We start from the raw sequence: 68714 nt of genomic DNA on the forward strand, positions 1-68714 counted from the left end.
TTAGTTTTTAACTCAACCAAACATTGATGAAATGTTTCTTCAATTGGAGCATATGCACATTTCCCAAACATAGTGATCAACTTTTCTTTCAATCCATGAAACATACCACGCAAATGATGCCTCAAGTTCATCTTCATATGATATAAACAATAAGCATGGAAAGCCATTGGGAAAACCTTTGGCAACACTTCAACTAATCCAAGGTTACGATCTGACACAAATGTAATATTTCGTTCTGGTGAAACAATTCTACTCAAATGCTCCAAAAACCAACGCCAGTTATCTTGATTCTCTGAGCCAACAACTGCAAAACAAACAGGAAAGAACCCTGCATGTACAAAACAGAAAAAATGAAAATATTATATTATTCTTAGAAAATAGTAACACTTTAACATTGAAAATATCAAACACTAAAATGAATAACTGAAAAAATAAAAAAAATACATATACAATAACAATATTATATAAAATTTAAAACATTCAATTATATTTCTAAACTGAGAACTTTCTCAATTTCAGAACAGAGAAAACAAATTTCTTATGTACCTTGATTTCCATCTTTTTCTGTAGCAGCAAGTAAATTTCCTCTAAATCTTCCCTTCAAAAATGTGCCGTCAAGAAATAAGAGAGGTCGACAATAATTAAATCCACTAATGAAACCATGAAAAGAAACAAATAATCTCTTAAACCGTTTAGTATCATCGTCACACTCAAACTCAATGTAACTCCCTGGATTGCAACTCTTTGCAACATCCACATACCATCTTAACTGGTCAAATGACATTAAGTAGTCTCCAAAAATCTCACATTTTGCTTTCTCTACCCCCAACCAAGCTTGACGATAACTAACTCTCGGCTCATACACCAACTTAAAATCCCGAACAACATGAACTGGACGTGCCAATGGATTATCATGAACACCTTCAACAATTAAATCAGTAACTAAATCAGAACTCATACGAGAATGATTCATCGTATGTACTTCAGCACCATATGTGTGGACATTCATTATATAAAAGAACCCATTAGCATTCTCCACTCTACCATGAACATTCCACATACAACCTTTTGTCTCTCTAAACAAACATTGTGCGATAACATGAACTTTATCATTCTTAACAAATATGAACTCAAATCCACACTCAATAGAAAACTTCGACAATGCATTACGAAATTCAACAATTCCACCTTTAAATTTCTGTCCTACATGTGTAATACTAACTACCCAACCAGCAGACAACAGTACTTTTTCCTTGTGTCGACAAATTGATGATAACATATCAACCTCTTCTTCAACCTCCAACCTCCAACCTCGAATTCCTTTTGGAGAATGTAGATGCTCTGTTTGACAAGTTCACAGACTTACTGATGTCATGAGACAATGCAATATCACAAGCTTCAAGATCCAACATTGACTCTTTTTCTCCATAATCCAATCTTTTGTTGAGATAACCACAATCAATGGTTGAGTCTTTTACTCGCACAACAACATCAATACACTTTGAATCAAAATGCACAACTAATGCCAACAACAAATCCAACTCCTCATTGTTGTCCAACGTACAATTAGGATGTCCAGACGATGAGTAAGATAGATAAATATTATCAGATTGCAAATTATCGCATTTCAAACATAGCTTCTCAACCAACTGATCATATGTAACATTTTGATCAATCTTAATTGCAAATGTGAAACCATTATACTTGCACAACAAAAAAATAGGCGCACTTGTGCAACCTTCACTCATCTTTCAATCTAAACAAGAAAAAAAGATTACATCAATAAAAACCAGAATAATACTAAGAATTTTCTCAGTTTTCACAAATACTTCATAAAAATAAACACTAGAACAAAAAACTTCATAACAATACAAATACTTCACAAATCACGTTTTCAATTCATAAAATAAATAACCAAACCAAGAAATCATCCAGCAAATCACGTCTTCAATTCGTAAAAACAAAATTATTCAACATATTCTCATAAATAAATTCAATCAAAACTAAAGAAAATTCTAAAAAAACATAATATACAAAATCGAAACAATACATACCTATAAATCAGATCGAAGATCAAATATCCAGCAAATCAATTCTTCAATTTATAAATCGAAATCGCACAAAACAAACTCCAACAGATTTCAACTCAAAATGCGAACCAAACTAAGAAATCCTTCAAGTTCCTTTCCTATTCGAATCAAAATTGAGAAATCAATTACGTATAATAGCGAACCAAAGCAATAAATCCTTTAAGATCGTTCACGATTCGAATCTTCAGTTACTTCCATGACTGATCTGTTAACTGATTCATTTTTTCTTTGTAGTAAATAACATGAATGGAATTTTATATACAGTTGTTTATGTTAAAGGACAAAAACATCTTTTTACCTCTAAATGGGACTTATTGGTTCAAAAACTTTTTGATAGGACCTAAGCTACCACCAAATACATAGATAGGACTTTTAGGTAATTATCTCTATTATGAATTTTGCATAGTAATATTCCAGATAATTGTTTCACTAACTGATAAAACAAACTAAGTATGAGATTAAACGTTTTGGCCCTTCTACTTATTGATTTGATTCAACCATCCAATAAAACCTAAAAGATTATAAATTTTTTTCTAGTTTTAAAATTCAGAACATTAGAAGTTTTTTCATTTTTAATTTTTTTTTCCAATTTTTCACATTAATGTTCCATCATCATGCTCTTTTATAGACACAAAATTTTTAATTTTGCACAAAAAATAATTCAATTTTTTTAATTTTTTCAAAAAAACATCTCACTTTGCTTGGTTTTGGTTTTCAGAAAACAATTTTCCGAAAATTTTGCTTTTTTGTATTTTGTATTTTTTTTTTGTTTTCACTGAAATTTTTTAATATTTTAAGTAATTTTTTTAATTTTTAGACATACCTAACATAAATACACTTAAAAAGTATAATATTTGTGAAAAAAATCTTTAAAAAATTCACTAAATACCAAAAATATATAAAAAAAATTTACTAAAATTCAGTATATTTTTCATATTTTTGTGTATTTATTAATTTTTTAAAATATTTGTTCACAAATATTTTACTATTTAGATACATCTAAGTAAGGTGTATCTAAAAAAGTAAAAAATTGCTTAAAATTTTAAAAATATTCACTAAAAAAATATGAAAAATAAAAAACTCAATTTCTAAAAAACTGAACTCAAAAAAGTGAAACAAAACACATTGATTAGTTTTTTTTTTTTTCGGTTATGCTACAGACCCCCACTGGGGTCGACCCCCACTGACCCCTAGTGGGAGGTGGCAGCCCCTCATTCGTCCAAACACAAAAAAAAAAAAAAAAAACAAGTTTTTTTTTAAACCAATGGGAAGCCACCATTCATGACCCCCAGTGACCCCCACTGGGGGTCTGAGGCATTTTTCTTTTTTTTTTCACATAACTTTTTTTTTTTTTTAGTTTTTTGAATTTAAAAGTTGATATTTTAAAGTTTTGAAAATCAAAATAAATGTCAAATCATCATGTTCCTTTATAAATAATTATAAATGATGAACAATTATTATTTGAAGAGTAATTTCGACTATTAAAAATTTAATGCGACTTGAAAGTCTAAAAAATCTTAGTTAGGATAAAGTATAAGTTCATAAATTAAGACTTGCGTGTAAATATTCTTAAAAAAAATTAAAATTTTAATTATTAATATTTATAAAAAATTTCAATAATTTATTATTATTTTTACAAAATTACACTGATTTGATATTTCTCGTACAAAATTTCATAGAGAGAGTTTTTCTACCCTTGTTACTATTATTGTTATTTTCTTGAGATTAAATTTAATTATATTGTGAATCTTCTTTTGCACGTTTCCCTCTATAAGAAAACAAATTCTCTTTCATATCCAAGTTAGTGTTGGAAAAATAACATATCAGAGTGTATTTTGAAAAATAAATTATAAATTAATGAATAACTCTATCAATATTAATAATCAAAATAATTTTTTTCATAACTAGAGGCTAATTCCCCCATTAATATTAGGGTAAGCCATCTTTTTATTTGTCTTTTCTGACAAAATTATTGAAATTAACAGAAAGCTTAAAAGAAGGTGTTTCATGTCTTTCACGCTCACCGAAAATTCTATACTACACATTTTATTCGTCTTATCCATCAACAGTACTAGATATCCATAAAATTATTTAAAAAAATATTAAAATATATATTTAACAATTATATTTATTTTAAATGTGATTCACATTTTATTAATTTTAAATTTATGTCTTGCACTTTGTAAATATTCCTTATGCATGTACACACACATATACATCATTTTTTTTATTTTAATTACCGGGGTAAAATTTCATAATAGATAACATTTTTCTTATGCATATATATATACACATGTATACACTATTTTTTTTTTTAATGACCGGATATTCAGGCTAATTTATGTGCATTTCAATTAATATTGAGACTCGAGCAAAGCGCTCCCTCTACATGAATTAGGTAAATTTCGAATCAAACCTGCAAGCATAACTCTAGAGAGTTGATAACATCTAGTAAAAATGGAATTTGAAATTTAAAAAAAACACGCTCCAGTCTCAACCTATACTCACTAAGCGAATCTTGGGGTTACATATACACCATTTTAAGAGGGTGTAATATGAAAAAACAAATAAATAAATAAATAAATAAATAAATAAAAGGATAAGCACGTAGGCTCTAGTGGACACGAATGAAAACCAATGTTGAGGAACCCAATCCATGGCCCATAGTTGTGACCTTTTTTTCTTTTATCTTTTTTTCCCTCATACTTTTTATGCAATCTTTGAATATTGAATTTATTAAAGGAACAAAAAATATAAATAATTTAACTTTCTTTCCTCTTTATAACTTTTAAATTTTTTTCTTTTCTTTTCCTCTCTCTAAAAACCTATGATAAAAAAATAATGAAACTTGTGTATATTTAGGAGTTGTTTGGGATGTTCTAATAAGTGTACTTTTTGTCTTTTTAGACTAAAAATTTGAGAAAAAAAATATGGATGTTTGGGTTAACTTTTTGACTTTTTATGGAAAAATGTGTATTAAAAAATTGTATAAATTAATGTGTAGAGAAAAATTAGGATTGGGAGTTGTGCAGCCGTAATTTTTGACTTTTGATGAATAGTGATAACTTTTTAACTTTTTAACTTTTTTTTTTAACTTGTCAAACTTGACCTTAATACATAGCATGAACCATAACTTGTCTTTTTTTAAATATATCAACAACAAAATTAAGGAATATTCACTCTGTTTGGTTGAATTTTTAAAAACTATTTTACATTTTTTTTGGGGGGGGTAAAAACTAGTTTAGTTAAAATAAAATAAAATAAAATAAACCTCATCATTTCAATATAGAATATTCTCTATTTTAAGGAAAGAATAATTTTTAAAAATTTAAAACAATATTTTTAAAGTGTATTTTCATCTAACTAATTTCTATCTTATATGAAAAATAGGATGATTGGGATGTAAATGTACGAAAAGAGACAATTGTATAATGGGTGGATGACAGGGATTGCCATGGATGAAAGCATTGAAGGATGAATGAGGTTGAGAGTTGGGTCATATGTGGAGTGCTCAAAATTCACCCACATACACATATAGAGGTAGCCAATATATAGGGTTTTACAACCACTTGTAAGGATTTGATTGTCATGTTTGAACAATTAGCTCCCCACTAGATAGATAGTGTGCAGTTCACTTCATGTGTACCTTTCGTTTTTCTTTTTTTATGTTTTTTTGAATTTTCAATTTTGAAGAGTGAGTGAATTCTATGAGCTCTAATATATATTCATCTTTTGTTTTTTTATTCAATGTCACTTTTCATGTATTATTGAGGTTAATTTAGAAATTTTCTCTAGTTTTGTGGATCAACAATGCCATGGATGCAAGAAGTTACTTACAAAATTATCAGTAAGTGAAATATGTGGAATAAATTTGTTCTTAATGTGACGTACATTACATTAAATTTGAATTTACCGCACGTTTTATTTTTTAATCACTTTTCATTTTATTTAATTTTTTTTGGCTTCTTATTAGTTTAAATTTTTTTTTCCCCTCAACATTCTTAGGATAATGGTTCTAAATACACCCCCTAAACTCTTTAGCCCGTTGACTATTTTGATAAAATTGCATCTACAAGTTTAATTTATCCTTAATAACAACTATGTTATGTGAATATAAATTAAATGAGTGAGATTTAATTTTACACAAATGAATTAAGATAAAAATTATGTCTATACAAAAACATATATATATATATATATATTGTAACCTAGGCCTCGTTTGGAAACCAGCCCATTTAGCCAAAAAGTCAAAAAGTTACTAAAAAAGTTAAAAAGCCAACAACCCATATCAAAAGTCAAAAATTCTCATCTCAAACATACAAGTTTTTTTTAGCTCATATTTTAGCCAAATAGCTAAATAGTTACTAAATTAGCCTGTTCCCAAACAAGGCCAAAATTAATGAATTGAGACATTATTTAAAATAAATAAATAATTGATAGTTGGGGAATGGTATTGGACATATAAATGAAGGGTGATTAATTGGTAGTCCGAAAGTAGGGTTACGTGGTGTTTCATGGAGTATGATTAATGGAGAAGATGAAGTATTAATTATTTGTATCAGGTGATTGAGGAACATGAGAGGGTATAATAAATAATAATTGGTGAAGGAATATGATCACATGATATTCTAAAATTATTCTATAATTTTCCGTAAAGGAATAATACAAAAAATAGTACAAAAATACTAATGTGGAAGCACTTGTACTATTTTAAAATAGTAAATACTACATATTGTTAGACCAGCTTGTAGCACATCAGTATAACGACATGATGGTACAAATTTGCACATGTAAAGATGTGTATTTATCTACACATTGAATAAATGTGTTGAGAGAGAGAGAGAGAGAGAGAGGTGGAGGGAGAGGGAGAGGTGTTATCCACAACCAAAGAAGAAGGAAGGGGGATATAGGTCAATTTTTGTATGAGTTGTCCTTTTGAGCAGTGGGGGTTTTATTTTGTTTTTGTGTCTAAGGTTGGGTGGACAAATTGGTGGGGTTTTGGACGCAAAATGGTTCCTTTTCAAAAGCAAATATTCAACTTTTTTGTGGTGATCCCATCCCCATATATCTTCCATGTTGGCCACACCCACACCCAACACCAACTCAACCCAACATAAGGGCCCGTAAAAAGTAAAAATGATACATTTTTATAATTGAGAGAATCAAAATGTATAATTTTATAAATAAAGAAGGTAAAGCGATGTTCATTAATAATTGAGAGGATATATTTGTATGATTTTTATAATTAATGGTTAATATGTATAGATTTATAAATAAGAATGTAAAATGATATTCTCTAATAATTAAGAAAGTCTTTGAGTGATTAAACCCCACCTTTTTTTTTTCCATTTCAGAATTAGCATGATCTTTTCAATGATGCCATTTTTATTTTCTTTTAATTTTGACTCTCTTGCATTATCATTTCAGATTTTGACTCATAGCTCCCAAATTCTCAGGAGAGCCAGACAACTAGAAAATCTCATCATATATATCCTCTCTATTTGCATGCCGACAGTACCTTTTTTTCCCTTTCTTTTTCTTTTTTATGTTTCCTTTCCTCCCATTTTTTTTTTTAAAAAAAAAATTGTAATTAGAGCAATTCAACAATAATATTCTCTATTGTTTCTTCAATTTTTACTAACACCACAATAAAAAGCATTTTTGGCAACGTTTGTTAGCAACCAAACAAATATTTAGTCGCCAAAGATACATAATTGGCGACAAAATATTTATGGTCTCTAAAAACTAAACTTTTGGCGACGGATTTAATTTTTTGGTCGCGGTTGAGTTTGGCACCAAGTGAGAATTTTGCGCAAGAGCACTAAAAAAATTTTGGCTACCAAATTAATTTATGGCAACAGAAATTCTAGTTGCCAATTGTATTTGTTTGGTGACAAACATTATTTAGTCACCGAAAATCTGAATGATATTTATGGCAACCGAATTAATTTGGTCACCAATAAATTATTTATCCTTACCCTAATTTTTTTATTGCCAAAAATAGTTGACTGAACATTTTGGGTGAAGAAAGAAACAATTGACCATCACTTCACCATCTCATTTTCTCACTCCATCAAAAAAGGCACAACACAAGCATGCTCTTCTTCTTCTTCTTCTTCTTCTTCTCTCTCTCTCTCTCCCTCTCTCTTTTGCTCTCTCGGGCCGTCAAATGCGAAAGGCACAGCAGCGCTGGGTGGCGCCGGTGGTGCCGATCGCGACCCTCTCTTTAGGTCGCTGCCTTCTTCTCTTCTATGTCTCTAATATTCTAAATGTATTCCCTCTCCTTCTCTCTCTTGCTCTTTTGCACCGTCGAATGCGAACGGCACAGCAGTGCTAGGCGGCAGCAAATCGTGACACTCTTTTTGGGTCGGTGCCCTCTTCTCTATCTTTGGTATTTTGAATGTATTCCCTCTCTCTCCCCCTCTCTCTCTTGCTCTTTCGCGTCACTGAATGCGAACGACACAGCAGCGCTGGATGGCGCCGATCGCAACCCTCTCTTTAGGTCAATGCCTTCTTCTCTTCTCTGTCTTTGATTTTATAAATTTTCATCTTTACTTTCTCAACCCCAATTGAAACCCACAACAACACAAATATATCTCCTCATTGTCTACCAATCCTAACTCTTCTAATTTATAAAAAAGAAGATATGTCTTTTAATTCTCTCCTCCTCCTAGGAAGAGAGTTGTGGTTTTTGTAAGTCATGCGAAATCACAAAGGAGACCAACTACCCACTAAGCAAAACTTTACCCAAAAATAAAGAATACAGACAACTAGATGATCTTTTTTTCTCTATGAAAACCTTTTTTTTCTAATAAAAATGAAACAGAGAAGAGAAAGAAGGGCAGAGAGAAAAGAAGAACAAAGAGCGAAAGAGAAGTAGACATAACAAGAGAACAAAAGGAAGTGGCACGACCCAAACCCGCCCCTATGGGTTTAGCACCGTAACCGGCCAGTAACCCGTGATTACCAAAGGCCTGCTTAACAGTAAAGACAGTAATACAAAGTAAGGGGCTGGCGGAAGTCAAAACAGTAAATAAAAGGTATCCAATGAGCTGTGACATTCTGAATGCAAAAAGACTTTCCTGAACATATTCACATTCAAAACCAAAACAGTATATACATACATCATATACAGACATTTAGGTTAGGGACCAAATCCCTAACATAACAGTACAGTGCAAGTCTCAACATTTATTACAGAACAGAGGCAAAAGGGAAATCTAAACACCCCAAACAAGCCTTGGCTTAGATGCACTCGGAACCTCGAAATAAGGCACAATGGTTGGCTCTGACAAAACGGGAGCTTAGCCTGACGCTCCTAGCATTGGTCCGGTGCCTGGACACCTACATATATATATAAACAGTGAACTAAAGCCCAGTGAATAACAGTTATGTAAAGAGATTAAGAATGAATGTCCGTTCAGTAATTAAACAGTCATATCAGTCGTTTAGAAACCATAGCAGTCATATGTGGTACATCCCATAGCAAAATAGTACAATAGGTCTTAACAGACCGAACAATCAGTTGATGGCCATCATAACAGTAACAGTAGTGGTTCCAAACTAGGGAACCGACAGAGATCTCTGTGACAGTAGCAGTAACAGTAAGTTGCTAAGGATGCCACGAATACAGTTTACAAATAGGACAAACATTCGTTCATTAAACAATAATGTTTCAGTAAACAGAACAGTTGTTCATTAAGAAAATATTCATAATTGAACATATCTTTACAATGTTGTTACTTACAGAGCACTAGGCTATAAGCAGCTAATGAACGTCCTCAGATGCCAACCCTACACAGTTACAGAACGAACACACACTAAGTTACACACTTGGGAATCAAAAACTTAGTCCCTATCTTGACTCGGTGTGGTTCTACATCAATACCCTCATTAAAATGCCTTAAACATGGCTTAGGAATGCCTAGGATGGAAAGAAGATGCAAAGATGCACTTTAAAACACTTTTCAAAATTTTTAGAAAATAGGGGTCTCGCTCGAGCGTGGCTTTCTACGCTCGAGCGGACATGCAGACAAAGGATCTAAGCTCGAGCATGACTTCCTTCGCTCGAGCGGACTGTAAACTTCATGAAAAGTACTGGATGCATGCAATTCATGCTCGACGGACGCTCGACCTCCGCTCGAGCGTGAGACTCAGGTCCTCGCTCGAGCGTGAACTCTCTCGCTCGAGCGGACTGTAAAACACAAGAACTTTTGGGTACATGCATTTCACGCTCGAGCGTAACTTTCCACGCTCGAGCGGAAGTGCACGGCTCAGAGGGTACACTCGAGCGTGAAGTCCTACGCTCAAGCGTGGGTCCAAAATTTGAAATTTTCAAATTCATCCCCAAGCACAAAACTCAAGCATTTAAGCCTCAAACTCGATCCTTTTGGGCTAATTTTCAGGAAAACACTTAAAAATCCATAATACAACATGTTTCAAAGATCAATTTTGTAAAATCAAGCCCAAAGGCAAACCAATTGAACACCAATTTCAAATAAACTTCAAGAACAAGATGTACATTTAACATGCATGTGTTCAATTGAATTCAAAGCTTCTAACACATGACCAAATGCAAGTTTTAGCTCAAGAACATGATGAATTTATGGATTATAACAAAAATGTGGACATGCATGTGGAAATTCATGAAGAACAACCTCAAAATACTATGGTATAGACATGCATGCATGAATTCACTCTCAAATTCAACTCTTTAAACCAATTCTTGAATCTAAACACTAATTTATCATGGACCATGCAAGATACAACTCAAATGTACAAATGAGATGATGAAATCTCTACCTTAGGTCTTGAATTCAAGGTACACAAGCTCAAATATGCAATCTCTCTTCAAGTCTTCTAATTTTCCAAGCCAATTCTAGAACTCAACTTTTTTTCCAACTCTCTAGCTCTCTCTCACGTTTTCCTCTAGAAAAGGATGAAGAATGATGCAACTAAGCTCTAAACAATATTTTTGACAAAGTGGCCCACTAGTATGGCAAAAATGTAATTAAGTCCAACTAATGTACTTTAACTTAAATACTCTAATTTAATCATACCAAATCACATTTCAATTAAATCTACCATAAAATCACATAGATTCTAATTATCACAAAATACCAGTCAATTTCAGATTCGGCCGCCGATAAGGCCTTCAATTTACAGTTCAAACTTAAAAGATGAACAGATCAATCAATTGATAAACAGATAGAAATGCAACCAAACAACATACTCATGCAATCAATTTAGGATTTCCTCCTAATCAGTTACTTATCATATTCAGTCACAGTTTAGCAGTAATCAGAGGTGAGGGTTGTTACAGGAAGGGAAAGAGAAAGAAGCGAGAGATTTATATCTTGTATTTGGAGTTTTAGTATATTTGAATTGAAGTGTTGCATTGGCCAAATACTCCACTGTTTGTTTTTATTTTGGAGTTAAGGTTGGTGTATTCGCATAGTTTGCCATCCATGACTTTTTTGTTTTTGTTTTTTTGTATTTTTTTTTTACCAGCATCATGTGTAAACCACCACACCAAAGAAAATAAAATTATAAAAAAAAAAAATACCCAAAATAGTGGATGGCAAAACACGCAAATACACCAACCTCTTCTCTTCTCTTCCCTATAAGGAATTTGTAAACAATTTGAAATTGGTCATATAAGAGTTTAAAATTAATATTTAAATTCATAGAAGCAGTGCTTTTTATATGCAAATAGAGTTTCGTATTTTTTGCTTGCAATTTTTGCTTGTAGGTTTTGACTTGTATGATGCCATGCCATGCCATTGCTTTAATTGATATTTATTTTTGCTTCGATCCAAGTTTCCAATCTATGTACATGATACTAAACTGACGAAATTAGAAACATGCTTTTGGCGCTTAGGTTAGGAATACTTGATTCAATTGTTGTCTAGATTAGAAGTACAATAATTTATTTTGCACATATCCATGGCGAGTACGTATGGCAAATAAGGAAGACAATTAAAAAAATTTAAGGCAGGACATAAGTATCCTTATATGTTATTTGACATTTATTTCATGCCCATAACTCTCCATTAACTTCATGTATAATGCGATTTTAATTTAAACTTTGATTTACAATTGCCAAGGTTATAGGTTATTGGTTATTAGTTAATGTAGATAGATAAAAAAAAAAACTGCACTCGTTCGTTGGGGGGCAACTACTACATCAAGTAATCTTTGACTATTTGTTAAGGCATTTTTAACTTATTTAGAGAATTTGGGCACTTTTTTTTTTATTAAATTTGTGGCTATTAAAGGATTCACTTATTGTATTCTTAGTTTCTTTGTACTACTGTGAACGTATCACAACACATACGTACATAAAAAGATGGAATCCTAATGTTTTGAGCATTCATGATATGACAAACAATTAGATGACACAAGGAACTATTTGATATGCAAATAAGACAAGACTAACTATGCTAATTAGGGGGTGGCAACTGTGTTTTACTTCAAAAATCTCAATTCCATGTCTAACTCAACAAATAAATAAGTCAAATTGCTAAAATAGATGAATATGCTTTTACAAAAATAACTAAACTAATATGTAAAAATTTGAAGACCATAATATATATAGCAATTCTAATTTATACATCAATGTCATCACTTATTTTATGATTCTTTTTCACCCTTTACTCTACATTACATGCTCTACTTGAATAGTAATTCTTGTTTATTAATTATTATTGTTAATACAACTTGTCAATAAATCATATATGCGTAATTGAGTCAAAAGTATATTTTAGTAGGGATTAGAGTGGGTGTTGTCATAGCGTCCTATTGTGACAGTAACAGGCCTACTGTTTGGGTAGTTGATTTGGTGGAGAAAAAAAAAAGAAAACAAGTGCTGCTACAATACAACCTAGTTAAACATCAATACTTTGCTGTGAAAGTGAGACTATGTCATTTCACATTTAAAGTTTTGATTAATTGAATGGATTAGATGAAAAAGAAAAAAAAAAATTGAATGGAAATCACGTCTATTAAAGAAATTGAATGAGTTTGATTGGTATTTAAAAAAAAAAAACTAGATGTGATTTTCATTCATTTTTTTCTCGTCTAATCCATTTAACTAATGAATACTTTTTCACAATGGAGGATTACTTCTTTCTATTTTTTAAATGTGAAATGACATAGTTTCGCTTTCACAGCAAAATATTGATATTTGGTTAGGTTGTAGCAACACTTGTTTCCAACTTTCCAATTTTTATTTTTTTATTTTTATTTTTTAAAACAAAGGAACTACCTAAACAGTGGGCTTTTTGCAGTCACAGCAGGGGGCTGTGACAACATCCAACCCAATCTCATTTTAGTATATGTTTTCATTGTGCATTCATAAACGAGATAGGACCACTTACCAATTGAATATTAGTGTACATAATAATAAAGGAATTTCACATAGCATAGGTTTTGTAAGTAACCAAATATGGACAAGAGTTGGATGTTACATAAGAATATGATGAGTTCCCAATATGGGGATAGGGTGAAGTCTTTTGTTCAGTTCGCAATGTCAAATGTAGGGCCAAATGATAATATCCGTTACCGTTGTATGCACTATTTGAATTGTGAACAACACACTAGTAAAATTGTGGAGAATCATTTGGTCGTGAAAGGGATGTCCTCTTCTTATAAGGCTTGGTTACATCACGAGGAATCTGTTCTCATGAATCAATCTCATGCATTAAATGGTGACAACCACAATGACTTTGGAAGTGTTGGGGATAGAATGGGAGAAGATATAGACGGAGATCAAGATGAATTCCTAAATTTGTTAGAAGATGTTTTCATGGGGACTATCATGAATGATAATGAAAATGAGGGAGATGAGGAGGACTATTACGATGATGTGGCTAATAATGTTGAAGAAGAGGATGTGCGCAGCTTTGATAAATTGTTAAATGATGCTCAAAGAGAGTTGTACCTTGGGTGTTGTAAGTTTTCTCTTTTATCATTTGTTATTAAGATGCTTCATGTGAAGGTGTTGAACAAATGGAGCAATAAGTCATTCAACATGTTGTTGGCGATATTAGAGGACCTTCTACCGATAAGTGATTAAGTGATTTCATAGACTCTTTATGAAACCAAAAATTCTTGCATGACTTAGGCTTAGGATATGTGACGATTCATGTATGTAAGTATGATTGTGCACTTTTCTAGAAGGAGAGTGAAAATTTGGAAAATTGATCGATTTGTCAAGAGCCCAGATACAAGTTGAAAGCAACCTCAAGTTTAAGGTTTAGGGCTAAATGATTTCAATTTAGTCATGTAAGTAAGGGTAGTACTTTGGATGAAATCTCATTCCATTGGTAGCTCCTACTCAATTGATATGTGCTCTTGTTTTGGAACCTTGAAATTGGATTTGATAGTATTCCATTATGACAGAATTTGAGCTAGATTTTGGTTGGACAATATGAGACTGATTTACAAACTTGTAGAAATATTGCTTGTAATTAGTTTATATATGCCAAGTTTTAACTAGAGAATACGTGTTACTTTTTGGTTTTGGTATATTGAAATTTTATAATTCGCTGTAGGAAAATTTGCTCCTAATTTGTTCATCTATAATGTGAAACCAATGTTTTGAGGCCAAGAACTTTATTATTAACATTTTAATATTGTAATTTTTTTTCATATGTTTGACTGTTTGGCAATATATAGAACATAGTTCGGGGAGCATCAATGAATTTTTGAATATATTTTGTCATAAGTTTTTCTTATGAATTTGCAAGCTTGGAAATTCTTTTGGAATTACATGTTTGAAATTTGGGATTGTAAGAGATTTGTACTTATGTTGGATGTTTTGGATTTGATATTTTGATTATGTTTAATATGTTACTACTTTTGAATTAAGTTTATATTTTGGATGCTTTGCACAAGTGTGTTAATGTGAATTATATTTTGCTTATATTTATAGATTTATGAATTATGTACTGAACAGGGAAATTGCAAGAAAAAAAATTATAAATAATGAATTTTTGGTGGTAGATTTTTTAGTTGTAAATTTACTTTTGGTGATACTTTATTTATGTTGTTGAAAGTCTATGTGAATAATTTTTTTAGCGACCCAAAACTTGATTGGTCGCCAAAAGTTTAAACATTTAACAACCAATTCATTTAGTCGCTGAAAGATATTTTTAGCGACTCATTTATATGTTGCTAAAACCTAACATGTCATCCACTTAAGTCTACTTTTAGTGACTAAATATTAATTTATGGTGACAAAATTTTAGTCTTTTGGTGACTGAAATATTTGGTCGCCGATTTATTTATAAAGGCGACCATAATTTATTTGGTCGCCGAACCATTTAGTGACAGGGTTTCAGCAACCAATTTTGTTGATATCGCAGATACTTTCAGCAATCAAAATTACATTTTTGGTTAGTTATCTATTATGGGGATTGACCTTTTCAACTAGTATTTCAGCATTGCTCACTGTTATTTCTTTAATTCATTTAAGTCTTATTTACTTTGCTTGGTTAGAGTTTTCTAAAAATACTTTTCAAAAAATTTTACTATCATGTTTTCGTTGTTTTTTTTTTTTTTTTTATTGAATTTTTTTAATATTGTAAGTAATTTTTTTTCTTAATTTTTAGACATACCTAACATAAATATACCTAAAAAGTAAAAAAATTGTGAAAAAAACTTTTTAAAAATTCACTAAATATCAAAAATACAAAAATAAAAAATAAAAATTCAGTACATTTTTTATATTTTTATGTATTTATTAATTTTTTAAAATTTTTTTCACAAATTTTTTACTTTTTAGATACATCTAAGTAAGGTGCATCTAAAAAAGTAAAAAAAAAAAAAAAGTTTAAAATGTTAAAAATATTCACTAAAAACAAAAAAAAAAATACGAAAACCAAAAAACTCAATTTTTAAAAAATTTAATCCAAAAAATTCAAACCAAACAAACTATTATCATTCTTTTTAGAAGATGAAAACTTTTATTATTTGATTGGATATAGTCATAAAACAATATTTTTCTATTTTTAGAGAGTGAATGAGCTTCTCCAATTAATCCTCCATCCTACTTTAAACTAAATTATGGAGTCATTCTAAAAAAAAAATTAAAAAAAAATAAAAAAAAAAACACTAACTCCTATAGGCTTTCTATATGACTCTCTATTTTAGGGTATTGCTACAATTTCTCCCTATAAGAGTATCCCTAGCAGATGCCTTATATAGCGTCCTTACTCAAAATAAGAGATTTTGCTGTAAAAAAGAACCTCCATCAGATCCCTTAACCCACCCCTCAAATAAAAGTGTTGCTACAGTCCCTCCCCAAATGTAGGGAGCCACTGTTCACTCCCCAAAAATATAAAATTATTTTTTATTTCGTTTTGAAGGCGCACCTGAATGTCCCCCGGACATCCAGTCGGTCGACCGCCTGGTCATCCGGCTGGTTGACCCCTTTTCGCTGCACAGAAGCTATCATGTTCTTGTGCTCTTGCTTTTGTTTTTATTTTTTTACAAAAATGATTTAGACCTCTAATAGAGTACTAATTTGTTTTTTTCTTCTCCATTTTTTTGTCTTTTACTTCACTGTTTTTTTTTTTTTAATGGATGGACAATTCATTAGAGCTGCACTGTAGCAGCTCTAATTAGAGCTCTACAGCATGATTGGTTTTTTTATTGCTTTTGCTTTTATTATTTTATTATTAAAAAAATATTTAAATTTAAAAGTAATAAAAAATATTATTTTAATAGAATAGAGAAAGAATAGGGAGTCTGTTGGAGGAAGTAAATAAAAAAGTGATTCCCAAAATAGGGAATGAACTTTTTATTAATATTTTAGGATAAAATTTAGGTAGATTGGCGGGGATGCTAGGCTTTCAATAATAGTCTTTCTACGGTATTATTGTAGCATCCCTTAAATATATTAAGCCTCCATTTGGGAAGTGGGTTGGCCTTTTGGCTTTTTTGACTATTTTAACTTGGGCTAAAAAGCTTGGTTTAAGAAGGGCTTTTTGACTTTTTTGACTTTTTTTGTGAGAGAATAGTGTAATAATTATGGGTTGAATGTGATCTTTTATTTGTTATGGCTAAAATAACTTATTTTGTCTTTTGTAACTAAAATAACCCGAAACAAACTTGCCAAACGGACCCTTAAGTTATATTTTATTCTAACGAAAGACATGATTGGCTGACCCATCATTCCTATTCAAAAAATACAAAGAAAGAAATATTAAATATAATAAAATAAATAAAAAGTATTGTTGGAGAAGATATTTTGAAAAGTGATTCTCTTAACTTACTTTTTAGTTAAAATTCGAGATCAAATAATAGAGAGTATTGTTGGAGTTGCTTCAATATTGTTGTGTTATTTATTTATTTTTTATTTTTTTATTTTTTAAATGAAGCATGACAATCTTGTGCTTAGCATAATGGATTTTTCTTTCATTATATTAAGAAATGTAACTGTTTTTAATTATAATGCTAAAAAACAAATCAATTCTTAGGGTTAAAGGAATTATATTAAAATGTAAAGGAAAAAAAAATAATAATAAGAAGACAATTGGATCTCTCACACGTTGGCACTAAGAATGCCTTCCTAACTCATTCTTATCCATTCCAATGTATATCAACATATGTTCATTTTATTTCTTATCAAATGAGATGAGAGTAGATTGTCAAACATCAATATACTTTGGTTGAAATTATGAAGATTTGCTTAGCACTTAAGAATGAAGATGAAAACTGAGATAATTCAATCATTACGTCATTTAACTTCTTCTTTAAGATTTATTTAAAAAATATTTATAAAAAAATTATTGTCGAAGGCCTCAATTTTTCCAAAATCGAATAAGATAAAGTCTCATTTAGATGTTCAAAAAAAATGTCACAGAATGCAATGCTAATTATATTGCTTTCATTTTAAATGAGTCCACGCACTCTATCAAGATGAATGTTGTAACATTTTTTTAAAAATAAAAATGCGTCCCTCTGTTTAGGCAGCTTTATTTAGTGGCAATAAGGATTTAGCAACATGAGCAATGTGACAACAATATGATTTGAAACAAAAACCAAATAGTTATTAATTGAGACATGAACTTTCTCTATGAATAATCAAACTTGATTTCTTTTTCTTTTTCTTTTTCTTTCTTTCTCCGTTTGGTAAGGTAGTAGATACTTAGAAAAATAAAAATTAAAGAAAAAATCCAATCAGAGAATACCACTAGGGCATGAAACAAGAGAAGATTGGAGAAAAGATAAAGACGTTTTGAATTAGTGCAGTATTATAATTGGCTTTATTAAGCCTCTTTTGGCAAAGTAGTGGAAGTCGGATTTTGAGGCCTACAAAATGAAACCCTCACAAAAGCTCTTTGAGCCTTTACTTCATTGCCAAGAATGTTAGGTCCTTTTCCCAAATGATCCATGGAATCAATAGGAGAACACATCATTTTTTGGGTTAAACAAAACCCCACATGTTTTTTAAATATAGAATATTTATAAATATATGCTCTTATGACATTTATTATAAACAAATTTAAAAGGTTGTGGGTATGTTTGGTTTGTGTTTGAGAGATGTGTTTTAGAGATAAAAAGTACGAAAACATGTTTGGTTTGGTTTTTTTTAAAAGATGTTTTGGAAAATTATTTTGAGATAGAGTTTTGGAAAAAGTGATTGATTTGATGTGTGTGAGAGAGAGATTTGTTTGGAAAACTTGTTTGGTTTACAAGTTTTGGGAAATTTTTTTGGGAAAATTTGTTTGGTTTGGTTATTTTTGAAAACTTATTTGTAGAGAAAATTTCCCAAATTTTTTTCAGAAAATCAAACCAAACGAGCCCTGTATATTTTTTATTATACTCATTTTTATACATAAGGTATAATTTTTTTAAAAAAATTCTTAATATGTTTTAAGAATACACGTTAACAAATTCATTTTTATATTATTGGTGCTCTTTCTTGAACTTATGGAGTTTGATGATTTCATTAACTCAAGCATTTGGATCTAGAGAGACCAACAATGCAAGGCTTAAAAACTCACTGTTTGTGATGATCAGTTGACCCTTTTGTGATGTAGATTGGCAGTAGTAATAGTACTAAAAAAATCACTAGACAAACACCAACCACCACCACCACCACCACCACGCACCACCCCCCCCCCCAAAAAAAAAAAAAAACCCCAAAACAGGTTGGTTTTGAATCTTTTGATGGCAACAAATCATATATACAACATGTTGGTTTTGTAGCACTATTCTTTTTTCTTCTTTTTTTGGCTCCAGTATATGACATTACTGGCTTAGAAATGCATAATTAAACCTTTTTTTTTAAAAAAAAATTATGATTTTAAACAAATAAATTATGCCATTTATGATATTTAACTCCATATATGTCAATATTTGCATATAATAAACAACAATGCTAAGTGACCCGAATTTTCTTAGTTCGAATGGCTCAAATGTCTCAAAACGACGTCATTTTTAGTGCAAAATGACGTCGTTTTAACACATTTAGGCCATTTGGATCACACAAATTCGGAGCACCAAACATTTTTCTATAACAAATATCTTTTTGCCCTCATAATAAAATTTCAACCTATTATTATATTTTATATATGATTCATTCTGTGTTTTAATTATGCAACAATGTTAGGTAGTTCAAAATTTTGTAGCTCAATGGCTCAAATCACTCAAAACGACGTCATTTTACATTGTTTTGAATGTAAAACGACGCCGTTTTGACAGATTTAAACCATTTAAACCACAAAATTTTAGATTACCAAACATTTTCCTTTATTATGTGTTCTAGTAATTTTTTTTTACTCAATTTCACTTTTGACGTAATAACATATCGAATATCTTGAGTGGAAAAGTATATGTACAATGAAGGCAGGCACAGTATCAAATGCACCTCACGTCAGTGATGAATCATGAATGGATGCCCTAACTCCACGATCAGACATCACCTTCCTCATCTTGTTCTTCTTCCTCTTCCTCTTATATATGCATGTGACCCATTTTTCTACTTTCAGTTCCCAAAAGCACCCTCTTGATTTTCAAAGAAATTATCAGTATTTGGTTGAAGGACTTGAAAAGAAATTTAGAAAGAGAAAAGAAAAAAATAGATAAAATGTGAATAGAATATATGTACATTTCACATTGTTTCATACATATTTTTCTTTTTCCTTTTTAAATTTCTTTTCAAGTCTCTCAACCAAATAATTCATTTAAGATTTATTCAATTATTAATTTTAAGATCTTGAAATTAATCGAGATACATATAAATTGACCCAAACACACTATTAATTATCAACAACAACAACAAAAAACAAAGAATTTCAAAGAAAATTATCATTCACTTGAAGCTCATATCATTTAGCTATAAAATTTGAGACCGTAGTAGCACAAGGTTACAAGCTTATAAGAAGACATAAACCCTAGTTTGTAATATGACATTAACTCTAATAGTAGTATGCACATAACACATGCATAAAAAAGATTTAAAGGGTTGTTTGGGAAGTATTAGATTAATAAATTTTTATTAAAAAAAATGTGAAATATGAGTTGGACTTGAAATGATGTGATAGAGAGGTAATGTGACCCAAATAAAGTAATGTACTAAAATAACATGTGTTATTTTAACATAAGCCAAATAAGCTCTAAATGTTATGTTTAAAGGCTATGTTTGGATTATAAATTTGACTATAAATTAAATATATATATATATATATATATTCTATGATCTAAACATAGGTTAAGGAAGCTTAATGTAACTATGTTAAATTTATATAAAATTTTAAAAAAATAAAAATAAAAATAAAAATAAAAATAAAAATAAAAATTCCATACCTTAATGAATGTCAGTGTAATTTACTAAAACAAAAAATTACAAACACCTCGAAATCTAGACCAAATGTAAATGAGAGGCAGGAGTGGGGATACATCATCGAATACAAGAGGTACAAGGTGTACAGCACCAATATATGGGTTAGAAAATGTTTGGTTTTTAAATTTTTAAAAATAATTTTTTGAATTTTGAATTTATATTTTTTATGTTTAGGGAATTTTTTTTAATTAATTTTAAAAAAAAAACTTTTTAGATCTACTTAATCTAGATACATTTTAAAAAAATATATAAAATTTGTAAATTTTTCTTAAAACAATTCACTAAATACAAAATATATATATATATATATATATATAACTTTAGTACATTTTTATATTTTTTGTATTTATTAAATTTTTATATTTTTTTTATGAATATTTTACTTTTTAAATATAGGGTAAATCACGAATTGCCTATTGAGGTTTCCTTAAATATAAATTCTCCCATGTTGTTATAGAAATTACATTTCACTCCTTAAAATTTTCAATTTCATAACAAATAGCTATTTTTATTAATAAATTATCAAAATTCCTCGGGGCGCTGCCTTGGACCTGCGGGAGAGTGAGAGGATTTCCCTGTAACAAAAAAAAAAAAAAAAAAATTATCAAAATAATTAATAATTTTTAAATTCAAAATTTTATTTTAATTAATAATTTATATAATTTTATTATTGTATAGAAGAGCAGTTAAGAATTTTACTTTTTCTGTTAATTCTGTTCAAAAATTCAGGTGTCTATATAATTTTTCAAAGTACAAGGGTCAATTCGTATTTTAAATAAATTAAAAAAAAATGCATTTATAATTTACCTATATATATATATACATTAAAAAAAACATAAATTAAAATTTAGAAAATTATTTTTAAAAACTAAAAGGTAAATTATAAATACATCTCATAAGATTTGTTTAAAATACGAATTGCCTTCTGTGATTTGAAAAATCACAAATACCTTCTTGTCAGAATTTTTTATTTAACATAATTAATTGAAAAAATGAAATTTCTAACTGTTCATCTATATATTAATAAAATTATCTGAATTATTAATTGAAATAAAATTTTAACATTAATAAAAATTATTAATTAATTTAATAATTTATTAATAAAATAATCTATTTATTATGAAATTAAAAATCTTAAAGAGTATAATGTAATTTTTTAAATTATATGAGATAATTTATAATTTAAATAAATCTTAAGGGTGTGCTTGTAATTTACTCAAAACTACAAAACGAGTGTGCCCACCCCAAATAGGCACTGCCTCATGTGCGAGCACATGCGTAACTGTAAGGACAGCGGTTCGTACAATTCAACCCCCAACTTGCACTGAATCCATTCCTGCTACAAATCCTAGGCCCCTGCTAATGTATCTAATGTATCTGCTCTTTCTTTCTCTCTCTCAAAAAATAATAATAATAATAATAATAATGAGAAATTATATTTTAATAACACAGTAAAAAAATAATTTTATTTTTATAATGGGATAAATTTTTTCTATTTCAAACTTGTATTACTTGTAAGTTGTACTAAAAAAAAAATTGACTTGTAATACAATTATTTTAAGGGGAAATAACAGCACAGTTACACAGTAAAAACATTATAAATCAATAAAAAAAAAGTTTATACCTTTTTTAATAATTAAAATATCATATTTTTTCTTTTTTTTTTTTTTTTTTTGTTGTTGTTGTTGTCACTGGCAATTATTTTCCTTAATTTTAATGCTTCGTTTGAAAAGAGTTAATTTATTTTGACTTTTTGGTTTTTTGATTAATTTAGATGGTTATAAAAGTTTTATGTGGGATAAACTTTTAGCTTTTTTGATTTAAATGTGATGTTTGTGAGAAATAAAATAAAATAATTATGATTTAAATGTGATATTTTATTTTATTAATTAAATTAAATTAATTTATTTTATTTTTTTATATTTATTTAGTTGCAAACCAGCTTCCCCCATGGAATCTTATTTAGAAAAAAATTAAAAAAACAATTGGGTTTGTACTGGTGAAAACACTTTCATCTTTTGCAAGAGGATACTACACGTGAAGATCGAGTGGAATGGGACATGTCTGTTTGGGTTTGGTCCCAAACTCTGCGTACGGTTCCTGGTACAAATCCTTGCTGTTAGTCTGTTAGATACACTACTGTCCTCACATCGCCTCTCTCTCACTCTCTCTTAAATGAGTTTGATACTATTTTTTACCAAAAATTTCATTGCAGGACGGTGCTAAAAAATAATTATAAATATTAATAATTAAAAATATAATTTTTTATTATTAATATATAATAATTTTCTAAAATTTAATTCATAATTTTTATTATTTTTCATAAGTTCTATTCAAATAAATAGATATATATATCTTTTCAAATTTTTTTTCTTTAGTCAGTATGAGATGCTTCATATTATAAGTCACATTTAAAGAAAAAATTATTTTTTTAATAACTAGATATTTGGATTAACATAAGTATATCTGGACTAATATCTAATTGAAAATATTTGTTTTGTACATTTCATATTTGGTGTGCTTTTCTAAATATTTTTCCGACAATTTTGAAACTAATAACGTTGGCTGGCCAAGAATCTTTGACACTTCCGACTAAAATCATGTATCAGGAGTTTGATTACTCCACTTGCGTGTGTTGATTTTTCTTTCATCATTTTTTTTAAAAAAATAATTAACATCTCATATCAATTCATATAATATAACAAATCTTCGATATATATCAAATAATAATAAAGTTAATATTTTAAAAATTGGACCGGTAAGTGAATTAAAAAATAAATTGAGTGAACGGGTCACCGTTTCAATGAAATCGAACCGTGACATCATAAATATATTAAAATTATATTTAAATAAAATTATAAATTAAAAAAATTAAATTATTATATTATCTCAAATATTTCTCCTAATATTTTTTTACAAAAAAATATAATAATATATTTTAAAATATTATTAATTTTGACTTTGGAATAGGAAACCAAATATTCAACGTTCCCTCCATATGATTTTAATTCAAATAATTTGATTGAAAGAAAAGCAAATATTTTAGAGGGATTTCAAAATGTCAAGTCTCCCTCCAATAAATTTGATTGAATCTCACATAGATTTCTTAAGTTTTTTTTTAAATTTTTTTTCCTTATAAATAGGTAAAGATCTTCACAATTATTTTAAGCTCTCAATGAGATTTCTCACAATAGGAGACCTTTGAAAAAGAGTTTTTAATTAAAATTTTCTTATATATATAATAAGAAAGAAAGAGAAAAGAAAGAAAGAATAAAAAAAAATTGGTTAGAAAATATCAAAAAAAAGTTCAAAATTTTTAATTTTATCAACCCAGCCAGCTCACTAGACCCGTCCCCTAACTGCTTGTTTTTCTAATTCTCTCTAAATAGGTCGTTTTTTGAATTGGTTTAGAAAGTATATTCTGACTGAGACTCTAACCGATCGACGGTTCAACTGATTGAGCTGACGGATCCGATTCGATTTTTAAAACCGTGAATAAAACACTATATGCAATATTCCAAGATAATCTTAAAAGTGACCTTCTCCAACACACTCGATCCAGTCAACACTCAAGTAAGTCTATAACACATCAAATGATGCATGTCATATGCTAATGAAAAATGTTTTATAAAAACAGAATATCTATACATCGATATAAAACAATATGCATGGTAGTGATTTTTTTTTTATAATCCAAATTTAGAAAAATAAATATTTTAACTTGAAATGAAATAATTAATCGACACGTCATTATATATGAATTTTCAATATAAAAAATTGTTTTTATATAGCATCACATTATGCAAATTATGGTCTAAACTAGTATTGGTTACGAAATATTTTGATATTTGGTTATAGGCTATTGCGATGGTAAGACTAGCAAATTACCACATCAAAGCTGATTATATCCAATTATATTTTTTGGTTGTTTCCTATAGTATTATTGGTTACAACTTACTGTGGTGGTTTTGGTTATGATCAAAGTAGTTTTCGATTAATGTAACTATAATCAATATCTCAAATTCATTTTTTTTTAAATTTATATTAGAATTTCTCAAAATACAATGGACTCAAGTTTTGTAATTGCCAACCCTACCTAAATCCTATAACAAAATCTGAAACTAGTTCATTTTTTTTATGGTTTCATATGATTAGTATAATACATGGAACATGTCACAGAACATATGGTTTGCTCAGCATAGTGTTTGGATCTTCTACTTTCGTGGATGGTCAAGGCTTCAAAAAAAATGGTTATACAATGACTTAGATAGTGAGATCCTAGTTTTTTTTTTTTTTGAGATCCTAGTTTTTTTTTTTTTTTTTTTTTTTTTGGCTACATCGGAAAGTAAAAAGAGACAAACATGGACTAAGCCCCAGAGCCCTCCGTAGAGAGGTGAACAATGTCCTCGACTAACAAAGGCTGAAGTTCCGCAAGTGGGTCTTGAACAATAAGCAGCTCCGCTGGTTGATATTCACCTAGCTTAGCCATTGCATCAGCACAAATGTTGGCTTCTCTTCTAATATGCTGGATGGTGCAGTCACATCCGCGCATGATAATACGAGCATCTTTCACAATGCCCCAAAAAGGGCACCTCTCTCCTAAATCTTCACTCAACAGTTGAACCACTTGCTCCGCATCCGTTTCCAGAATCACTTGATTGAATCCTCTTTGGAGTATGATGGTAAGCCCTTTGTAGACAGCCCAAAGTTCGACTTCAAGGCTAGTGCATATCTCAAGTCTGCCGTAATAACCACTAATCCATGACCCTGTTTCATTGCGGAATACTCCACCAAATCTGCCACCACCTCCAAGCCTGTGAGTGCTACCGTCTGTGTTAAGCTTGAGTTTTCCAGCATTTGGACAAGACCACATAGTTAGACTCTTAGCTTTAATATGTGCTGTGACATCTAGATTAAAAGCATGAAAAATCTCTTTGCTATAGTCTAAAATAGATTTCACGCTCTCATAAATGTTCGTAAATTTATGTTCAAAAACCCTTTTGTTACAGTTCTTCCAAATAGTCCACAATGAAATAAGGAATAAGTTAGGATTTTTGTGCTTCCCTTTCACATTGTGTTTGTCTCTATCAATATATTTATGAATTTAGTGGCATTCAGAAATTTATAAAGACTTCTAGAGAAAGAGAAATGTCAAAGGATGATTAGTATATTCCACTACCCTCTTGATGCTTGCCTTCTTGAAATCACACTTTGTTGTTTATGGTTTGTCATAATATTATCATCATTGTTGTTGTTGGAGACTTCATGCACATGTAACAATCTTTTATTTTTTATTCCTTTCTCGAGCTAAATAATATCAAGATTAATCAATCTAATGAAACAAATTTTGTGAAACATGTTTCTATTATTCATTGTCATTGTCTCATTGATGTCCATATTAAACAAACACAAATTTGAGGTGCCAACATCATACATCATTTTGTATTTTGGCGACTTTTTTTAAGTGTTTCCAATATTGAATCTTTCAAAATCAGATTAAGGCAGAGTTTGGATTTTTTGATTTGTGGAGGAAAAAAAAAAGTAAAAAGTATTCTTTTTATTCTTTTCCTATTTCTTTTTTCTTTTACCTCCATAAATTCAAGATCTAGTGGATGAAATTTACATGAAATCACTCAAAAGAGGGTATTCAAATGCATATTGTATGAAAAATTGGCCATGAACAACCAAATTTTGATCAACAAAGAGACATTATCAATTCTTTAGATTGAACATCTTTCAATTCTACTGGAAACAACCTTCACTTTTGTATCCAAATGAAGGCCCAAAAAAAAAAGAAAGAAAGAACATGCAAGTGGTGAGTCCTCTCAATGCTCTATGCATTAATTCCCTTGAATACCAAATGTTATGCAAATCTAGAGAAGTGAAAACTGCACATATAACTCAACAGTCATATTTAAACTCAGACATTGCACTAGATAAGAGAGCATCTCGTTCATCAAGTCAACCCTTGAATTTTAGTTGACACCAAGACAATACTAAGGTTTCTTTCTTTCTTTCTATTTAAAAAACATGACTAGGGTTATGTAAACTTTAGAAAGAGAGAAAAAGAAGCAATGTCCAAATAACGATAATAACTACCAACCATAAGCATATTAAATGGAAGAGGTGAATTAAAAAGGGGGGAACAAAAAGGGCAAAGGACAAGCCAAGGAAAAAAAAATGGTGGAACTTGGAATATTTGAAGAGCTACAAAGTGAATCTTTTAAGAAGTAGCCACCCAAAAAGTCTCCCAATTACACAACCCATTGTTGCCATGCCCACCTTCTTTGCACCTACTTGGCCTTTGAAAATTTTCCATTCCCATTTCCACCTCAACTTCCAAACTATTACCCTCCATATCCTCCCTCTCATCATCATCATCATCTTCATCTTCTTCTTCTTCTTCTTCTTCTTCTTCTTCAAACCCTTCCTCTTCTTTTTCTTCAAAATCTTGTTTTTCTTCCTCATTTTCAACTTCTTCCATGCCACACTCCTCCTCATTTTCTTCACAACCCATTTCAGAGTCAAAAGTAGTGTCACAACAGTCTCTCCAAAAGCTTAGTCTAAGGCGGCCATGGCTTCTTTCGGCTTGAAGATAAGAATGGTTTGTTGGGGCCTCTATGGCTTGGATTATCAACCTCCCGCCTTCCCTGTGGGGCCTAACTTGAATTGAACCGCAGCCAGTCATCGTTGTCAATGGAGGTGGAAAATCGCGACAATTATTCGCTTTGCCACTATTTTCCATACCCTGCAGCAGCCTCGGCTTTGGCTTATCCCCGCCTTCTTCGCTATCACTTTTGTGGACCGACAACATGGTATCCATTTTGTGGAACGAAAAAATACTAGTTTCAATCATGTCAGTGCCCGTCTCACTTCCCAAATTCTCTGTACATAATTCCAAGCTCTTATCGCTCAGCGTGGACAAGGATCGCTTCTCCATAGGATGGACATAGAAGCTTTCTCTCTCCAATGCTTGTTTGGGATTTTGGGAAGGGTTTTGGGAGGTGTTGGAGAGAGATTGGAGGAAGCTCCAACCACCCAAGTCAAGATTTGAGGAGTTGTTGTGGTTGGTTTCTTCATTATGGCTTGGTTTTGTTGGTGAAGCTAGTTTGAGCCTTAGTGTTCTAGTCTCTACAAGCTGGGACTCTAGACAAGATTGGAGTCCTTGACATACAACAGTTGACATGGTGAGAAAAGGGTATTTTGAAGAATGGAAATGGAAAGAGAGAATTTGAGGGGAATTGGAAATCCTCTGCCAATGTGTTAGGAACAGAGGCAGGGGAAAAACAGAGGATTTGGGGATTTGGGAATAGAATTAACTGGTTGTGTTTGGAGGGAGAGAAAGAGAGGAGGATGAGGAGAGGAGATTCGGAATGGGGGATCAGTGGGGAGGAGGGTCTGAATTTGTAGTGCCTAAAAGTGCCATGGAGTGTGCGTTTTATAGAGAGAGAGAGAGAGAGAGAGAGAGAGAGAGAGAGACCACTTGAATTTTACAAGTGCTAATCTGCCACACACTACAAAAGATAATGGGAAAGTATATGTGACATAAAAATTAGTTTTGAGTAAAGAGAAAAAAGAAAGAAATTCAGTATGTGTTTGGAATTTATTTATTTATTTTTTTCTTTTTATTTTTGTGGAAATTGAGTTACCAAACAAGTCCTTCTCAATATCTTATGTGGGAATAGGTTTGGTAGGAATGTCATAAAATGTACATAAATGCAGTGGGCAAGGAGACATAATTAAGGTGTCTTAACATTCCACAAAGCGGCATGCTAACGACACCCTAGTGGTCCATTAAAATGAAAATAACATCAAAATAATTAATATTTTTTTAGACCAGTTGGATGGTCATTGGCATTTTTCCTCCACAAAAATAGTTAGCTTTGTTATTCCTTTCCGCTGATAACATACAAAATTGTTATTAGGTTTGGTAGGAATGTCATAAAATGTACATAAATGCAGTGGGCAAGGAGACATAATTAAGGTGTCTTAACATTCCACAAAGCGGCATGCTAACGACACCCTAGTGTTCCATTAAAATGAAAATAACATCAAAATAATTAATATTTTTTTAGACCAGTTGGATGGTCATTGGCATTTTTCTTCCACAAAAATAGTTAGCTTTGTTATTCCTTTCCGCTAATAACATACAAAATTGTTGTTAAGATGAAAACAATGTCAAAAAAATTATAATTTCAATATATTTTTACACATTTTAGAAATTTTTTATGAGTATATCAAGATTAATAACTACTCATTCGAGTCATCATTGGCATTTTCCTTATATGAAAATACTCCAATAAAAACACACAAACAAACTTTTAGTATAAAATTTTTATATAAAATGATACGATTGTTTGTGCGCTTCTCATTTCATATCAAAATACCCATCATTATAATTTTTAATTTTTAAAAATATTACAATTACATCATTTTGAATGAATTTTTTTTTATAATAATTATATTTGTAAATTATTTTCAAATAATAAATTATTTTGTCCTTTTAAATTTATTAATAACACAAAAAGTATAATTATGACAATTGATATTCTTAAAAATATATATTATTGAAGGATAATTTTAGAAAATTAATTTTTTTTATGGGAAATTTACCAATAAATCTTAAATGTTGATCTTATAATCCAATTAGTCCCATATGTTTTCTAGTGCTCCGTTTAGTCCTATCTGTTGTCAAAGGGCGCAATTGCCATTCGTTATTGTGTAATGTTTGTTGCCATCAGTTATTGTGCAATGTTTGTTGGGTGCCACACACAATATGGCACGTGACACACATAATGGGTGCCACATATCAACAAAGTATACTAAGGCTCTTTAAGCTTTTTGCCTAAGGCTCTTTATGAGGGTGTGTCACGTGACACACACAATGTGTGCCACACATCAACAAAGTATACTAAGGTTCTTTATGCTTTTTGCCTAAGGCTCTTTGTAATAACCCACATTCATGTCTTAGTCATGTTCATGTGCATTTTCATGATTTTGTCTTATTAAGCTTACATTTGTAGACTTAGACTTGTTTTGCCTAGGTAAAGGTTCTTGTCTTGTCTTGATGCTATCATGTTTTCCCTAAGTGTTGTATGCATGCTTTGTTCCTTCCTTGCTGTGTTAAGCCTAGGTCATGCCAAGCCTAGGTCATGTCAAGCCTAGGTCATGTTAAGCCTAGGTCATGCCAAGCTTAGGTCATGCCAAGCCTAGGTCACACCTTTGAACCTCTTACCCCTAAGACCATCTTGGAACCACTCTGGTTGACCTCCACCATCACCTAGGCATATTGGCCGAGATGTCATCATCTAGGCCGAGGTGTGCACCACCTAGGCCGAGATGTGCATCATCTGGGCCGAGATGTTATCATCTAGGCATCCTAGATCCCTGATCCTTGCACCTAGTGATCTTGTTCCGGGACTGGAATGACCTAGACCGAGGTGTGGCACATCTAGGCCGAGGTGTGGCACAGCTAGGTCAAGTGTTATCCTTCCTAGCCGAGGTCATTGGAACCTTACTTGCCGAAGCCTTTGTCCTAAGCCGAGATCATTACCTGCCGGAGTGCCCATGTCATCTACCTTGTTGTATACACTTTGTCTTACACATGTCTTGTCACTTAGTCACCTTTTTTAGGAGAACCAATTCGGCAGTGCCACGTGTCCCGGCAGAGTGTTAAGTCAGCCGTCAGAGAGAGAAACCTATCATTTATGTATCTTTGTTCTAAGGAGGAGAGAGAAGCTCTAGGAAGAGAGGAAGAGGAATTCTAGAGAGAGGTAGATTTCCAAGCTTGATCCCTAGAGATCGAACCGTTAGATCCATATTTTAAGGTTAGATTCGTGATCTACTCTTGTTATTCTTTATGTTGATCTAATCGCATTACATGATCTAGCATGTTTCATGAACCATGCATTGCTTTGAAGTTCGGTTTTAGGAAGAGAAAGTGATATTCATGTGTTCTTGAAGAAAACCATGTTTTGATCCGAAAGTTTGTATCAAGATGCATGTTTTCGTGTTTGTTTTCATATGATCTTCAAGTATGGATACCAAGGTTCATGTTTTCGAACTCATAGCATGAAATCCCAGATCTTGTAATAACAAGTTATGATTTTAGTATTCATGTTCTTCATGTTCTTCATGTTCTTCAAGGAGGAAACCCAGATTTCCAGGCTTCATTTCCCTAAGTGTGATCACCAAGACCACTCTTGCCTAGATCACACACCTAGGCCAAGCATCGTATCTCACCTTAGCCTACCTTGCATGATCACTTGCACGTTAGTTTATCTTGCATGCACACCTAGGCTAACCACTACACACCTAGGCCGACCATGGTACACCCTTGCCGGCACCTTGTAACACCTCGGCAGACAACTGCACATTGAAGCCTAGGTAACCACACCTCGGCCAAGAGGTGTGGGACCTCGGCCAAGACCTCCTGAGTTCACCCAGCTAGGTCATTTTAGCCTAGATCATCTCTGTGCATCCATTCCAGGACCTGGTTGGTACCAAGCATGTTTTCCCTAGATGTTTCCAGCATGTTTTCCCTATATGTTTCCTAGATGTTTTACAGCATGTTTTCCCTAGATGTTTCCAGCATGTTTTCCCTAGATCATTTGCATTAATGTAAAGCTTGTTTTTAAGAGTACATTCAATAGACTTTGCCATGTGTTTGTAGGACTTGGACCTTTGCCTTGATCTCGACATCCCAAGAACTATGTGAGTGGTATTTTTAATAAAGCTATGTTATACGTTTTGATAAAGGCTTTGCTTTGCTTTGTTTTGAAAGTATTTGTTAAGCATGAATGATTACCCCTATTTTGTGTATCAAGTATAAGTTCGTGTATCAAGTAATTCGCTTTGTTTTGGATAACATTCTTAGAAAGTCTTTCCATGCTAGGGGACTTTAAGCCCATGTAGCATTATGTTTGGGAGATCTCTACTATCGACGGTCTATGAACGGATAACCCCCACCGACGGTCTATAAACGGGTGGATTTGTCTAAATCTGCTATCGACGGTCTATGAACGGATAGCCCCCACCGACGGTCTATGAACGGGTGGATTTGTCTAAATCTGCTATCGACGGTCTATGAACGGATAGCCCCTACCGTCGGTCTATGAATGGGTGGATTTGTTTTGTTCGGAATGTCATCACCCAAAATACATTTTGATGTTTTAACATCCAAGAAGCTTTGAAAGATTTGATTAATGAACTTGATTCATCCCATGCTTTGTTTTGTACAAGTTATGATATATGTATTGTTTTGACAAGGACGTCGGGAATCATTCATTTACCCCTTTATTTCTTATATCATTCACTGAGTATCCAAGCTCACCCTCTCTCTTTATATATATATATATATATATATATGCAGGTAACAAGCTAGAAGGCGGTGACGCCGAGATGTGTGTTTTGCCAGATGTTTTGGAATGCATGTTATGTCGGCAATCTTGAAGCTCATGTATTTTGAACATGTCGGCTTAAGAAGCCTTTTAGTCAAGATGTAATATGTATTTTATTTTGCTTATATTCAAGTTGTAAATCTATGTAAGGATGTATGTCATTTCATTTGACTTATGCACAGCTCTTATGGACTAATTAGATTTGTATATATTTCTTCCGCACATGTTAGCCCCATATGTAATACTCTGATTGTGTGTGAATTTTGAAAGTTGACCTTCGGTAATCTCGGATTACTAGCCATCACGGCACCATTCTACTAGGGGCGGAATGGGGTCGTGACACTCTTTATGAGGGTGTGTCACAAATATGTTATGAGGGTGTGTCACGTGACACACACAATGGGTGCCACACATCAACAAAGTACACTAAGGCTGTTTATATTTTTTTTCCTTGGAATGATGTATATCACGTGACACACACAAAATGGGTGCCACACATCAATAAAGTACACTAAGGCTCTTTATGCTTTTTGCTTTAGAATGATGTATGTCACGTGACACATACAAGGAAGGGTATAATTGACCACTCAATGTTACCAAACAAAGGAAATAGGATCAACTGATAAGATATTTCCTCACTAATAGGACTAATCACAATAATAAAAATAATTTTAGCACCAATCGATAAAACTGTTTGTGAAATAAAATTTATTGGTAAATATCTCATTTTTTTAAATGTAATAATTAGATTACTAAAAAAAAGTTAAATTTCTTCAAAAGAATTATTATTTTGGGAGGAAAGAAATAACTTTGGCTATTCCGTTCTCTTTTTACTTCCAAAAGGATGGAAACAAAAAGGCCAGAAAACCAAGGATTCACCCAAATATTTATTGACAGTGACTGCGCTAATTCTCTCCTCATTTTTTTGACTTTATTTGAAAACACTTCTTCATAATTCCTTTTCTTCTTGTATGTTTGATGTGTCTTGAGAGTCAAACCCCATGTTGATTGCATTCAAAGGGAAATAAAGATAAGGCACACCATAGCCCACACAATTTGAAATTTCTTGGGGTGGAGTAAGTGAATTGCATATTATTCATGCCCTCCAGATATGTGAAATGACCAATCTAACCCTGTCCATTTTCATGATTCAAACAAAGATAATGAAAGTTGATGAATAGAATAGAAAATGGCAAAGATTGAAGTAAACTGCCAATAGAAAGTGCAAATTAGGGTACATGAAAATTAAGAATTCAAAATCCTTGTTAGGTTTGATCAGTAGGAAAGACCTAAGCATGACCTATTTTGTTTGAAGAAATGCATGTCACAACAATATCCATTAATCTATATTGATTGGATAAAACTAATCTCATTATGTCAAAAATAATTTTGTTCACTTAATTTATAGGTGGGCTAATTTAACCATCTTCTCCATCCAAAACAATGGACTCCGCATATAGTAGTGAACTTGAATAAAACAACCAATTAGAGAAACGAGCAATGGTCACTCACTTTTAAAGTGGATGAATTGAGACTCCAATATAATTTTTATGTTAGTGTGATTACGTGAATCTTTTTAATTTTCTTAGTAAAATTGTTGAAAGATTCCAAATCCAATCCTAAACCCTCAAGTAATGTGTGTGACATCTTTTTTTTTTTTTTTTTTTTTGTTACAAGAAAATCCTTCTACTTGCTCACAAGTTTAAGACAGCGCCCCTTGCAAAGATTACCAGTGTGTCTTGTTGTCCATTCTGAGATAAGAGATTATAATCTGGAACTTGTCTTAACTTCCTAAGATAAGTTCTGCTTAAGTCAGGACTCTCACAGCGGAGGAGTATTAAACTCACACCAAGTGCAATGAAGCTACTTGAGACTAACCTCCTAACCAATTGTATTATGCCCAAAAGATTAGCCCAAAAAAATTTTAAATCTCGGACCTGGAGGTTTAATCCCCAAACCTTTGTCCAGTTACCAATCACCCTTAGGTTTGTGTCATCCTAATTGTTTGTTTCTAATGCCCTTTTTTTCCCCTGCTACTGATTGGCCAAACGGAAAGAATTCATTAACAAACAAAGCCCTTTTTTCTTATTTACTTCAAAAGGTATCTAGAAAAAATATTTAATTTTTTTAAAAAATTTTCAAATATATGAATAAAATTCATTTTAAATATAACTCACATTATATTATACTATTAATTTATATTTTATATTTTTTTTTGAATATATAACATTTATATTTCCTCTCCATAAACCTTATTTAATAACTTTATATGAAGTTGGCTATTTTAATTTACTTTTTAACTATTTTAGCCTGATTAAAAAAGTTGTGTTTGAGAATATAGTTAATTTTTTTATATTTAATTTGATGGTTATGAGAGAAAAAAATTAAATAATTATGGGTTAGATATAATATTTTATCTTATTAACTATTTTAATTTATTTTACCTTTATTGACTATTTTAGCCCAAATAAACCTTCCAAATAGGACCTAAATCAAACCATTTTTGGTTTGGTCTTGTTTGGTTATTGTTAACATCATTCTGCTCTTGGCCGATCAACTAATAACTAACATTTGCCGATAAAAATAAAAATAAAAAAACATCATTCTGTTCTTGGCGTAGCCTTCCATTAGCCAAAATTAGAAAAATAATACAAAAAAATATATACAGAATAATATACTAACAAATGTGTCCTTTCATTTTAAGTTAAGAGATATTTATCAATAAATCTCATCTCACAAATAAATATTTCAATTAGTCTCAAGTTTTTTTCTATTGATCTATTAAATACTATTAGTGAAGAGTTTTTTTCGGTGTGGTCTTATTTTTTATTTTGGTAGTGTTTTAGTGAACAACGATATCCTTTTATTAATGTGACATGTATGATGTGATACTCTAATGTAACAAGTATTAATATAACACTTCAACGATGTGACATTTCAAAAAAATTAAAAACTCTTTAATATATTTTTCCTAAATGTGATAATGTGACGGGTATGATATGACACTCTAAGACTTTTACTCTAAAAAAAATAAAAACTTTGTAGTATACTTTTTCTTAATGTGAAAATGTGGTGGCTATGATGTGGCACTTTCAAAAAAAATTATTTAGTATGATGTGAAACTTCAAAAAAATAAAAACTCTTTAGTATATTTTTCTCAAACATGACAAAGTGACAGGTATAATGTGACACCCTAAAAAAAATTAAAAATTTCTTAGTGTACTTTTTTCAAACGTAACATGTGACACTCTAACATGACGAGTATAATGTGATATTTTAAAAAAATAAAAAAACTCTTTAATGTACTTTTTTTAAATTTGACACCCTAACGTGGGTATGATGCAACACTAAAAAAAAATTAGTGTACTTTTTTCAAATGTGGCACTTCAATGTGGCAGGCAAATAAACAAATCTAAAAGGACTAAATGGATCACAAGAAAAAATATAAAAGTATATAAATTACAAGTTAAAAATATAAAACTTATTGATTAATCTCCTTTAAATTAAGGAGTTGTTTTGGATGATTTAAATAAATGTATTTTTTGACTTTTCATGAAATATGGGTTGAGTTTGTAGTGACGTGGTAGAGAGATGATGTGATTTAAATAAGATGATGTGATTTAAATATGATAGTAACTTTTTGACTTTTTAATTTTTTTAGATTATGACAAGTAAGGCTTAGAATGCTATTAAAATGATTTATAATTTTTAAAATAAAATCATCACATAATTTAATTTTTTAAATTATTGTTTGGACACGATTTTGATTTAGAAATCACTACGTTGTACGGAAAGCTTAAGCAGATTGCAAAGGGGAAAGCTTTCTGCATACCGCTTTTAAAAAGCAAGAAAATGAAATCATCCTCCACTGTGACAACCTTTTTTTTTGTTTGTCGGCTATATCAACCTTCTCCCTCTGTTTTAAATTTGGAAAATTTTAGGAGGTGGTTGGTAGAATTTTAAAATTATAATTTGATAATAAAGTTATATTTTGAGTTTGTAAGTTTTAGAATTATGATTTGAGTATGAAAAATTTATTTGGTTATGAATTTTAAAAAGAGTTTAAATTAAATGATGTGACATATAATATTGAAAAGTGAGTGTTTTGAAAAGTGAGTGTGAAATTAATTTTTTAAAATTGTAACCAAACAATACACTCAAACTAAGGGGTAAAATTAAACTTCAAAAGCTCTATTAAACAGTGTCTTAGGCTCCGTTTAATTTGCCTTTAAAATCATAACAGCCGTGCTTCAGGGCCCGAAAATTGGGGGCTCGAATGCCCCCAATTTCTATTTAAGGTAAAAAAAAAAAAAAAAAAAAAGGAAAAAAGAAAGAAAAAAAAAAAACAGTTTCCAAAAATGGAAATTAGGGGGATTAGGGGCAAGTTTTTTAGGGCCACCAATCATTTTCCAAATCATAATTCTAAAAGCATATTTTTCAAAATTTATAACTAAACATATAACTTAAAATTATATAAAATTCAATTCAAAAATTAATTTTAAAACTCATAATCAAAGATACAATACAAAACTCTTTTCAAAACTCTATTGATGATATAATGTTGAAGATAGTTAATGGGATTGTTAAATTATTTTTATAAAAAGTCTTTAAAAAATAAATTTTATATTTAAAAAATATCTAAAACAAATATAAATATTTTTTTTTTCAAATAACAGGTTGCAATTGCCCCAAAAAGAAAAAAAAAATGACTATTCCGAACGTCAAGAAAGATGTCTAGACAGACGACTAAGTAAACCCAATCCACTCTTTTCAAAATTTAAAATTCAAAAACACCTTTCAAAACTCTCTTCAAAACTCATAACCAAAATTTTTTATTTTCAAAACTAAACTCACAATTCTACACTCAAATCACAACTACAAAAAGAGAATCACAATTTCAAAATTAAACCAAACACAACCTAACTTTTTTTAGTAGTATTATTGTACTTTAAAAAAATTAATTTTTCATAATTATTCCTTGATAGTATATTTTTTAAAAAATGTCAATTGTCATAATTATATTTTTTTATTATTAATAAATTTAAAAGAATGACAAAATAGAAAATTCATATTATTTTAGTCCTTAATTTTTTTAAAAGGACTAATATTTTGGGACAGCGGAAATATTAAAAAAATAATAATAGTAATAAAATAAAATATTGAATGAAGATAGTGAATTTTGTAAATTAAAAGTTGATAACTAAATACAAATATTAAAAATATCATTTTCACAACTTTTTTGAAAAGTCAATTTTTTGAAATTATTTTTACATCATAAGTTAAAAATAAAAATTATATTAAACATTTTGGTATAAATTAATAAAATAAAAATATATGCAACTACCCAAATAAGTTGTACCAGACATAAACTCAGTGGTGTTTTTGGAAAGTTAGTAAAAAGTTAATTTTTTAATTTTTTAATAAAAAATTAGATTACTTTTTTATTTAAAAAAAATTAAAAATTAACTTTTTACCTCGTTGCCACGAGACACCTACATGTACACCCATTTACGCACTCAATGTCTCGTCTACCAGCCAAAATCCATGCATCTTAATTAGGTTGTCAGGTGTTTTAAATATCTCCACTTATATGCGAGTCTTTTTTTTCTGTGTATAATTGTTTAGGTTGTGTTTGAACTAAAATTTAAAAAGGAATTTGCAAAAAAAAATAAATAAAATGAAAAAACAAAATTATTGTCGCATTTCCTTTTTATTTTTCTTTCTTGGCACAAATTTTTTTTCAAATCTTAGATCCAAACACAATTTTAAAGTTTCTCTCACTTAGAGAATTTCTTTGTATCAACTATTTTGTTTGATCTTTTGATTATAATATTATATATTATTAAAAGAAAAAAAATTACAAACCCTAAGCCATGTGACAACACTAGAAACAGACCTACACCCAAATGTATAAACTAAGCCAAAGTTGATTACCCACAAAAAGTTGCTAATTAGGACATGGATGGGCCACTTAAGGAGGTAGGGCTGGTGATTTCCAAGTATGGCAATGGTGGGTACTTTACAAATCAAATACCATAGAAACGGAAAATGGAAAAGCACATGGCATCACTAAGCACCACAGCATATTCCTGTACTATTGTAAAATATTATTTCTCATGAATAACTTTATGTCGGTTTGGAAAATGCTAATAACAAAGTGGGTGTTCATTAATTTCAATTTATGTACATAGAAATTTGAGAATGTGTGAAAAGTGTATTCAATTAATTAATATTGACATCATTCTCATTTTAACCACAATCTAATAAATTGTTGTTAACAAAATCCTTCTCATTTTTGAATCCTCTCATTGTCATCCAGAATTGTGATGATATTAATTACTCCCATATTAGGATTCTTGGCCATTTGTTTTTTTTTTTTGTTTTTTTGAATAATGTTACACGCACTAATTAGTGTACTAACTAATATATTAACAGATGATGTAGCACAATTTTAAAAGTTTTGGATATTTATAATTTGTATAATAAGTGGGGTTAGTAATAATATTATAATACTAGTTGGTGCATGTAGTACCACCATTTTTTTTTTATCTGTAATAATCTTTTTATGATAATCTGTAATGGTCCAAGTTTATTGTTAAAACAAAATGGCATCAAATAATTTTATTATTATTATTATTATTTTTTTTTTTTTTTTTTGTGATAGTGATTTAATATTTTAACATCAGAGGACGAGAAAATAGAAAAGCAGCTGGAATGAGTACCATCAAAATATATTCTTGTATTATATATATATATATATATATATATATTATACAACATCTTTCTTCATAATGTTTTACTATGGATGCATCTTATATTATATTAATAATCTGTGATACATATTCTTTATACCATTGTCAATGCATATTTTGAATAAGACATCACATAGGTTGAATTGGAACTTACCGTAAATTTTCCATGATGTTGTGAAAGCAATGACATCATAAACTTGTATTAACATAACCAGATTAACATGATTGAGCTAGAAATTATCATATCAATCACACCTTAAAATTAACAGTACAAAGCGACAAAAACAAATTACAAACAAAAAAAAAAATCATGGTCATTGAAAAAAAAAAAAAACTCATGTATAATTCCATCAAGAAAAAATAAAAATTGGGCTGCATTCTATGTTTCATGCCAATCCAAAAAGAATACTATTCAGTGAATTTACTTTTCAGAAAATTGAAACTTTTTATTTTTTGTGTTTTTTGTTATGTTGATTTTTTTTAATATTTTAAGCAGTTTTTAAAATTTTTAGATACACCTAACGTAAATACACTTAAAAGTATAATATTAGTGAAATTTTTTTAAAAAAAATTCACTAAATACTAAAAATACAAACAAAAAAAAATATGAAAATTCAGTATATTTTTTATATTCTTGTATATTTATTAATTTTTTTTAAATATTTTTTTTATAAATATTTTACTTTTTAGATATATCTAAGTAAGGTGTATCTAAAAAAGTAAAAAAAAAAAATTGCTTAAAATTTATTAAAAACAAAAAAATATGAAAAATAAAAAACTTAATTTTTAGAAAATTAAAACCAAACACAGTGATTAATTTCACAAAACCATTTTAGCTACTAGCTCCAACCTAAATATCTTTCCCAAAATTTTACCCTCTCACCACTTAAAAAAATGATGTCCTTGCAAATAGTACTTTAAGCAATGACATATTTTACTGTTCAAAAAAAATAACATCTTTTTGCGAGGGTGCAAGTAGGAATTTGACAAACTTATAGATATAAATATGTCCTCAATTTGGAGTTAGCTGGGATGCAACTAAGAGGTTTTGGTAGATAAGTGAATAATCAATTAGAAAAGGACAAGGTGGTGAAAAGGATTTGAAGTCACTTAAAATGTCGTTTAATGAATGAATTAGTATATAATGATGTTACTGGAAGATGTCTGTGCACCATAACCAAAAACAGCTATGGTTTAGGCTTGCATGATTATGACAAGCATACTGATCGTTCAATTAAATAACTACAAAATAAAATAAAATAAAATAAAAAATAGAGCATTGCACAAAAGGCAAGATGAAAAAGTGAAAAGCTTGTACACAAAAAGAGATAGCGAAAGGTCTACGCGTATGTGTATAGATACTTGGTCTTATCAAAAATACCCTCATAGTTTTATTTATTTATGTTTTTTAGTACGTATGTCATGAGTATTATGAGATTTAGCATCAATACCATGAGGTGTTATTCCACCGTCCTAAAAGATATTAAAGTTGTTGAATTTGATATATTATACTATTAAATGCACTTTAATAAAAGTGTGATTGTGTCATAAAAAAGTTGTCTCACTTAAAAAATTTATAAATACAGGAAGTAAATCATAAGAGAATTTTAATGATATATATCTTGTACATCGCACATGCTATATAACACAGTTGGCAGTTGCATGTGTAATAAAGATTGTACAATAACTTATTTTCAATTGTGTCAAATGTATTGGATAGTAACAAAAAAAATTCAAATAAAAAACAACCATTTAAAATGAAACAAACCTGTATTTCCAAAAAACTGATATATAAAGTTACCTTTTTCTCATAAAAAAAGGTGCAACAGTACCCGATTGAGGCTGTGTAAATAGGGGGTTTGAGATCCAGACTCTTATTTTCTTTTCTATCAAATACACAATTTTTGCAGGGAAAGAATCTGAAGGAAAACTTTTGATTTGTTATCTACCGCTGCAGTCGGTGACTTTATTGTATCTTGTTGGTGACTTTATTGTATTTTGAGCACAACAACAAACTCTTTTTAATGTGAGCTATTATCGATTTAAAGATAATGTCCAAAATACACATAAAAGTTGCAATCACCCTATAGTTTTGTTCTAATTCTTGTCTAATGTCATTAGAGAAACTCAAATATGGCGGTCCTACACCTCCATAAACCCAAACAAATAAGCTTAAACCCTTTGCGGGCGGTGGCTCTAAACAAGCATGCTTTTCATTTTCAATCCTTTTCCAATTAGAAAAAAGCTTCTTTGTTAGCACCACTAACATTATCAATAATATTATGTCAGCTCCACTCAAAGAGAGAAAAAGAAAGCATCAAATTTGCATCAAAAGCTATTATTTTTCTTGCACATATTGTTTTAAGTTAAGATAGAGGGAATCGACATTGATTCCGAATCCATCTATGTTTTATTTTTTCCAGGAAAAGAAAACAAGATTGAAAATTTTTTAGCATCAGAATCCATCTGTGTTTCTTGGATTTAGTTCGAGTAAAGACAACTCAAAATGAAGATTTTTTAACTAAGAATACGTCAAACCTTTTGTGTAAATTTTTATATCAATGCTTTTATTATTAGACTTTACTAACAAAGACAAGAGAATCAAATTCATGGCTTACACAAGTACGTTTCTTGACCCATGTTAGCTAGCTAGTGGTAGCTATATAACCTTTCCACCATTGTTAACAATTATTTCCTACTTCATAAACGCAAGCAATTTAAAGTCTATGATAAACAAACATGAAAACAAATGCACAATGAATGATCACTATATTTATAAGTAATTGACAAGATTGATTGACATTGATGAGAGCTGGATCGGCTTCACTTAGTCCAATCGAACTTATAATGAAATGAAAATATGAGTTTGGACATCAATATAGTGCCGATCAAAGACTTTTTGACAAACAATTAGTAGGCTTAAAAGAAGAAGATGACTCAAAGACAAAAATTTTATGATTTTTAAATTTTTTGTGTTTTTATCATATTTCTTTATACATGATACATCTCACGTTACGACACCTATGTATGCATATTCCATAATTTTGTTATGGCCCTCGCGTGATTAAATCAATAATTGTTAACATGATACAGAGACAAAGTAACGGCTTCAATTCTAGTAATGCATAGATCTCTATCATTGTATGGCTGCTCTCTCCTTGTTGCATGCCAAAGGATATTCCTCCTAGGATGAAGGCGCTTTTTTAGCATATCATTGTCTAGGAAAAAATGGAATAAATAAATAGACGTAAAATTTGATTTTTATAACAAATCAAACTCTACAGTTTTAATTTTTTTCAATTGAAACCTTAATATTTAAACTCCAATCTCCGGTAAGTCATTTAACAGGAAAAAAATAGATTTGATAATACACTTTTTTTAAGAGAAATTTTGAGTGCTCTTCAATTTTTATCTATTCATGTTGCATGTTCTTAAAATCTCCAATTTTCATCCGTTCATATTTTCATCTCATGTTTCAAGATAATGTTATCATATGTCTATTACTTTTTTATATACTCTTGTGGCATTAGTAGTTCGCTGTAATGGGTTGGAGTGATAAGAATTTTATTTGTTAGGTGTGTTTTATCATAAAATTACCAAAGGGAGAGATTGTTAAGTTTTTGTTATTGGCAATCTCGTTTGACAAAACTCCTTTCAGTTGTAATTTTATTCGATCTTTTTATTTCAGTGGAACTATGAATATTTAGATGCGAATCCAACCCGAATTGGGCCTATGCAAAGGAGTTTGTGATCTTAATCATTTCATGTTTGCCACTTTGCTGACTGTCACGACCCAAACCCGCCCCTATGGGTTTAGCACCGTAACCGGCCAGTAATCTGTGATTACCGAAGGCCTACTTAACAGTAATAACAGTAATACAGAGTACAGGGGCTGGCGGAAGCCAAACAGTAATAAAAGATGTCCAATGAGCTGTGACAATCTGTATGCAAAAAGACTTTTCATAACATAATCACATTCAGAACAAAAGCAGTATGTACATACATCATATACAGGTATTCAGGTTAGGGACCAAATCCCTACCATAACAGTACAGTACAAGTCTATACAGAACAGAGACAGAAAGGGGGAATGTAAAACACCCCGAAGCAGCCTTGGCTTGGACACACTTGGAACCTCGCAGTGAGGCACGTTGGTTGGCTTGACAAAAATGGAGTTTAACCCAACGCTCCTAACTCCAATCCGGTGCCTGGATACCTACATATATATATAAACAGTAAGTTAAAGCCCAGTGAATAACATATGCGTAAAGAGGTTAAAAATGAATGTCCTTTCAGTATTTAAAATAGTCATTTAAACAGTATATCGGTTATTCAATCATAGCAGTCATAATAGGTATATCCAATAGCAAACAGTACAGTAGGTTTTAACAGACCGAACAGTCAATTGATGGCCATCATATCAGTAAACAGTAGTGGTTCCAAACATGGGAATCGACAGAGATCTCTGTGACAGTAGCAGTACAGTACAGTAACAATGAATTGCTATGGATGCCACGAATACAGTTCGCAATTAGGACAAGCATTCATTCAGTAAGAAATATCATTTCAGAAAGTAGTACAGTAGATCATTCAGAAAATATTCGTGATTGAATATATCTTTACAACATTGTTACTCACAGAGTTCTCGACTCCAGATAGGCTAGTGAGCGTCCTCGGATGCCAACCCTACACAGTTATAGAATGAACACACACTAAGTTGCACGTTTGGGAAACAATAACTTAGTCCCTATCTTGACTCGGTGTGGTTCTATAGCATTATCCTCATTAAGATGCCTTAAACTAGGCCTAGGAATGCCTAGGATGGAATGAGGATGCAAAGATGCACTTTAAAACACTTTTCAGAATTTTTAGAAAACAGGGGTCTCGCTCGAGCGTGGCTTTCTACGCTCGAGCGGACATGCAGACAAAGGAGCTCCGCTCGAGCGTGACTTTCCTCGCTCGAGCGGACTGCAAAAGTACTGGATACATGAAATTTACGCTCGACGGGCGCTCGATCCCAGCTCGAGCGTGAGACACAAGTCTTCGCTCGAGCGTGCATTCCCCCTCTCGAGCGGACTGTAAACACATGCAAAGTACTGGATACACACATTTCACGCTCGAGCGCTACTTTTCTCGCTCGAGCGGACTGTATGATCTCAGAGTGTACGCTCGAGCGTGGATCCAAAATCTGAAATTTTTAGACTTGTCTCCAAGCATGAAACTCAACATTTAAAGCATCAAATTCGATCCTTTTGGGCTAATTTTCTGGAAGACACTTTAAAACTCATAATATGACATGTTTCAAAGATCAATTTATGAAATCAAAACCCAAAGGTAAATCAATTGAACACCATTTTCAAATAAACATAACATGCATGAATTCTAATGACTTCTAATGCTCCAAAACATGATCCAAAGCAAGAAGGAGCTCAAGAATATGATGAATTCATGGGCTAGAACAAGAATGTAAACTTGCATGCAAGAATTTCCATGAAAACAACCTCAAAACTCATTAATGTGCACATGCATGCATGGATTACTACCCAATTCAACAACTTAAACCATATCTTGGCTCTAGACTACAATATCCCTCTAAACCATGCAAGAATCAACTCAATTCAAAAATAAGAAGGTAAAAGCTCTACCGTAAGTCTTCAACTTCAAGAAGGGAAGCTCAATTGTGCAATTTACACTTTAATTCCTCTAAATTTCCAAGCAATTCTTGAAGAACTCAAACTATCTCCTATCTCTCTCTCTCTCTTTCTCTCTCTAGTCGGTTTGGCCACAAGAAAATTGAACAAGAATGATGTATCAAAGGCTCCAAACAATGTTGTAGGTAGTGGCCCACTAATGGCAAAAGGATAAATAAGCCAACTAATGTAATTCAATATTATTTAATCCAATTTAATCATACCAAATCAAATTTCAATTAAACATGCCATAAAATCACATAAATTCTAATTAGCATAAAACACTAATCAATTTCAGATTCGGCCGCCGATAAGACCTTCAATTTACAGTTCGAAACTTAAAACATGAACAGATAATTCAATGACAAACAGATAGAAATGCATTTAACTAACACACTCAATCAATCAGTTCAGAATGTCAGTCTAATCAGTTACTTAACATGCTTAATCATAGATTAACACTAATCCGTGGTGAGGGTTGTCACACTGACTAAGTACGGGGATTGAGCTGCCCGGTTAGCTCACGGGAATCCACGGGACAGAGCGTCCCATGGCGGGTTCGGGGCAACGACCAGGCAAGGTCGAGGGACAGCGCCCCTAAAGCAAAAAACAAAAATGCAGTCGAAATTGTTTGATCGCTCAAGCGGTTATTTGTGCGCTTGAGCGAAGAAAATGATCATCCAATATTTTCGCAGAACGTCTAAACTTCTGTGAAGAAAGTTTTACTGCTCAAGCAGCCAAATAACTTCGACTACATTTTTGCTTTTTGCTTCGGGGGCTGTGCCCCTCGACCCCGCCTAAGCGCTACTTGGACCTGCCATGGGGCGCTGCCCCCTAGACCCCCGCGAACTGACCGGACAGCTCGATCCCCATACTTAGTCAGCGAAGTGACAAACATGAAAGGATTACGATCACAAACTTCTCTGCATAGACACAATTCGAGTTAGATTCACATCTAAATGCTCGTACTCTCACTCAAATAAAAAATCAAATAAAATTATAACTAAAAAGAATTTTGTAAAACGAAATTGCTAATAACAAAAACTTAATTTTAATGTTAATTTTAATTTTAAACTTGGTCATACTTATATCAATAGGACCAGCCGTACGTCTTCATTTTTCCCGTGAGCTCCCTCTGACTTCTTCTTCCTGTGGATTGGGTTTTTTTTTTTTTTTCTGTTTTCTTTTTAATTTCTAATTGAATTTTTGTTAGACAAACATGGTCTAAAGAGATTCCGGGCCTATAAATCAAATCCGACATTTTCGGGTCTAGCTCTTGAGTTGGCAAGGCATGACTGACACTGCAGCCCAACCCAATCAAGTAAGCCTCATTGAAGCTACATATGTCTTTTTGGCCCAAATGTAATTTTTTATTTTATTCAAAAACAACAAAATAACAAAACAAAACAATGTACTCTACATGTATAATCTAGCGAGAATATCAAAAAAGTAATGATTGAAAAGAAAATTACAAAATGACGGAGGTACAAGTGATTTTTGCTTTCAATTGTGCAAAGAAATCTTGTACATTTATTAGTTAAAAAACAAAATTTCACTCTCTATTTACATGCGATTTCCCTATAATCTAGATATGTTTATATGTGCTTGAGCATATAAAATGATTAATATATTGCAGGATTATAATTTACTAAAACATTACAAGAAAAATAATGACTAGAAGAGGATAGTGATTTACCAGAGATGGTAACTAGTTGGCTAGTTGGTGGGAATGGTAGTGGTGGCCAATGGGAAGAAATGGTTGCTTATGGTGAGAGGAGGTAATGTAAAATTATTTTTTACATAATTTATTTTAAAATTTTAAAATTCTATAAATGTAAAAATATATTTATATTAAATACTTAAAAAATTGTCAAATATATTTCCCTTAACAAAGAAGTCAGTAAAAAAACTAAAGTCCATCACTTCTGTAATATATGTTTAGCATATGAATCATGTTTAATTAATAGGATTAAACAATGAAAGAATTAATAATTAATAAGATTAATGTATGATTGATTATTCAATTAGATTAGTGGAATACATAATCTTTTCTTGTTTATATTTTTTTGCAATATATATAATTTCAATTATACATTTGTTTTGAATTATTAATTATATAATTAAAAAATTATTTTTTTTTTTATAAAATATCGTCAATATTTAATCCAATTAACAAAAAAATAAATACTGAAATATAAATTCTATTTATCGTCCACCCAATCAAAATTGTCCATGTAGTACTTCACTATTTACATACACAGAGCGCGATTTTGCTGCAGTCGAGTAGAGTACGGTCGCTTAGTTAATGACGTGGCCAAATAAATTTTTGACGCATTGCAGCCAAATAAACCAACAACATTTATCGTTTGGAAATATTTAATAATCTTTTACTTTATAAGGTAAAAAATTTAATATATTGAGGATTTTTTTTATTTTTTATAAAAAAGATGTATAAAAAGTAGAGAAAAATATAATTTTTAACTTTTTAGTATAAATTGTTAGCTTTTTTATTTTTTTAATGACTTTTTGAATTTTAAGCTAAAAAGTGATATTGCTAAACGAGACTATTATAAGTTAATAAAATAAGTTAACTTTTAGGCTACATAAGTTAATAAAATAAAATGTCACAATCAAATTATAATCATTTTTTTTTTTTTACAAAAATTAAAAAATTAAACCAAATGAACTTTTTAATTCCAAACTAAAAAAGTCTCAACTCAAAAAAGCCAATGTCAAATGGTGACTTAACACTGACTTTTAACATAGTGAACCAATTACTAACCAATAATAAATTTAGGTTGTTTTGGAAATATGATTAAAAATTAATTTTTGACTTTTAACTAAGTTTTTTGATTTTTTTAAAAAGTTATTTAAAAAGTTGGTAAAAAAAATTACTTTTTGACTTTCTTATTTGATATATGTTTATGTTCTCACGTCACTATCAAATGATCAAAATATTTCATTAAATTTAAGAAATTTACATTTTCACATATGTGAGTATTTTGCAACCGGAGGGTATAACTATAATTTTATAAATAATTTTTAACTACTTTCTCAAATGATTTTGACACCAAAAAAAGCAAATCTCTAACTTGTAATCCAAACTGTTGAACGCAACTTTTACATTGTTCTCAAATGACACCTTTATATAAAATAGTTAAACTCCATTATAAAATGTAACTATCTTGTCACATATAACAAAATAATAAATAATTATTGCATGATAATATCATATCAATTGGTCTGTTGATTGAGTGTTGGGTACAATTTATTATAAATTAAGAATGAATAATTAAAAAGAAGAAGTCAAAACACTCATTCTCAATTTTTTAGTTTTTATTTTTTATTTTATAACTTTTTAAACTATTTATATCTAATAAATTATAAACACACCTACTAATATCATATAGTTACCTATAATGCCATTTTTTCTGATTGGAGAAGTTATTTTTGTCTAAAGAATTTGGATTAAGAGCAATTTGAGTACCAAGTGCCCTTAATTCAAACTTTTTGGCCAAAAAAAACAGTTTAAGTATCAATATACTAACGACTGATCCTATATGAACTTCAAATAGGCATTAATTTTGATGTAAGAAACCAATAAATCTTTAATTTTTTTATTTTTATTTTCAGATCTCTTTAATATGCTATTTGCATTTTGTATTGATCTAATTACAACAACTATAAGAGTAAAATGGATATAAGTTTATTGATTCCAAATCTGGGCAGTTTCTAATATCACTACTAACACTAGATCTATTAATGGAGTTGTGCGCCATCTATGGTGTTGCAGTTGCGAATATGGGTGTACAGGGTCGGGTCGGTTCAGACTTACCCTAAGCCCGCCAACCAAACCGAATGTGTCGGGTTAGAGAAATTGTCATCCACTGCCGACCGTATGCATATTCGAAATCGACCGTAGCCTATCATTCGGATTGGCGGTCGGATTCGATCGGCGAGAAACAGGGAGAAATCAATCTACTTCACACTCTTTCTCAGGTTGTAATTCAAACAAAAATCAAATTCAAACATGTATAATAAATGGAGTAAAAGAGATTCAAACAAATATATTAAGGTCTCGTTTGGGAACTGGCTAATTTAGTAACTTTTTGGCTATTTAGCTAAAAAGGTAGGTAAAAAAAACTTGTATGTTTGGAATGACTTTTTGGCTAATTACGAAAAGATGTGCAAAAAGTAGAGAGAAAATAGAATCTTTGACTTTTTGGTATGGGTTGTTGGCTTTTTGGCTAATTTAGTAACTTTTTGGCTAATTGGCTAAAATAGCCTCTTGCCAAACGAGGCCTAAATATACAAATAAATTTGAGAGAGAATACAGAGTGGAATGGTAGAGATAGACTCACCATCGCCTAAATCTGAGCAACATTTATCATCGTCAGAGTAAATCTGAGCATCATCGCCATCGTCTCATAGATTTGAGCATCATTGTCACCGTCGATTAGCACCATTGCCACTAGAGAGGGAGATTAAAAGCAGAAAAGGGGTTTCCAGTGAGAGGGATTATGTCACTGTGAGAGGGAGACGAGGATGAGATGAGAGTATGAAAGATCACCATTGTCGTCTAGAGAGAAAAGAAAAAAGTGGTTTCTGGGAAGGAGACGAGAAGGGTGAGAGATAGACTGTAAGAGAGAAACATGGATGAGAGAGAAGATTGAAAAGGCATAAGAGAAAGGAGGGTGAGAGCGAGAGAGAGAAACTGAAGCGGTGAGAGAGAAATAGTGGTGAGAGATAGTGAGACTAAAGTGGCAGAAGAGAAACGATGGTGAGAGAGAGGGAGAGGAATTGAACTAGCATGACTACTCAAGAAAGAAAGAAAAAAGTGGCGTAACAGAGACGTATTGAAGAGGCCTTAGAAAAGTCTTTAGTTTTGGAAGTAGATAAGGCAGACTGTATTAAGTATTGGGAGAAGACAAAGGGTCTTGGGAAGATAATTTAAGAAGCCAATCGAAAGTCCACACATTTTACAAATATTTTAGTCGGATCGATTTCGGCGAATTATATATTTCTACAACCGATAACCGACCGGATATAGAACGGGTTTGAAAAATTCAACTCACTGCTGACCCAATCTAATTCGAAACCATCCGTAATTATGTCGGATCGGTCGGATTCGGTCGAATATATCGGATGATTCGGTTATTTGTACACCCCTAGTTGCAAACCAGTAAAGTTGCTTGCTCCGGTCTCTTAACTCCGTTTCTGATTTCACCATCATCCACACCCTCGCCTTTGACAGAGTCAAATAATATGAAAGAAAAGTGAGAACATCTAGCTGAAAGAACATCTCCATACCGAGCACTAATTGATGATGCATACTTCACATTGAAAAGATGCAACTGCATCATTTAATATATTCCAAGAGAAACAAACCAATGTGCATATGCACTTGCTAACATTGGGGTCAACCAAACAGAGCACTTTATTTTCTTAGAAAATCCACCAAGCTCTGTCTTTTCTTTTCTAATTGCAGACATGGTTTCTGCTAGTTCAAGAAGAGACTAATTACCTCCTCTGTTTGTTTGTTCGGTAAACTTTTAACTACATGTTCTCATTTTCATTTGAATCAGGAAAAAAAAAAAGAAAAAAAGAAAAGAAAAGTGAGATACGGAAGGACAGAGTGAGAAGACGGCCGTTTAATCTGTGGTTTTTGGGTGCAATGCATCCAAAATTTAAAGCGTCCGACTTTGCTCCAGTAAAACCACACGTATATGTGTATGTATAAATGGGATAAGCTCCCTTCGTATCTTTATCTTTTTATATTTTTTTCATATCATTTTTGGGTTAAAATTTGAATACGTATTAATAATTCGAATCATTTATCTTATAAGTTTCATAATAAAAATTATTCATGTAAAAAATAAATTTAATCAGAAAATTATGAACTTAGAAAAAAAATTACATTTTGTTTTATAAATTGAACGGCAAATATTATTATAAACTTAAACTATTTAGTTTATAAAATAATTATTTTTATTTTTATATTTATAATTATTTGATGAAAATTATTTTTTATTATATGAATAATTTTTATTATTATGCAACTTCCCAATGAAAAATGACTAATGCTATATACACTAATTAATGCACTAACCAGTGTACCAATTGATGATGTGACATATATTAAGAAATTTTTGATATGTATAATTTGTATAATAAGTGAGATCAATAATAATATCATAACTAATATTGATACACTAATTAATATATGTAACACCACTCGTAAAAAATTCATTTAAATTAGTAATACTTACAAAACATGGATCGGCTAGCATCCTCCAGTTTGACTTGTGCATCATAAGAGCATCAGTATCAGGCTCTTCGAAATTTTAGTCAAATTATAACTTAAAAAGTCATTTTTCTATTTTAGCTAGTCACCCCACTACATCAAACTCTCTATTTTAACTAAATCCTATTAAAATATTTGTTATTCTTTTTTTATAATTAAATTGATGAGTTATGAACCAAATAATTCTTATGTTTTACAAAAAGTAAAACTGGAGGAGGGAAAAAAAATGGCCGTTGACCGGCCGAGCATTCGGTATCCAGGCCTGGCCCTGGCCATAGGCCCACAAAGCCATGACTTAGGGCCCCTCAAAATAAGCCCAAAAAAAGGCCCCATTCTATTATAATTTAGTATAATATATTAGGTATGTTTCAAGTCCAACAAAAAAAAATAAAAAAACCCAAACTAACCTAAAATAAACTGACCCATTAAAAAATTAAAATGCCCAACATTTTGACAGTAACAGCCCAACAAAGCAGAAGTTTTTTTAAAAAAAATTAACAAGGGTTTTTTACTGGCCAGTCCTACCTTTTACACTTATTCCCCTCTTAGTCCTAAGTGTTGCTCTTGTGCACCAACAGGTCCTGAGTCTTTTTTTTTTGTACCGTTTTACCCCTCCCCTGTTTTGGCGCATTTCTGTTTAGATTTTCCATCAAAATATTGTGTTGTGAGTATGGGTTTGTGATTTGGATTTCTGTGGAACTTCACAATTTGCTAATGTATTATTGTGGAGCTTTATAATTTCGGATTTCGCGCTTGGTGTATCTTCGCGATTTGTGATTTGCGATTGCGTGCTTGGTAAATCTTCATATTTGCGATTGCGTGCTTGGTGAATCTTCTTATTTGCGATTTCGCGTTTGGTATATAGTTACATTTTCTAATTTGCGATGTTGTGGAGTTAGGTCGACTGGTATGTTTGATTTTGATTTCAATTTCAATGTTTCGGTTCTTTTTAGTTTGAGTTGGTGATTTTGATTTTGTGATGATATTGTTGTTACTCTGTTGTTTCTGTTGCGATTGAATTTATGTTTTGATCATGGTATTGAAAGCTTTGAGATATGTACATGTAAATAATTTTAGATTTTTCTTCTCTTTTTTTTTTTTTTTTGTTATGAAATTGTTTTGATTGAACACAGGTACTGGTTTGTTATTTTATACAATGATAATTTTATCAATGAGTATTTTGGGGGTGTTATTGGATTAACTTTTTCAACAGTAATAAATTTATCGGTGAGTATGGGAATAGGAGATGAAAAGGTTGCATAATGTAATGATAAGATTCAAATCGAGTTACCATGTCTAACAAATGTAAGCCTTATTCACTGTTCTTGGTCTTTGGTAGTGTTAACTGTTAAAGTTATCAATGTTGGTTTTGGATATGTTTGAGTTGGTTGATAATTTTATCACTGTATTTGATTTTGTTTTACGGTGTTTGAGTTGTTTGTTGAAATATAATTATTGTTTGTTGCAGGATTTATAGTAATGGAGAATTGTTTGTTTCTTATGTACAAGTGTAGAGGTGTGACATTGGTTATCAAGTATAATGATGGATTTAATTTCAAGGATTTAGTATATAAATTATGTGCAAAATGGAGTGAATTAGTTAGTAGTTCTTTGAATATATCGTATTCAATGCCTGGACATTCTTGTTGTGGTCTACAAAGTGAAGAGGATTTGGAGGTTATGGTTGGACTGACACTTTCTTGTGATATTCATCGTATTGATGTTTTTTGTAAAGTGTAGTTCCTTGGGTGAAGTTTATATGATTTGTGATGGTGAAGCTAATAGTAGTAGTAGTAGTGTTGTTTATAAAACTGATTTTTTGCCTTCATTTTATTCAAATCAACGGAAACCTTTGCTCTCCGATGTGTGGGTTAATTGTATGAAAGGAATGGGACAAAGGTTTGCTCAAGGAGTTGTTGAATTTCGAGATGTGTTGTCAAAGTATTCTATTCATTCCGGTTTTGATTTTGATTTTGTTAAGAATTATAAGGATTGTGTCACTGTTCATTGTAAGAAAAGGGCTAATTTGGGATGTTTATGGAGCGTGCATGCTAAAGTGAAAAATTATAGTAAAGCTTTTGTTATTAAACAATTTGATGATGTTCATACTTGTGGATCTTCTTTTCATAAAATTAAACATGCTAGGATGACTTCAAGTATGATTGGTGGGCTAATAACAAGTGATATTCGTAATAAGGCTTTGACATTGGTTAGTGAGGTGGTTTGTGATTTCAAGGACTATTATGGAACAGAAGTTTCTTATCGGCGAGCTTGGATGGATGTTGAAAAAGCAAGGGGTCTTGTTTTTGGTGACTATTCATCATCATTTGACGATCTTCGTTGGTATGCTGATGCCGATAATGATTGTAATCTGGGGAGTGTTTTTGATATGGAATTTGATGTTGATAGTAAAGGAAGACATTTCAAAAGCTTGTATTTTGCTTTTGAGGCATGTATTCATGGTTTCAAGTATTGTCGGCCTGTGTTGATGCTTGATGGAACTTTCTTGCAAGGAAGACACAAAGGTTGTTTATTGGCTGTTACGGCAAAAGATGGTAACCAAGGTATATTTTGTGTGTATTTGTTATTATTATTAAAACAGTGATAATTCTATCATTTTTGTTAGTGAAGAGTGTTGATTATTGAGTATAGTCAATGTATTAGTGATAAATTTATGCTGTATACTTTTGTTAAATTTTTATATTTATACAGTGATAAATTTATCTATGGCTGGTGCTATATGTTATATACTTTGTGTTTTGATTTTCTTTTTGTAATTTTTTTATTTGTTATTGATAACGTGTATATATATTTTGTTTGTAGGTTTATATCCGTTATGTTTTGCTATTGTTGATAGTGAAAGTTATGACAGTTGGCATTGGTTCTTGTCAAAATTATTAGTTATTTTGACTCCAGAGAGGGATATTGCGTTTGTTACTAATCGACATGGAGGTTTGCTGAAAGCTTTAGCTGAGGTCTTTCCGTTTTCTTCTCATTCTTTTTGTTTAATGCATTTGAAAACAAACTTGAAGACTTATTTGTCAGTGAAGAGTCGTGAATCTAGAGAGTATTTGCTTACTCTTTTTAGTAGATGTGCATATGCTCCTACTATCGAGTTGTTTAATGAGCTATTTGAAGAATTTAAGGGTCGTTGTGGTCGTTATGTTGAGAAGTTTCTTGAGGATTTGCCTAATGAGTGTTAGTGTAACACTTATTTTCAAAGCAAGAGGTATGGTGGAATGTGCACAAATGCTGCGGAATCTTTTAATTCATGGATTAAGGATGAACGCCATTTGTTTTCAACTAGTCTTGTTGATACTATACAGGTGACACTAATGGAGCAATTTTCAAGAAGGAGAGAAGTTGGAAATAAGTGGAATCGTATTGTTTGTCCTTTCGCAGAAAAAAAGTTAGAAGAAGCTTTTAATGATACAAAAGCATGGATAGTTAAGAAATGTAGCAATGGCATTTATGAAATCTAATTGGATCATTCAGTTATGGTTGATATTGGGAAATGTTGTTGTTCTTGTCGATTGTGGGAAATTGATTCTTTTCCTTGCAAACATGGTTTTTGTGCTATGAAGAGGAGTGGGAAGGATATGAATTGCTTTCTTGATGATTACTACCGTATTAGTAGTTATTGTGATTCTTATTCACATTCTATCTATCCAATTCCTAGTATGTGGAAGCCAAATGTAGTTGTTGATGATGATGTTGTTTTACCTTCTCTTTGTAAGAGACCAGCTGGACGTCTAAGAACGGAGAGAATACCTTCTAAGGGCGAAATCAAGAGAATTAGGTGTAGTAGGTGTAGAAAGATGGGAACTCATAATCGGAAGACATGTAAAAAAGCTTTGCTTTAGTTGTATTGATTTTAATTGAATTACTTTGTTAAGAGTTGAGGGTTGTTACTTGCATTGAATGATTTGAGTATTTTTTGAAAGATGTATCATTTTGGTACTTGCATGGAATGATTGAGAAATTAGTTGAACAGAAATTATATTTTTTGCTGATATTTTTACAAGATTAAGTTTCACAGATTTATATTATTTGATTTGGGTTAAATGTAGTTGCTGTTGATTGGTTTAGACAAGTTGGTGAATTATTTTTTTGTAAGAATGATAATTTACCATTAATGTGGTTCTTGAATTTTGTTATTTTCAAGAATGATAAATTTATCACTGATTGTGTGGGAAGAGTTGATGGTTTATTACATGGGGGACTTACCAGCCGGTCCCATAGAAACAAATTAATACCCACCAAGTCCTGCTCTATTTCAGTTTCCAATTTTACCTCTCAATGTCACACCACACGCGTGAAGCAAAGAAGATATCACGAGCTCTCCCCTGCGCGTGACACACACGCTCCTTCTCAATTGTTCTGATTTGGAAACTATTCTGAGGCGATTTGAAAACCATTCCGAGGCGATTTGCAATTTGGAAATTGAAACAAACGAAGAGATTTTTCCTGAATCTCCCATCGTTTCCAAAGAAATCACCTCTATTTCGATCTATATTCTGATTCCTAACAGATCTCCAGCAAATCTTCCACTGTTTCGATCTATATTCCCTGTTTAGTTCATCTTCAACAAACATGCGAATCAAAACGTGAGTCGTATTCATCTTCCGTTCTTCTTTTATAACTATAATTAACAGATATTCAACTTCATAATAATCACATCTTCATGTTCATTTGCTATACAATAACAGATTTGCTTATTTTGCCTAATTTAGTGAGAAAATTTGCTATAAGAATGATAGATTTGTTTAATTTTCTTAATTGAGTGATAAAATTTGTTATAATGATGGATTTCCTTTCCTTCTTCTTTCATAACTATAATTGAGTTATAAAATTCGACTTGAAACTATTTTCAATGTGTATTATACAATATTAATTTATGAGCGATATTCATCTTCATAATAATCACATCTTCATGTTCATTCGCAATTGAATAACAAATTTGTTCTAGTGATAGGTTTGCTTAATTTTCCTAATTGAGTGATAAAATTTGTTATAATGATAGATTTGCCTCCCTTCTTCTCTCATAACTATAATTGAGTGATACAATTCGACTTGAAGCTATTTTCAATCTATACCATACAATATTAATTTATGAGCGATATTCAACTTCATAATAATCACATCTTCATGTCCATTTGCTATACAATGATGGATTTGCTTACTTTTGCTAATTTAGTGATGAAATTTGATATACAATAACATATTTGCTTACTTTGCCCAATTCAGTGAGAAAATTTGCTATAAGAATGGTAGGTTTGCTTAATTTTCCTAATTGAGTGATAAAATTTGTTATAATGATGGATTTGCTTCTCTTCTTATTTCATAACTATGGATTTGCTTCCCTTCTTCTTTCATAACTATAATTGAGTAATAAAATTCGACTTGAAACTATTTTCAATGTGTATTATACAGTATTCATTTATGAATGATATTCATCTTCATAATAATCACATCTTCATGTTCATTCGCAATTGAGTAACAAATTTGTTCTAGTGATAGGTTTGCTTAAATTTCCTAATTGAGTGATAAAATTTGTTATAATGATAGATTTGCCTCCCTTCTTCTCTCATAACTATAATTGAGTGATACAATTCGACTTGAAGCTATTTTCAATATGTACCATACAGTATTAATTTATGAGCGATATTCAACTTCATAATAATCACATCTTCATGTTCATTTCCTATACAATGATAGATTTGCTTACTTTTGCTAATCCAGTGATAAAATTTACTATACAATGCCAGATTTGCTTACGTTGCCCAAATCAGTGAGAAAATTTGCTATAAGAATGATAGATTTGCTTAATTTTCCTAATAGAGTGATAAAATTTGTTATAACGATGGATTTGCTTCCCTTCTTCTTTCATAACTATAATTGAGTGATAAAATTCAACTTGAAGCTATTTTGAATCTGTACCATACAATATTAATTTATGAGTGATATTCAACTTCATAATAATCATATATTTATGTTCATTTGCTATACAATGATGCATTTGCTTACTTTTGCTAATTCAGTGATAAAATTTACTATACAATGACAGATTTACTTACCTTGCCTAATTGAGTGAAAAAATTTGCTATTCAATGACGAATTTCCTTACTATGTCTAATTCAGTGATAAAATTTGTTATAACGATGATAGATTTGCTTAATTTGCCTAATCGAGTGATAAAATTTACTTACTTTACCTCATTGAGTGATAAATTATCAGTTGTTTTGATCTTCATCATGATACTTCATGTTCTTTTGCAATTTGAAATCTAAACTTTGCTATATAGTTATATATTTGCTTAATTTGCATAATAGACTGATAAATTCTTCTTAGTTGGCCTAGTTCAGTGATAAAATTCTTCTTAATTTTCAATGTTCATGCTCAATGTTTTTGTACAGATGTTTCCAGTCATCGTAAAAGATTACGTCGTCGAGAAACAAGTTTCTCAAAGAAGAAAAAGATTGAAAAAGTTGAGTTTGTTATAGAGCCAACAACACATGAAAGTGAAAATCAACTAGAAGTTAAACCTGAATCTAACATTGGCAATGGGGAGCCCAAACAGGAACAACTGAAACAAGCTACAGAGCTCCACAAAGCAAGAGGGAAGAAAAAAATTGATGGAAAAAAAACTAGGACTGAACAGATACATGATAATGAAACAAAGTATGTCTACCGTTCTAATATTCAATCTCTTATCAAATTTTTCAAGACAACAAAACTCAGAAAAGAGCATTTGACACTATTGAGAAAGACACCTTTTTCACTTCTGGTTGATACATTGAGTGAAAACAAGGTTAAAAGAAGAAATTCAATTAAATATGATGATATGGTTGCAAAAATTTTGCAAACTTACCAAATGGATGGAACCAAAACAAAACAAGTGTTGTTCCTTAGTTAAGCAAACTAGTTACTTACATGGCAACTTGAAATGAATACGAATGATGTTGTTCCTTGTTTTTGTGCAAGCAAGTGTTTTGCATATGCATCTATTACCTATGTTGAAAACAAAAAACAAAATAAGGAATTAATATAAATCAAACACTATAATATTATTTTAATGAGTTACAAATTCAACTTACAATGCTTGCCAAATCTTGACTCTTCAATATTTTGTCAATGTCATTTAAGTAGACATAGGTTCCATGGTGAGATTCTTGCCACACTGGCTCATCCCTGAAAAAAAGGTTATTAGTGTTGGAATAATAAATTTATTAATATTTTTGGAATATTTGTTACTTATAAATTGAATATGAGTTAATGATAAACAGTCGGCAAAAGTGAACTACAGGAGTCAAGAGAGAAGATTTCTACTTTTTCTTTGTATTCGCCCAATGTGTAATGAGATTTTGCCTTGATTTTTCTGGTAGGATGTTGAAAATTTTGTTTGAAGTTTTCAATTTCTTCATTGCAGGCTGCTATTGTGTGTGTTGTTCTTCCGAGTACTTGTTTGCCTCAGCCAATGTTGCAATTCTCTCATGGAGTATTTTGATTTCTTCATCTTTCCTTTGCATTTGATTTTTTGTAGTTTTGTGCTGATCTTGAATTTCTTTTTTCAGCTTGTTGAGTTATTATTGTAGATTATCATTTGCAGTTTGAAGGATGTCCCTTTCCATTTGTAACCTTTTCATTTTGACGTCTTCTATCCTCTAAAAAACATGAACTTCTACCAGATTTGGATCCACTTTAGGCTCTTTGTCAATTTCGTTTCCTTTACTCTTTTGTGATTCAAAGGGTACTGTTTTCTTTTTCTTTTCAGGGCATATTTTGTGTGGAATTGGTTCCTATGTTTCATGTTTGGATTTGTCTTCAGTCAATGTTTGTTCTTCTTTTTCAGAAATTTCAGCCTGATTTTGTTTCTGAAAGTCAGCATCTTCATCTTCGTCTTCATCTTTATCTTCATATTCGTCTTCATTTTTATCTTCATCTTTATCCTGAATTTCTCCTAGCAGCATTCGGTATATTTTTTTCTCTTCATCTGTGTGCTTCAAATTGTTCTCCTACATAGATGAAAATTAAAAAAATGAATGATGTGATACAAATTTCAGAGATAAATTTCTCATAGCAAATTTTATCACTCAATTAGGAAAATTAAAAAAATCTATGATTGTTATAGCAAATTTTATCACTGAACTAGGCATAGTAAGCAAATTTGTCATTGTATATCAAATTTTATCACTGAATTAGCAAAAGTAAGCAAATAAAGTAAATATAAGACAAAATGTCTAATTCAATTCATTTTTACGGATAAATTTATCAATACGGAAACCTAATCAATTCTAGTCGAATATAAAGTAACACAAATAAAGTAAATATGAAACAAAACTCATGCACAGTAAACAAATAGAAAAACATTCACTGCATAAAAGAATTTATCACTCAATTAGGCAAATTAAATAAATTTATCAGTGTGAACAAAAATTTATCACTGCATAAGAAAATCTATCATTTGTTTAAACAAAACAAAGGTTAGCATTGCATACCACAATATCTTTTAGATCTTGCAAGGATGAACTTGCCAATTGCTGTCCCAAACATGTGATGTTCCATTTAGCAAATCTTGGGATTGCATTTTTGGCATTGGGTTTGATGGTCTTGTGTGTTCGCATATCCAATACTGTTGAAGACAAAAAAATTGTTATAAACAAGTATTTAGTAAACGTAAATATTATAGTTCATAAGTTATAAGTGAGGTATTTACTTACCAATACGACCATCACACATCCAGACACTTTATCAATTTGGTTGATGTTTCTTTCTATTGATTTTGTGAGTTGTTGCTTTGCTGCGTCACACCAATCATAAGACTTCATTTTGTCAATATCCTCAAGATATTTCGTGAACCCCCAACCAATTGTAGTGCCAGTACTAGGATATAACAACAGCAAGCAAATCAAGAGGCACACAAGCCTCACAACATCTTCTATGTCTTCCTTCTTCTTGCTTCTCAAAAGTTTGGTTATCAACTTTTGGATTGAAGCACTTGTCATTCAATTCTCTCTTATTTTCCTTGTTTTTACCAAATCTATGTCATCTTTTCTTCCATATACAAGATTCATCTTCTTTTGTCCACATGCAATCCCAAAAATTTACTTGAAATCATTTCTTTTCAACTTTAGCTTCTTCCTTCCAATTTGAAATGTGGCTCCATCCATTTGGTATGTTTGCAAGATTTTTGCAACCACATCATCATATTTTATTGAATCTGCTTTTTGCACCTTCTTCTTTGACAAAATGTCAACTAGAAGGAAGAATGAAGTCTTTTTCAATATTTGGAAATGCTCATTTTCAAGTTTCGTGGCATTGAAGAATTTGATGAGGGATAGCATGTTTGGGCGGTACACATATTTTGCTTCACGGTCATGAATTTGATCACTTCTTGTTTTTTTTCCCTCTATTTTCTTCTTGCCTTTTGGTTTATGCTGTTTTGGTTCTTGTTTGTTTTGTTGGGGCTTGGTTCTTGTTTCTGTTTGTTTCTGTTATTGGTGTTTGGTTATTCTTTCTTTTTGTTCTCCTTATTTTTTAGCTTCATTTGTAGGTTCATCCTTCTGTTGTCTCTGTCTTTTCTTCCTTTGTTGTTGTTTGCTTGTTGTTTCTCTTGTTGTTGTTTTCTTTTTATTGTCTTGTTGCTTTTTTGTCTCTTTATTGTCTTTCTCTTCTTGCTTTTGTGTTTTTGCAGTTAAAGATCTTCTTTCTGGCATAGACAATGTCATGAGAGAACTCACAACATCTATATAAAAGAAGGATATCAATGAAGTAGGCAAACTATGCAAAATTTATGGATATACAACAAAAATTATCATTTAATTAAGCAAAGAAACACTAATAAAACTTGAATATATTCATAATTCCTCTATATTCATTTTGTTAGCTAGCAAACAAAATAATTCAAACAATCAAAGAAGAATAAGAAGAATTATGACAAAATTTATTACGTAATTAAGCAAACAAAGCTGATACAGTGAAGAGTTCTAGTAATGACCAGCAAAACAGAGCACTCAATTGGGGTTGGGTCAGATGCATGTGGTAACAGTTGGGAAGGAATTCATTGCACCAATTCAGGTGTGACATCTATATAAGTCACTATTGCGTTTTACCTTTAATGCATTGTTGCTGTTTCCTTATTTTTTTCTTTTACTTCTGCTTGTTTTTTAGTTTCATTTGCAGGTTCATGTTTCTACTGTCTCTGTCTTTTCTTCCTTTTTTGTTGTTTGCTTGTTGTTTCTGTTCTTGCAGTTTCCTTTTTGTTGTCTTGTTACTTTTTTGTCTCTTTGTTGTCTTTCTCTTCTTGCTTTTGTGTTGTTGTAGTTAAAAATCTTCTTTCTGGCATAGATAATGTCATGAGAGAGCTCACAACATCTATATAAAAGAAGGATATCAATAAAGTAGGCAAACCATGCAAAATTTATAGTGTAACACCCTCAAAATAAAGCATATAAACCCAGCATTCATGACATTCATAGACATAAGAGAATAAAGCATGTTTTCATTCATCAGAGTATTTAGTACAAAAGTATTACATGTTGACAACAAAAGTAAATGCCGTACGGGCTTACAACTTTCCAAGTCAACACTTAGGTTCAACAAAAGAAGAGTTCTAACTCTTTATACAAAATAAGCCCTTGGCTTGATTTACATGTAATACAAAAAGATAACAACAAAAGATCTTTCAGCCTCTAAGCCTCCCAAGCTACGTCCTTGGAGGTGGCATACCATTTGTACCTAAAAATAATGTCCCATAAAGGGTGAGCCAAAGCCCAGCAGAGATATACTAAACCAAATATGAGAAATAACTAAAACGTTAGCATTCGATAAATGATTAACACCTGTAAACCAACCTACAACACTTTCCAGTTCCATGACAAATATGTTCATGTTTCATTCCACTTTCCTTTACTTAACCAATTCAAATTCATAAACATGGCTCATTATCTAGCCAAACAATTAAATGAGACCACAACTCATATCAAAACACTTCCAATACTTCAATTATCTACGTTGTGCAAATGTAATTAGGATTTCGCACACTCCGGCCAACTTAGTTATCAATGGAGTTCATCCCCTATCTCCTCCCAAACAGGTTTGAGAGTACATCCCCTATCTCCTTCCAAACCATGGAGTGCATCCCCTATCTCTTCCCAAACAAGATACATATGCAATGTATTTAAACAGTCCATCACATATAATGATCAATCCAAGCACATATTCAATGTGGCACTTCAACCGTCATATTCAATGACATAACACATTTGATTAGTTTCAGTTTTCCCTAATCAACATACAGTGTCTACAACAATCAAGACTATCCTCCACCGATAGCCAAAGCAATTATCTCTAAACAGATAATAAATTTATCAAATGGATAAATTATCAACATTTTCATAGGTGAGTGATTAATCAATCCAACTACACCATTCAATTCCATAATTTCCCAATTTCTTGATTTCTAGTTCAATTTCACATTCTCATACTTTCTCAAATTAATTAGTCACATTAAATTAGGGTTTTTCCCTCTTTTTCCCAACTTTCGCCCTAAGGCTCATTTTCATCAATTCAACAACAATAATTCCATTTCCCATAATCTCGCATACACATGGGATTTAACAATTGAAAACCCCCATTTATATAACTTCCAAACAAACCCTAACTTTCCCAAAATCACCATAATCCACCATTTATACAAAATGACTAAAATCTAAGTCAAAACTCATAAGAAGGAGTAGGGTATCCCTACCTCAAATGAAGAGACTCAAACGAGGAGATGAAGAAAACTCAAGATGCTCCAAACCCAATGTTTTTCGAATCAAAACGTAGTCCCCACGAAGCTCCACACTTTTTACAAAGGGACTAGGGTAGACACACCCAAGAACCAAGGGTATTTGTAGAGAGAAGATGTATGTAGAGGGAGAGAGAGTCGGATCTAGTGTTTGAGATGAAAAGAGGATCAAAAGTGATGAAAGAGACTGCTGCTGCGATCTGATATATTCGAGCCTCGCTCGAGCGACCAGACATAAGGAAACCTTGATCGAGCGCAGAAAACCTCGCTCGACCCAACAACACGAAGCTTCAGGTCTGCAACCCAGAAGCACGCTCGAGCGCAAGAATGCTCACTCGAGCGAAGAAACCCAAAACATACAGCTCGCTCACTCGAGCGAAGGAAAGCTCGCTCGAGCCAAGAAACACAACCTTCAAGTCCAAACTCAAACGCGGACGCATGGTCGAGTGCAAGAATGCTCACTCGAGCCAACAGACACGCTACTCAAAGCTCGCTCGAGCAAAGGAATCCTGGCTCGAGCGAAAGAACTAAAACACAGAGCTCGCTCGAGCGACAAAAACCTCGCTCGAGCGAAGACACCAAAAACTGAGTAGCAACCATTTGTTTCAAAATACACCCAACATGTTACAAACCTGCCCAACACATTCCAAAACTCAAATACAAAGAATTAAAGGACGAAACTGTAACATATACAATAACAGGCATCTACGGAACCGAGTTTGGAACACAATAACCAATGGAGGGAAAACCAGGATCGCTATATATGGATATACGACAAAATTTATCATTTAATTAAGTAAAGAAACACTGATAAAACTTGAACATATTCATAATTCCTCTGTATTCGTTTTGTTAGCTAGCAAACAAAATAATTCAAACAATCAAAGAAGAATAAGAAGAATTATGACAAAATTTATGACGTAATTAATCAAACAAAGCTTATACAGTGAAGAGTTCTAATAATGACCAGCAAAACAGACCACTCAATTGGGGTTGGGTCAGATGCATGTGGCAACAGTTGGGAAGGAATTCATTGCACCAATTCACATGTGACATGTATATAAGTCGCTATTATGTTTTAGCTTTAATGCATTGTTGCTGTTTCCTTATTCTTTCTTTTGTTTTTGCTTGTTTTTCAGTTTCAATTGCAGGTTCATGCTTTTGCTGTCTCTGTATTTTCTTCCTTTCTTGTTGTTTGCTTGTTGTTTCTATTCTTGCAGTTTCCTTTTTGTTATCTTGTTGCTTTTTTGTCTCTTTGTTGTCTTTCTCTTCTTGCTTTTGTGTTTTTACAGTTAAAGATCTTCTTTCTAGCATAGATAATGTCATGAGAGAGCTCACAACATCTATATAAAAGAAGGATATCAATGAAGTAGGCAAACCATGCAAAATTTATGGATTTACGACAAAATTTATCATTTAATTAAGCAAAGAAATACTGATAAAACTTGAATATATTTATAATTCCTCTGTATTCATTTTGTTAGCTAGCAAACAAAATAATTCAAACAATCAAAGAAGAATAAGAAGAACTATGACAAAATTTATTACGTAATTAAACAAACAAAGCTTATACAGTGAAGAGTTCTAATAATGACCAGCAAAACAGAGCACTCAATTGGGTTGGGTCAGATGCATGTGGCAATAGTTGGAAGGAATTCATTGCACCAATTCACGTGTAACATCTATATTAGTTGCTATTGTGTTTTACCTTTAATGCATTGTTGTTGTTTCTTTATTCTTTCTTTTGTTTCTGCTTGTTTTTCAGGTTCATTTGCAGGTTCATGCTTCTGTTGTCTTTGTGTTTTGTTCCTTCTTGTTGTTTGCTTGTTGTTTCTGTTCTTGCGGTTTCCTCTTTGTTATCTTGTTGCTTTTTTGTCTCATTATTGTCTTCCTTTTCTCGCTTTTGTCTTTTTGCAGTATAAGATCTTATTTCTGGCCTAGATAATCTCTTACGAGAACTCGCAACATCTATATGAAAGAGGTATATTAATGAATTAGGCAAACCATGCAAAATTTATGGATATACGACAAAATTTATCATTTAATTAAGCAAAGAAACACTGATAAAAGTTGAATATATCCATAATTCCTCTAGATTCATTTTGTTAGTTAGCAAACAAAATAATTCAAACAATCAAATAAGAATAAGAAGAATTATGAAAATTAAGCAAATTTATCACTGAGGCAAATTCAGCGATAAAAAAGAAAAAGAAAAAAAATACACTGTGGCAAATTCTTCCCCAAAAGAGATCAAATTTGTTTATGTTGGTGAGTCTATTGACTATTGTGTTTAATCATCTTCTGCCTACATCAAATTTTTGCAAATGTATCCCTACATAGAAATGGAGATGGATGTGTAAGTGATAAACTTATCAGTTGGTTTGGTATGTGAACCAAACTTATGAGTTAGTTTGATAAACTTATTAGTTATATATTTATTTATGTATCTATTGTTACTATTATCTATACTATCTATACTATTATATTATGTGAGCCCCTATATTGGCTTGTTGAAGCTTTTGCCATGTGGCATTTACATAATTTTAAAAAAAAAAACTAAACAAATTTTACTTGATGTCAATTACTCTCTTATTGGAACAAGCAGTTACAGAACCACACCCTGTAGTATGGTTTAATTATCAAATCTATAAATTGGTTTGAGTTCTACAACAGCAAAAAGGTTTATCAGGGTAAATGCCTTGATTTGATGCACTTCTACTATAAGGTAAAAGTATTGCAAGGCCTCTATTTGTAAGCTACATCAACAGCATGATTTGTATATTTAAGTTTGATAAAGATCATTGAGTTATTTTTTTTCTATTTGCAATTGGTATTTTAATTGTTAGTTCATTTGTATACAGTTTAAGCTATTTCTTTTAGTGGAATTTTAGTATGAAAATTTGCTCAAACAACCATTATCCAAAAAAAAAAAGAAAAGAAAAAATATTAATTATAAAAATGTTACCAAAAGAGGGGTGTAGTTTACAATCGATCAAATATTAAACAAAAATCAGACAAAAAATTAATCCATAAAGTGTAAAAAAATTACAATTTTTGAGAAATTGGACATAGTGAAATAACGAAATAAAAAATAAAATAAAATATATCAAAAGAAGGATACAAGTTATTATCAATCAAATATTAAACAAAAGTTACACAAAATTTAATCTATAAAAAAATTACATACATGTAGTGTGTGCACCGTTCTAGTTACTATTATATATGTAAACAACTCATTTTAATCTCTTGAACTCACTCCATACTTTAATCTCTTGAACCGACTCTCTCCTTTTTTGTTAACTGAATTTTTTTGTATCAAAAATTTAAATTTTTTTTTTAAATGAACCTAATTTTGAACTTGAAAACCAACACCCTTATCACTTGATCAATGAACATTTCACATATTCATAAGTTTTATTTTCCAAAAATGCCATAATATTGTTGAAATTTGCAAGTTGTAATTGAACCATATCTAGGGTTTTTGAAAATGTGTTTGACTAGGGAGAGAAATAAGGGTTTCAGTTGCGTACGTTTTACAGGCATGTTTCCTCGAAATTTTTGTTCGAATCGGTTGATTTGGTGTTCCAATCACCTAAGTTGTGTTCGTTGTTCTGCCTGAGAATGGAAGGGATTCGCCAACAATGAAAAATGAGAAAAACAGGGCTTGAATCGCGTGACTCACGCTTTTGTTTCCCACAAATATATTGTGCTAGAATAGTACCTTTTTTTTAAAAAAAAAATTATTGGTGATAATTTTATCAATGGCAAATATTTTGGTACAATAGCAAGATATTTCAAGTTTTGCAATTCATTTTCAATTTAAATTGTTCAACATTTCAGTTTAGAAAATGCTTTAGCTTTCTCATATTCATATTCAAATGAAATATAAACATATTATATTTGGTATTGAAATAAAATATTTGTAAACTTATTAAAAAAAATTAAATTAGCTATCAACTTAAAATTAATAAAACCTGATTATTAAATATTAGTATTTTGTATTGTAAAATTATAGTATGATCTTTCAACATTCTTGAGCTCATGTGTAACTAAGTACAAATAATTTTTAAAATTTTTTTTTTTTTTACAAATGTATTCTAAACCTTTTATTAATCTTTAAATTTGACGCAAATAATCAGATTATAATCAATTTTTTGAATGAAATTTACATAAAACAAGACCGATATCAAAAACCAAATCTGGTCACAAATGGCTAAAAAAGATTGAATATTTCATTGAAGCAAATTAAGAACCAAAATGATCAAAACAATGTAATACTGTTTGTGTTTTAATTTTTAATTTAGGTAAATTTTTTATATTATTTTGTTTACTTGAATTGGGAAAAAATAATGAGAGAGAGAGAGAGAAAGAGAGAGAGAGATTTTACAATAGTACTCTTTTTTTTTTAATCAGTGGCAAATATCTTGCTACAATAACAAGATATTTTGAGTTTTGCAATTCATTTTCAGTTTAAATTGTTTAAAATTTCAGTCTAGGAAATGCTTCAGTGTTCTCATGTTCAGGTGAAATATAATACATGAGAACATGAACATGAGAACATTTTTGAGCATTTTTGAGCATTTTATAAACATGAGAACACTCTTGAGCATTCTTGAGCATTTTAATAATACATAATTCTTAAATATTAGTATTTTGCATTGTAAAATTATAATATGATTTTTCAACATCTTGAGCTCATGTGTAACTAACTACAAATAAATTTTTTTTTTACAAATTTATTCTAACTGTACTTATATCTTATTTTTAAAAATTTTACAATGATCAAAACAATGCAATAGTGTTTGTGTTTTAATTTTCAATTTAGAGAAATTTTTTATTTTTTATAGTGCTCTATTTAATTGAGTTTGGAAAAAAGAATAAGAGAGAGAGAGGGGTGCTAGTTTTTTTGTTTGAACAGTAATAAATTTATCAGTGTTCACAGTGATAAATTTGTTGAAACAGTGATAAATTTATCAATGTAAACAAAACACTATAAAAAAATAAATTTATCAGTATAGTGATTCGAAACCTGTTATTAACCTTTAAATTTGACACAAATAATCAAATTATAATCAATTTTTTGAATGAAGTTTGTATAAAACCAGACTGATATCAAAAGCCAGATCTGGTAACAATATGGATAAAAAAGACTAAATGTTTCATTGAAGCAAATGAAGAACCAAAATAATCAAAACAATGTGATAGTGTTTGTGTTTTAATTTTCAATTTAGGTAAATTTTTTATTTATTTATAGTGCTTTGTTTAATTGAGTTTGGAGAAAAGAATGTGAGAGAGAGGTGTTGGTTTTTTTGTTTGAACAGTGATAAATTTATCAATGTTCACAGTGATAAATTTGTTGAAACAATGATAAATTTATCAGTGTAAACAAAATACTATAAAAAAATAAATTTATCAGTATAGTGACTCCAAACCTGTTATTAACCTTTAAATTTGACACAAATAATCAGATTATAATCGATTTTTTGAATGAAATTAGTATAAAAGCAGACTGATATCAAAAGCCAGATCTGGTAACAATATGGATAAAAAAGACTAAATGTTTCATTGAAACAAATGAAGAACTAAAATGATCAAAACAATGTAATAGTGTTTTGTGTTTTAATTTTCAATTTAGGTAAATTTTTTATTTTTTTTTATAGTACTTTGTTTAATTGAGTTTGGAAAAAAGAATGAGAGAGAGAGGTGCTGGTTTTTTTGTTTGAACAATGATAAATTTATCAGTGTTTACAGTGATAAATTTGCTGAAACAAAGATAAATTTATCAGTGAAAACAAAACACTATAAAAAAATAAATTTATCAGTATAGTGACTCCA

General features: G+C 30.9%; 3 protein-coding genes and 1 long non-coding RNA gene across 4 annotated transcripts in view; 1 reads left to right on the forward strand and 3 right to left on the reverse strand.

The window, feature by feature from the left end:
* LOC145793914 (uncharacterized) overlaps positions 1-1748 on the reverse strand; it is a 2346-nt gene extending 598 nt beyond the window's left edge. Inside the window, exons 1-3 of the mRNA XM_082876812.1 lie at positions 1298-1748; positions 547-1203; positions 1-328 (exon numbers count right to left, since the gene is read on the reverse strand). The exon at positions 1-328 is cut by the window's left edge and continues 598 nt beyond it. Coding sequence (XP_082732938.1) covers positions 1-328; positions 547-1203; positions 1298-1748 — 1436 coding nt within the window. The remainder of the gene's footprint in view (positions 329-546; positions 1204-1297) is intronic.
* Positions 1749-27026: 25278 nt separating this feature from the next.
* Positions 27027-28526, reverse strand: FAF3 (FANTASTIC four-like protein (DUF3049)). The gene has a single exon (XM_028262852.2). The coding sequence runs from the start codon at positions 28127-28129 to the stop codon at positions 27167-27169; it is 963 nt and encodes a 320-aa protein (XP_028118653.1). The 5' UTR covers positions 28130-28526; the 3' UTR covers positions 27027-27166.
* Positions 28527-43036: 14510 nt separating this feature from the next.
* LOC145792166 (uncharacterized) lies at positions 43037-49791 on the reverse strand. Its single transcript, XR_014331366.1, has 2 exons — positions 49146-49791; positions 43037-43310 (listed from the first exon to the last, which is right to left on the reverse strand). It is a non-coding gene; the product is annotated as an uncharacterized LOC145792166 (long non-coding RNA).
* Positions 49792-52976: 3185 nt separating this feature from the next.
* Positions 52977-58725, forward strand: LOC145793915 (uncharacterized). Its single transcript, XM_082876814.1, has 6 exons — positions 52977-53652; positions 53912-54286; positions 54584-54931; positions 57505-57899; positions 58518-58586; positions 58684-58725. Exons 1-6 carry the CDS (start codon positions 52977-52979, stop codon positions 58723-58725), a joined length of 1905 nt encoding a protein of 634 aa, XP_082732940.1.
* Positions 58726-68714: the final 9989 nt, after the last annotated feature.

The sequence above is a fragment of the Camellia sinensis genome, chromosome 6 (assembly GCF_055761805.1).
Source record: "Camellia sinensis isolate YWXY chromosome 6, ASM5576180v1, whole genome shotgun sequence".
NCBI classification, from domain to species: domain Eukaryota; kingdom Viridiplantae; phylum Streptophyta; class Magnoliopsida; order Ericales; family Theaceae; genus Camellia; species Camellia sinensis.

What these genes read in the sequence shown, in the direction of transcription:
- FAF3 (XM_028262852.2), bottom strand. Translation starts at nt 28,129, where the DNA reads ATGTCAACTGTTGTATGTCAAGGACTCCAATCTTGTCTAGAGTCCCAG.
- LOC145793915 (XM_082876814.1), top strand. Translation starts at nt 52,977, where the DNA reads ATGGGACAAAGGTTTGCTCAAGGAGTTGTTGAATTTCGAGATGTGTTG. An exon ending in GGCAAAAGATGGTAACCAAG is followed by an intron (nt 53,653 to 53,911) that starts GTATATTTTGTG and finishes TTTTGTTTGTAG; the next exon opens with GTTTATATCCGTTATGTTTT. An exon ending in TGAGGATTTGCCTAATGAGT is followed by an intron (nt 54,287 to 54,583) that starts GTTAGTGTAACA and finishes TGGATCATTCAG; the next exon opens with TTATGGTTGATATTGGGAAA.